Source organism: Oncorhynchus clarkii, chromosome 8, assembly GCF_045791955.1.
Source record: "Oncorhynchus clarkii lewisi isolate Uvic-CL-2024 chromosome 8, UVic_Ocla_1.0, whole genome shotgun sequence".
Taxonomy (NCBI): Eukaryota; Metazoa; Chordata; class Actinopteri; order Salmoniformes; family Salmonidae; genus Oncorhynchus; species Oncorhynchus clarkii.
In genome coordinates, this window is record NC_092154.1 from 26,124,659 (window position 1) to 26,196,747 (window position 72,089).

The 72,089-nt window shown below is 41.3% G+C and overlaps 1 protein-coding gene across 1 annotated transcript; it reads right to left on the reverse strand.

Moving 5' to 3' along the window:
• Nucleotides 1–10,103: 10,103 nt before the first annotated feature.
• LOC139415610 (opsin-5-like) lies at nt 10,104–44,757 on the reverse strand. Its single transcript, XM_071163724.1, has 7 exons — nt 44,678–44,757; nt 29,478–29,654; nt 22,192–22,311; nt 11,337–11,507; nt 10,826–11,160; nt 10,383–10,627; nt 10,104–10,186 (listed from the first exon to the last, which is right to left on the reverse strand). Exons 2-7 carry the CDS (start codon nt 29,608–29,610, stop codon nt 10,120–10,122), a joined length of 1,071 nt encoding a protein of 356 aa, XP_071019825.1. The 5' UTR covers nt 29,611–29,654; nt 44,678–44,757; the 3' UTR covers nt 10,104–10,119.
• Between the last annotated feature and the right edge of the window lie 27,332 nt (nt 44,758–72,089).

Below are 72,089 nucleotides of genomic sequence, written 5' to 3' on the forward strand. Positions count from 1 at the left end.
ATCTCAGCTTGTGCAGTGTGTGTGTGTGTGTGTTTGTGTTCCTTCACCTGATATTCAAGGTCACATTCTGCACTGTGGTGGTTGAATAACTACTTTAAGAGTATAGGTGATATTTGATGTTTTTGAAAACACATGTTGCATTACTCTTCAACGATATATCTGCTTCAGCAAAATACTACAAAATGGTCAGAGCACCAAATGAACAACAGTCTTCCATAAATCCAGTAATCAGCGTAATAAATGGCAGAGAAGACATTTAGGACAGCATATGTTCATCTCACCTGACGTACTGTGTAGATAAACGTTTAGATACAGTATGCAGGCGTCTGGCTGAATTGAAGGGATCCAACTCCAGGAACATCTTTACATTTAAATTGTAGCGAGGAACAGTATAATAACCTGACCAGCCAAAAATAGAACCATAGTGAATTGATTATGTAAAGGAATGTTTCAGTCTGAATTTATTAGAAGTATGCTTTTCAATGCTATGAATATTTTCAATGTAAGCTATTTTCTACTGCCTGCTATGTTGAAGCTATAAATAGTATGCATATGTGACATTTTTTATACAACAGAAAAATACAATTTTCATTAAAACCTTTGTCTATGAAAAACTGTCTATGAAAGACCTTGGTCTTTTTCTACTTACTGTGATTCTTTACTCTCAACCTAACTTTATTTCTCATAAACTACAAGTGAAAATTATTCATCTTTAGTATTTGTCAACAATCTCCTCCTATTACACAGCAGACAACAAGGTCCCTCACACAAATCATTTAGCGCTCATTTGATAGACCAGTTTCTGCTCTGAGTAATTAGCCCGTATTCTCTGCACACGTACTGCCTGACTCATCCTTTTGTCTTGATAACATTTTTATAACGTTACAAGGCAACCAAACCTGTTTCCAGAACATTTCCACATCAGTCTCTGTTCTAGACTGGAGCTGTGCCAGTAACCCAGACAGTAACTCTGCTCTTCTGAACAATGTGTGTGTATTGAAAACCTCTTAAGGATCCCGTAGGATCGGTGTCCCTATACCGGGACGGTTGTTGCTAACGTGCGCTAATGTGACTAGAATGACATTGTAAGTAACAGAAAACTTTCCAGGACATAGACATGTCTTATATGGGCAGAAAGCTTCAATTCCTGTTAATCTAACCGCACTGTCCAATTTACAGTAGCTATTACAGTGAAAAAATACCATTCTATTGTTTGAAGAGAGTGCACAACAGCATTAATGTAATTAATTTAATTAATAAATTATCACGGCAGCTAGTTTGATACATTCACCTCTGAAGGGAAATAATGTACTTACATTCAGTAATCTTGCTCTGATTTGTCATCCTGAGGGTCCCAGAGATAGCCTAGTTTTGTTTTGATAAAATCTATTTTTATATTCAAATGTAGGAACTGGGTTCTACAGTTTGAACCCCTGCTGTCTCATTTTAGGTGAAAATGTTTTTAAAAAACGGGTCCGATCCTTAAGTTAACAGCATCGCAGTATGGAGGGGACTGACTGAATTCACACACGCAGACACACACGTACGCATACTGTTACAGGCCTTAGACTGGGGATAAACGTGTGCTGCATGTACACACAAATGGACCCATTGCCTCCAGGACACACACACACATTCACTCAAACAAACCCCGGAGTCTCTGTGTCTTTGTTTGTTCCATGTGCGGTCCAAACCAACACGTCCATCTGTCACTGTCCGTCCTGAGGATGTGATGACAGGCTGCGGTTGGCCCACACCTCTGATGTATGTGAACTAGTATCGCCTAAGGCGGGGAATATTTATAACTTCAATCAATTCCCAATGCATAGCACTCCTACAGTTCAGTTTGCCTCCCATTCACTGTGTGTGTAGCTACAATGAGGGCTTGGATGAATTCATATTTAATGGCACTATAGTTTAAATAATATTTCAAATGGAATTGTGAAGGTGGGGTTCAATCAAACCTGCCAGATTCATTATCCAATATCTTTGTTTACAAAATCATTCCACACACTCTTACCATTAAGCCTGTGGAAGTGCAGAGGAAATGAATGGTTTATTATCAATCCATTTTTCAATAATTTTCCACGCTGGAGCATGTTATTCCCCTCTACATTTAATTAACATGGGGATCACGGCTAGAAGAATTATATTAATCAACTGACAGGACCCGATTTTTGAGCTACTCCACACAAACACTAGTGCCCAGGTTCTCCCTTATGCATTCCAATGAACCAGATCAGCCACCAGATCCCTGCTACACCAATAAGACTTACAGCAAATAATCTCCCTGGCACATCTAGCCATACAGATGTAACAGTATTGTGCTTGTGTCCCTCACCTTGCCCCAACCCAGGCTCGAACCAGGCACCCTCTGAACTCATCGACAACAGTCACCCTCGAAACATCATTACATATTGCTCCACAAAAGCGAGTGACGTCACCAATTAAAACCGTACTAGCACACATCGCTAACTACCCTAGCCATTTTACATCGGTTACAGTCATCCCCTTTGACCTTTTTCTTCTCCTTTTCCACAGGTCAGAGCCCAACTGAGTGATCTGGGTCTTGGCACCAATGTAACAATATTGCTTCTGTCCCTCTCCTTGCTCCAACCTGGGCTCAAACCAGGGACCCTCTGAACACATTGACCACAGTCACTCTTGAAGCATTGTTACCTATCACTCCACTAAAGCCACAGTTCTTGCAGAGCAAGGGAAACAGCTACTTCAAGGTCTTAGAGTAAATGACATCACCGATTGAAATGCTACTAGCGCGCACCGCTAACTAGCTAGTCATTTCACACCAGTTACACAGAGAATAATGACAATTTCAAAATGTATTAAAATGTGCTAATTATAAAACGGAAGCGGTGCTGAACTGAACGACCAGTTGAAAAACGGCGTTCAAAATGTACTGCTGCCCTTTAAATATGTCACTCATTGCTTCAAGCAGCACCCCGACTGAACGGAGCAAAGTCTGTTCAAGAACGTTTTGGGAAAACCTAGTTCAGTACAAACCCTTCCGCAACGTAGCAAACATTCAAGTGAACTGAATGAATCCCAGGATTTGATACAGCCGTGCCCCTCTGCGTTCACACAGGGCCCTGGCAATGGCAACCTTTATCCTTCCTCCATCCCTCGACCAGAATAAATGCAAAAGTGTCTCAGTGAGACAGCTAATGAATGAATGCATGTCCAGCAGTGGAGGCTCCTCAAATGAGTAATGTGAGGACCATCCTCCTCAGTGAATATCATAAAAATAAAAATAATGAAGCATTAAAAAAGTTATCCTTTTTAGATACAATTATACTAAATATATTCACATCAAGGTCTACAGTAGCCTCAACAGGACTCTGTAGGGTAGCACCATGGTGTAGCTGGAGGACAGCTAGCTTCCATCCTCATCTGGGTACATTGACTTCAATAAAAAACCTAAGAGGCTCATGGTTCTCACCCATTTCCATAGACTATAACACAGTAATTATGACAACTTCCGGAGGATGTCCTCAAACCTATCAGAGCTTCAGAACTCTTGTCGCATGAACTGACATGTTGTCCACCCAATCAACCCAAGGATAACGAAATGAACCTAGTACTGAAAGCATAAGCTCCAGCTAGGTAGCAATGCAGTGCATAAAATGTGATGAGTTGTTGACTCAAAGAGAGAGAAAGACAATAGTTGAACAGTTTTGAACAAATACATTCCTTATAAAATAAAGGAGAAGCTTTTACTTACTTAGCTAGCGAATGCAGCTGGCTAATTTAGCCTACTTAGCCTGGTTTAAACAGAGAGGGATGCTATATTAGCTAGCTGGCTATGGCTATTCAACACTGGATTTCATCCAAGTCAAGGTAAGCTTTTGGTTTTATTAATTTACTGCCACCGGGTCCCGCCGGTGGAACCGCTAAACTGCTTGCTGTACACTGTACTGCATGTTTATAGTGGGATTACTAATGTGTTAGTTCTAGTAGCTATGTTAACTATGACGTTAGCTAATATGGTGACAACGATGTAGGCTGTGTGCAGTTGTTAGCAGTTATGATATGAAGGTTCGGCTTGTTCACAGACAGCTGTTGTGTTGTGCAATGAAGTCCACCAGTGAAGGGAAAAGGTGAGAGGAGGACAGCACGTAGATGCAAGAAGGAATTCTTCAACGAGCGAAGTGATCATGCTGTTTGTATGTGGCTGCTATAAAAGTGCATGCGATTTGGCCGATTCTGTTGAAAAGCGTTTCTTAAACGAAAGCAAACTGAACAAAACTGGGATGAACATGAACATCACGCCTTAGATCACGTAGATACAGGCAAGAGTGTGCAAGTCGGTATTGAATGTGTCACTCACTGTCTGTCACCTTGTTTACTCCAATTTTTCTCTCGACCTGTGCACCTACAATGTATTCTTCCATTCGAAGGCTAGGTTGTAGCAACCTCATGATGGGATATAGGGAAAATTACAGTATCATGTAGTAGCCTAAACCTATCAATGTTAAATTGAGCTAGGTGAATGGAATATCAATGACAGTCATCCAATACGCTGTAATAGAAATAAGGCCATGCTCATAAAAATAAAAAAAATCCTCCCTCATCTTAAATGGCACCGACCGCCAGTGATGTCCTTATGCAGGCGTCTGCTGCTGAGGGGGAGCCAGCTATTCCTAGTAGCAGTGCACTGGAGATTTGGAGGTAAATGTCACTTGGCTGTTTCTACAAAACACTATATATTTCTTTATTTAACACCACATGTTTTTTCCACACCACCATGCAGAATTGAATGATGAAATCTAAAAGTTTGGAATAATTGGAATGGCAACGCATCTCATCAAGTCAGAGTGAAAAGCAGTGCTTGTGTTCAGTTACTTCAAAGCCTGGAAGGATGGCTCCCTCTATAGGGCCTGAAAGATTATTCCTTACTAAGGGAGTTTTTCGTTGTCAGTTTTTGCTATCTTGGGTTTTGTTTGGGCTTTTAAGTTGATTTATGACTAATTACTTTGTATTAAGTGCTATAAGAATAAAATGTATTTGATGATTGATGATGAGGAGTCAGAATGCTAAGACACAGTAGAATTGATAATATAAAGGTTTTGGTCCATGCTCGCTCAAAAGCATAGAAATGTTGTCACGCCCTGAATCACCTGTCCTTGTGCTTGTCTCCACCCCCCTCCAGGTGTAACTTATTATCCCTGGTGTATTTACCTCTGTGTTTCCTGTCTCTCTGTGCCAGTTTGTCTTGTTTTCCAAAGTCAACCAGTTTTACCTAGCTCCTTTTTCCCAGTCTCTGTTTTTTCCTAGCCCTCCTGGTTTTGACCCTTGCCTGTCCTGATGCCGAATTCGCCTGCCTGACCACTCTGCCTGTCCTGACCTCGAGCCTGCCTATCGCCTGGTACTGTTTGGACTCTGACCTGGTTTATGAACTCTCGCCTGTCCCTGACCTGCCTTTTGCCTACCCCTTTTGTTATAATAAATATCGGATCTCAACCATCTGCCTCCTGTGTCTGCATTTGGGTCTCGCCTTGTGCCCTCATAAATGTTCCGTTAAAATGCTGCTATATATATATATATATATATATATATATATATATATATATGCTTTACAGTGGAAGTGTCATGGGACTCAGTTACATAGGAGCCAGATTATTTATTATTTGTGCACCATTCTACTCTCTCCTTATGAGGGTGTAGGATGCCTCATGAGGCTGCCTTTTCAAAAATGAATAAAATATATATACCAACTAAATATATGTGCATAAATGCACCTTTATTTGCACATATCTTTTTTCAACACAACAGATATGCTATCGAATGCTGTACTTTTCTTTACAAAATAAAGGAACAAAAAGTCATTCCTCATAAAGAATGTGGAATGAAGTATAAGGTGCGACATATGGTACTTGAATGAAAACTACAGGTAGTATGAAAGTAGTTATATTACACATGCTCATAGGAAACACAAAGTGTATGACAATAAGCAATGTTACATATTCCTCCTGGACCACTATCCTTGCTGCTTCAGACCATGTTCTTCATGATAAAACATTCAAATAATTTCAAATATTTTGTTTGGAAAATACAATGAATTAGAGCCTTCTTTCCTGAGACACAATTATACCCTGTTGAAGTACAGTAGGGCATCCTCATTAAAACAGAGGCATATAAAGTGACGAGACTAATACTGTGAAGTGGAGACGGACAGAGAGTCCACTAAGGAAAGAAATGGACCTATTCCTGAGATCAAATAACGACATGTTAGCTATCTCCTTCCTCATTCATCATTTTTGTGCGTTAACAAGATGTGATAACAGGTAAGCATTACAGTTCACTCTATGAGAAATATGCAAATACACGTATGACCTCTTTGACATCAATACGAACCTCTTGGTTGACATGTATTTTTTTACAGATTAACATCTCAAACATTTAAGAAAATGACTTAACATTATAGAACGTGACATCACTCAACTTTCCTAATACTATCATTCAAAATGTAACATAATAAAATAATAAACAAATAAAATCAGATTATCAGCAAAACACTGAAAGAATACAAACTGAAAAGAATACAAACAACAAAAACACAACTCTACTAAGACACTAAGAGAGGAGATATTGCGTTTGAATAAATACTGTCAAATAAACATTGTTGATGCCTCTTGCCAATGTTAGGCCCTTGGGCTGAGTGCAGGTGTGTTGATCCTTCTGCCTTTCCATTGTTCTGAAGAGGTCAGTGAGACCTGGTCCTCTCAAGTCATCAACCGCTATCACCCACTGTCTGTGGATGTTTCAGGCCTTGACAGGACATCCCAACACAGCCATACTTGTGTTTTTACTGACCATCTCAGTTAGAGTGGAGATGAACAGTTCAAAATACAAAAATTGACAGTATGACATTTTATAATAACCAATAAGATAATTATTTCCACTGAATATTTAGATGTTTTTCAAAAAATGGTTTTCTTGCATATGCCTGGACCCCATACACACGCGCACACAGTATCATGTAAAATACTTTTAATAAACATTATTGTGAAGTAAGCATAAACTGATTAAAACACTCAGACTTCTGAGCAATCTTTCGATTTATTAGAACATGTAAACACTTTAATCAGAGTTCCAGCTCTTGAGTAGACTAAGAGAACACTCTCAGAAGTTGCCTTGTAGCCTGTCTCAATGTGAGTTAAAGATGTGAGTTAAAGACACAGTAGGGGAAACAGTGCCACTTATTAGGAGCTCACAGCAAAGCTGTGAAAGCTATCGTTATTCTTAGATATATATAAATATTTTTTTTTTTTAGATGGCCAAATAACTCAATCATGGATTGGTCATTTTCATTCTAATTTGGTGCACAGAAACTAAATGCCTTGAGTAACTTGGTCAAAAAGAATGGTTCTGATGGCCTATAGATGGCGCTGTTATAAGCAGTCCCACTTAAACCCTAATTTCCTCCACCTTGTTTGATCAGGAGAAACCTTGGAATGAGGTGTCTTTTCTCATGCTGAACAAATTTGCCTCCATCTTAGACATTTTGGAAAACCTTTGAAAACGTATTCTCATGAACCAAATAACACCAACTTCGGTATGTAGGCCCATGGTACATCGCTTAACGTAGTTTGAGGAAGGCTACGGGATTGGTTAAGAGATGGCTGAGTTATTGATAATCAGGAAATCAGATTTTAAATGTCCATTTAAACCGCTTGTAAATCCCCTTCACAATAGCCTATCAACTTGAAACTTTTATACTCATCAAAGACATTACCATGATGAACCATGTTCAATTTGGCATTGATATCTTAAACAATAACAAAACTATGAACAATTCACTTTTTTGACTATGTAAAGCTAATGCTTAAAATAATCATACAAAATCTTCTTCTCGTGGACTAAAAGTCAGATTTACTCCAAAAGTTGGTATTTGAACTCTTTCAAAGATGGCCACACTATACCAGTAGATGCAGATTAGCACATATGCTAAAAAATATATTTTTTAATCTTCTGCTGATGAACCATAGGACCAAATGACAGAAAATGTGGAATGTACAAAAATCTGATTTAATGTGTCCATTTAAACCATTGTAAATCCACTCCACAGTGGCCTATAAACTTGAAATGTGTCATCTCCCCTAAGATATACCTTGACAGAATTTGGAATTGCTATCTCCAAAAACAAGGAAACTATTAACAAATTATTTGCGTATGTAACACTAATGCTCAAAATGATCTGCAATGGTTTCTCCTTGTGAACTATATCTCACAATTACTCCAGATTTTGTATTTAGACTCATTACATCAGTCGTTAATGTTAATGGTTTTGAAATGTTGCTGCATTCCGATATGTACGCACAGTACATATAGATGCATGTTCGTACAGATGCTAATGCTTCAAATATTTGACAAATCTTATTCTCATGAATCAGATTGACTCCAGATTTGGTATATACACTCAATGAATTAACCTGTAATGAATTTGAGAATGATTACTTTCTGCATTCAAAGTCAGCCACGCTACACCACTAGAGGCTATAGGAACTGAACCGATGAACATGGGGCCATACAATTTTATATGTAAACATTATGTATGTGTTCTTAGAAGCTTTGTGAATAGAGTACCACCGTATAAGTCATAATACGCAGAAAACCTAGCGGTCAAACAGGGAAATGGTTCCAAACATTTTTCCACCATTTCCAATAGGGGGTTTTAGAAACACTTCAAATAAGGGCTGTGTTTTGTGTAGTGAATGGTGGGAAAACGATTGAAACCATTTCCCTGTAGGTTTTATGGGTATTATGGCACCTCCAGTGTGGGGCTCTATATAAAGTCACTGCAACTTTAAATGGCTGCACCAGGCCAGTTGGAGGGACTATAGATGTCATTGGCACCAGTGGCACCATAGGATACTAGAGCAATAACTATTGATCAAGTGGACTTGGTTCGTCTGCATTAGACAATGTGAAATAGTTCCAACATGCTAGACTGCTTGTTTTCCTACTGGTCACAGACGTCAATTCAATGTCTATTCCATGTTGGTTCAACGTCATTTCCTTGGGTTGCTATCCAACTGATCCTGTGAACCCTGTTCATTGCGGCTCTTAGGTATATTTGTTTTTGTTTTGTTGACAAAGTGGGGGTTAGGAGCGTCGGCCAACGTGGTAAAAACAATTGCAGTACATATTTTGCTGTTCTATTGCATTTGCAATGATGTCTGAGAGAATAAAGAAACAGTGTTTATGGTTTGCAGTAACTTCTTTGTTGTTTTAATATCGCAAACGGACGTGGCAATTTCCCCATTAAGGACTCCAGCTAAGGTGCTGTGTGTACATTTTTGGTAACTGTTGTTAGTGAAGGATTTCTGACTACTTGTGTGTGAATATACTTCACTTTGAATGGGTTAAACCTTTACTACCAACATTGATCTCAACTAAGACTGACATCAGTGCATACAGAATGGTTACCAATGACAGGAACATAGTGCTGTAAGACATAGCCACTACTTTAACAGACTTTGCTGTGATGTTTTCCTTCATTATTTGGTCCAACCACTTCATCCACTGGCTGCTACGGAGCAGTGGACCGTGCAGCTTGTGCATGATCTAAAATGGTATTTCGTTTCGTGACGTCAACGGCATCTGTGAACATGCATAGAGGGACAGTAAGAATCATATGATGACTTTGATCGTTGATGAAAAGTGCTGCTACAGTCAGACCTGCCTGAAGCCGGGGACAACGCTAAACGCCAACGCCACAGTCCCTCCAGCTCTCTTTAGAGTATATCATACCTCTTTCTGAACAGCGCTTTAGATCTTACAGGTGCACATAAAGGTTTAAATGTCTTCAAACTATGCAAGTCACAGGTGCACGAGTACACAATACAAAATCATCTGTACAAAGTGTAAAAAAAAAAACATTTTGGCGCCAGCCTTGAGCTGTAAACACAGAGAGGGACATGAAGTAGGAGAGTACAGAGAGCTGTTTGGAGCAGGAACATAGATACCGCAAGGCTGGGTTGCGTAGGTCTGGGTGGTGAGCGGTGGTCCATGTCTTAGCAGTTGATAGCAGGGTTGTGATTGGACTGGTGAGGGGAAAAACTAAGAGTCATTTCACAGAAGAGAATCACTGTCCTTTTCTCACATTTCACTGTGAGACTCTTTTACGGATGGTCTGTCTTTAAGTGAGACAGAAATGGTGTAAATCCTATGGGAGATACAACGAGAGAAAAGTTAAACTATGCAGTTTTAACTCTTGATCTAGTAACCTGTAAATGTTAAACTATGCAGTTTAACCTCAAACTAGTAACCAGTGAAACAAAATAAACGTAAACTACACCGTTTTAACTGTTGATCTACAATCTGTTCAGAGGAATAGAAAGTAGAAGAGAAAGTAATAATACCTTGACTTTTTAAAATGTCTACACTTCTTCAGGACTTGGAAACAGGAGGATTTTGCACAGGAGCGTTTCAGGTTAATAACTTGGTAGATGATGGGGTTGTACATGGCAGAGGACTTAGCCAGCAGAGTGGGGATCACAGAGACAGAGATAGGCACTGAGTCGGGCTCGCCAAACGCAGACACCACTGAGACCACTGCATACGGGATCCACGCTATCAAGAAACCAGCACAGATCAACATCGCCACCTGGAGGACATAAGTAGAACCACATCACAGGTCTGTTCCACAATAGTAAAAGCATCTCTGAGGTAAGGTTCCGTGTATATACACACACACACGGACACGGATACACACACACACACACACACACACACACACACACACACACACACACACACACACACACACACACACACACACACACACACACACACACACACACACCTTGGTCAGTTTCATCTCCAGGCTATGGCTGTTCTTGTTCCTGGTGTCAAAGTGGGAGATCTCTTTAGCTGAGGAGTTGACCTTGAAGATTATCATAACATAGGAGAAGACGATGATGCCGGTGGGGAAGATAAGGCAGAAGAAGAGGATGGCCATGACGAAGCTCTGGCCCGCCACGGAGGTCTGGGCCAGCCACCAGTCCAGGGTACAGGAAGTGCCAAATGGCTCTGGTGCGTAGCTGCCCCAGCCCACCAGGGGCATGGTGGCCCAGAAGCCTGCGTAGAGCCAGACAAACACCAGACACAGGAAGGCATGGTGCCTCATCAGCCAAGTACCTGTGGGCAGAATTTTGGGCAGAGGGATTGATCATTTATTGGTTCATTATCACAATAAAGTGTTTATTCAAACTGTTCAGATATCACAGATCACTCAAAAGTGCTAATTATTCATTCTAATAAAGGTCTTGTGTTACTGTAAATCTAACACAAACTGAGAGCATAGCCCACTGTACCGTATCTGAGATGACAGATCTTGAGGTATCGGTCTAGGCTAACTACGGTCATGGTGATGAGGCTGCCAACACCGAAGAAGAAGCCAGCCCAACCATAGAAACGACAGCCCTCCCAACCAAACAGCCAGCGGTGGGAGAAACTGGACGCCACAAAGAACGGTTTCCCTGTGACTTCAAGAGGAAACACAGAGACGTTACCACCTCAGATGATCACTGTGTGCTGTAAAGACATGGGAATGTACAGTACCAGTCAAAAGTTTGAACACACCTATTCATTTAAGGGTTTTTCTTTATTTTTACTATTTTATTCATTGTAGAATAATAGTGAGACATCAAAGCGATGAAATAACACTTATGGAAGGAATCATGTAGTAACCAAAAAAGTGTTAAACAAATCCAAATATATTTTATGTTTAAGATTCTTCAAAGTAGCCACCCTTTGCCTTGATGGCAGCTTTGCACACTCTTGGCATTCTCTCAACCAGCTTCACCTGGAATGCTTTTCCAACAGTCTTGAGGGGGTTTCCACATATGCTGAGCACTTGTTGGCTGCTTTTCATTCAATCTGCGGTCCAACTCATCCCAAACCATCTCAAATGGGTTGAGGTCAAGTGATTGTGGAGGCCAGGTCATCTGATGCAGCACTCCATCTCCTTCTTGGTCAAATAGCCCTTACACGGTGTGTCTTGGGTAATTGTTCTATTGAAAAACAAATTGTACTCCCACTAAGCGCAAACTAGATGGAATGGCGTATCGCTGCAGAATGCTGTGGTAGCCATGCTGGTGAAGTGTGCCTTGAACTCTAAATAAATCACAGACAGTGTCACCAGCAAGCACCCCCACACCATCACACCTCCTCCTGGATGCTTCACGGTGTGAACCACACATGCAGAGATCATCGTTCAACTACTCTGCGTCTCACAAAGACACGGCGGTTGGAACCCAAAATCTCAGACCAAAGGACAGATTTCCACCAGTCTAATGTCCATTGCTCTTGTTTCTTGGCCCAAACAAGTCTCTTCTTCTTATTGGTGTCCTTTACTAGTGGTTTCTTTGCAGAAATTTGACCATGAAGGCCTGATTCACCCAGTCTTTTCTGAACAGTTGATGTTGAGATGTGTCAGTTACTTGAACTCTGTGAAGCATTTATTTGGGCTGCAATTTCTGAGGCTGGTAACTCCAATTAACTTATCTTCTGCAACTCTGGGTCTTCCTTTCCTGTGGTGGTCCTCGTGAGAGCCAGTCTCATCATAGCACTTGATGGTTTTTGTGACTGCACTTGAAGAAACTTTCAAAGTTCTTGACATTTTCGGGATTGACTGACTTTCATGTCATAAAGTAATGATGGACCGTTATTTCTTTTTGCTTATTTGAGCTATTCTTGCCATAATAAGGACTTGGTCTTTTACCAAATAGAGCTATCTTCTGTATACCACCCCTACCATGTCACAACACAACTGATTGGCTCAAATTCATGAAGAAGGAAAGAAATTCCACAAATTAACATTTAACAAGGCAAACCTGCTAATTGAAATGCATTCCAAGTGACTACCTGATGAAGCTGGTTGAGAGAATGCCAAGAGTGTGCAAAGCTGTCATCAAGGTAACGAGTGGCTACTTTGAAGAATATCACATTTTAAATATATTTTAGTTTTGTTTAACACTTTTTTGGTTACTACATGACTCCATGTGTTATTTCAGCTTTAATGTCTTCAGTATTATTCTACAATGTAGAAAATAGAATAAAGAAATATCCTTGAATGAGCAGGTGCATCCAAACTTTGACTGGTACTGTATAGTATGCATGTACAGTAATGTAGTAGTCATGAGAATGTATGAGAATCACAATGAAAACCATCGTCTTCATCCACTTCACAGAAAACAAGTGCTGTTTTTTTCAGATCCCTCAATGATCAAATCAAATCAAAGGTTATTTGTCACGTGTGCCGAATACAACAGTGAAATGCTTACTTACAGGCCCTAAGCAACAGTGCAACTTTTAAGTAAAAAATAGGTATTAGGTGAACAATAGATAAGTAAAAAAATAAAAACAACAGTAAAAAGAGTGAAAAATAACAGTAGCGAGGCTATATACAGTAGCGAGGCTATAAAAGTAGCGGAGGCTATATACAGGCACCGGTTAGTCGGGTAAATTGTAGTAGTACGGTTGAAGTCGGAAGTTTACATACACCTTAGCCAACTACATTTAAACTCAGTTTTCCACAATTCCTGACATTTAATCATAGTAAAAACCCTGTCTTAGGTCAGTTAGGATCACCACTTTATTTTAAGAATGTGAATTGTCAGAATAATAGTAGAGAGAATTATTTATTTCAGCTTTTATTTCTTTCATCACATTCCCAGTGGGTCAGAAGTTTACATACACTCAATTAGTATTTGATAGCATTGCCTTTAAATTGCTTTACTTGGGTCAAACGTTGCGGGTAGCCTTTTGGCCCATTTCTCCTGACAGAGCTGGTGTAACTGAATCAGGTTTGTAGGCCTTCTTGCTCGCACAAGCTTTTTCAGTTCTGCCCACAAATTTTCTATGGGATTGAGGTCAGGACTTTGTGATGGCCACTCCAATACCTTGACTTTGTTGTCCTTAAGCCATTTTGCCACAACTTTGGATGTATGCTTGGGGTCACTGTCCATTTGGAAGACCCATTTGCGACCAAGCTTCAACTTCCTGACTGATGTCTTGAGATGTTGCTTCAATATATCCACATCATTTTCCATCTGCAAGATGCCATCTATTTTGTGAAGTGCACCAGTCCCTCCTGCAGCAAAGCACCCCCACAACATGATGCTGCCACCCCCGTGCTTCATGGTTGGGATGGTGTTTTTCGGCTTGCAAGCCTCCCCTTTCTATTCCAAACATAACGATGGTCATTATGGCCAAACAGTTCCATTTTTGTTTCATCAGACCAGAGGACATTTCTCCAAAAGTACGATCTTTGTCCCCATGTTCAGTTGCAAACCATAGTCTGGCTTTTTTTATGGCGGTTTTGGAGCAGTGGCTTCTTCCTTGCTGAGCGGCCTTTCAGGTTATGTTGATATAGGACTCGTTTTGCTGTGGATATAGACACTTTTGTACCTGTTTCCTCCAGCATCTTCACAAGGTCCTTTTGCTGCTGTTCTGGGATTGATTTGCACTTTTCGCAACAAAGTACATTCATCTCTAGGAGACAGAACGCATCTCCTTTCTGAGCGGTATGGCGGCTGTGTGGTCCCATGGAGTTAATACTTGCGTACTATTGTTTGTACAGATGAACGTGGTACCTTCGGGCATTTGGAAATTGTTTCCAAGGATGAACCAGACTTGTGGAGGTCTACCATTTTTTGATTTTACCATGATGTCAAGCAAAGAGGCACTGAGTTTGAAGGTAGGCCTTGAAATACATCCACAGGTACACCTCCAATTGTCTCAAATTATGTCAATTAGCCTATCAGAAGCTTCTAAAGCCATGACATCCTTTTTTGGAATTTTCCAAGCTGTTTAAAGGCACAGTCAACTTAGTGTATGCAAACTTCTGACCCAATGGAATTGTGATGTGAAATAATCTATCTGTAAACAATTGTTGGAAAAATGACTTGTGTCATGCACAAAGTAGATGTTCTAACCGACTGGCCAAAACAAAGGATTGTTAACAAGAAATTTGTGGAGTTGTTGAAAAACAAGTTTTAATGACTCCAACCTAAGTGTACGTAAACTTCCGACTTCAACTGTATGTAAGTGTAGGTATGGTTAAAGTAACTATGCATATATGATAAACAGAGAATGGCAGTAGTGTAAAAGAGGGGCTAGCTGGTGGTGGGTGGCAGGACACAATGTAGATAGTCCGGGTAGCCAATGTGCGGGGGCACCGATTAGTCGGGCTAATTGAGGTAGTATGTACATGAATGTATTGTTAAAAGTGACTATACATATATGATAAACAGAGAGTAGCAGCAACGTCAAAGAGGGGTTGGGAGGTGGGACAATGCCAATAGTCCAGGTAGCCATTTGATTACCTGTTCAGGAGTATTATGGCTTAGGGGTAAAAGCTGTTGAGAAGCCTTTTGGTCCTAGACTTGGCGCTCCAGTATTGCTTGTCATGCAGTAGTAAAGAGAACAGTCTATGACTGGGGTGGCTGGGGTCTTTGGAAATGTTTAGGGCCTTCCTCTGACACCGCCTGGTGTTGAGGTCCTGGATGGCAGACAGCTTAGCCCCAGTGATGTACTGGGCTGTACACACTACCCTCTGTAGTGCCTTTCAGTCGGAGGCCGAGCAGTTGCCGTAGCAGGCAATGATGCAACCAGTCATGTCAGTCAGTCAGGATGCTCTCGATGTTGCAGCTGTAGAACCTTTTGAGGATCTGAGGACCCATGACAAATCTTTAGTATCCTGAGGGGTAATAGGCTTTGTCGTGCCCTCTTCACGACTGTCTTGGTGTGTTTGGACCATTCTAGTTTGTTGGTGATGTGGACACCAAGGAACTTGAAGCTCTCCACCTACTCCACTACAGCCTCGTCGATGAGAATGGGGCGTGTTCGGTCCTCCTTTTCCTGTAGTCCACAACCATCTGCATTGTCTTGATTACGTTGAGGCATAGGTTGTTATTCTGGCACCACCCGGCCAGGTCTCTGACCTCTTCCCTATAGGCTGTCTCGTCGTTGTCGGTGATCAGTTGTGTCATCTGCAAACTTAATGATGGTGTTGGAGTTGTGTCTGGCCACGCAGTCGTGGGTGAACAGAGAGTACAGGAGGGGACTGAGCACGCACCCCTGAGGGGCTCCAGTGTTTAGGATCAGCATGGCGGATGTGTTGCTACCTACCCTCACCACTTGGGGGTGGCCCGTTAGGAAGTCCAGGAGAGAGGAGTTTAGTCCCAGGATCCTTAGCTTAGTGATGAGCTTTGAGGGTACTATGGTGTTGAACCCTGAGCTGTAGTCAATTAATAGCATTCTCATGTAGGTGTTCCTTTTGTCCAGGTGGGAAAGGGCAGTGTGGAGTGCAATATACAGTGCCTTGCGAAAGTATTTGGCCCCCTTGAACTTTGCGACCTTTTGCCACATTTCAGGCTTCAAACATAAAGATATAAAACTGTATTTTTTTGTGAAGAATCAACAACAAGTGGGACACTGTCATGAAGTGGAACTACATTTATTGGATATTTCAAACTTTTTTAACAAATCAAAAACTGAAAAATTGGGCGTGCAAAATTATTCAGCCCCTTTACTTTCAGTGCAGCAAACTCTCTCCAGAAGTTCAGTGAGGATCTCTGAATGATCCAATGTTGACCTAAATGACTAATGATGATAAATACAATCCACCTGTGTGTAATCAAGTCTCCGTATAAATGCACCTGCACTGTGATAGTCTCAGAGGTCCGTTAAAAGCGCAGAGAGCATCATGAAGAACAAGGAACACACCAGGCAGGTCCGAGATACTGTTGTGAAGAAGTTTAAAGCCGGATTTGGATACAAAAAGATTTCCCAAGCTTTAAACATCCCAAGGAGCACTGTGCAAGCGATAATATTGAAATGGAAGGAGTATCAGACCACTGCAAATCTACCAAGACCTGGCCGTCCCTCTAAACTTTCAGCTCATACAAGGAGAAGACTGATCAGAGATGCAGCCAAGAGGCCCATGATCACTCTGGATGAACTGCAGAGATCTACAGCTGAGGTGGGAGACTCTGTCCATAGGACAACAATCAGTCGTATATTGCACAAATCTGGCCTTTATGGAAGAGTGGCAAGAAGAAAGCTATTTCTTAAAGATATCCATAAAAAGTGTCGTTTAAAGTTTGCCACAAGCCACCTGGGAGACACACCAAACATGTGGAAGAAGGTGCTCTGGTCAGATGAAACCAAAATTGAACTTTTTGGCAACAATGCAAAACGTTATGTTTGGCGTAAAAGCAACACAGCTCATCACTCTCAACACACCATCCCCACTGTCAAACATGGTGGTGGCAGCATCATGGTTTAGGCCTGCTTTTCTTCAGCAGGGACAGGGAAGATGGTTAAAATTGATGGGAAGATGGATGGAGCCAAATACGGGACCATTCTGGAAGAAAACCTGATGGAGTCTGCAAAAGACCTGAGACTGGGACGGAGATTTGTCTTCCAACAAGACAATGATCCAAAACATAAAGCAAAATCTACAATGGAATGGTTCAAAAATAAACATATCCAGGTGTTAGAATGGCCAAGTCAAAGTCCAGACCTGAATCCAATCGAGAATCTGTGGAAAGAACTGAAAACTGCTGTTCACAAATGCTCTCCATCCAACCTCACTGAGCTTGAGCTGTTTTGCAAGGAGGAATGGGAAAAAATGTCAGTCTCTCGATGTGCAAAACTGATAGAAACATACCCCAAGCGACTTACAGCTGTAATCGCAGCAAAAGGTGGCGCTACAAAGTATTAACTCAAGGGGGCTGAATAATTTTGCACGCCCAATTTTTCAGTTTTTGATTTGTTAAAAAAGTTTGAAATATCCAATAAATGTCGTTCCACTTCATGATTGTGTCCCACTTGTTGTTGATTCTTCACAAAAAAATACAGTTTTATATCTTTATGTTTGAAGCCTGAAATGTGGCAAAAGGTCGCAAAGTTCAAGGGGGCCGAATACTTTCGCAAGGCACTGTAGATTGCATCATTTGTGGATCTGTTTGGGCTGTATGCAAATTGGAGTGGGTCCAGGGTTTCTGGGATAATGGTGTTAATGTGAGCCATTACCAGCCTTTCAAAGCACTTCATGGCTACGGACATAAGTGCTATGGGTCTGTAGTCATTTGGGCAGGTTGCCTTAGTGTTCTTGGGCACAGGGATTAGGGTGGTCTGCTTGAAACAGATATAGTATATTAACAATCCCAGTGATGTACTGGGCTGTACACACTACCCTCTGTAGTGCCTTTCAGTCGGAGGCCGAGCAGTTGCCGTAGCAGGCAATGATGCAACCAGTCATGTCAGTCAGTCAGGATGCTCTCGATGTTGCAGCTGTAGAACCTTTTGAGGATCTGAGGACCCATGACAAATCTTTAGTATCCTGAGGGGTAATAGGCTTTGTCGTGCCCTCTTCACGACTGTCTTGGTGTGTTTGGACCATTCTAGTTTGTTGGTGATGTGGACACCAAGGAACTTGAAGCTCTCCACCTACTCCACTACAGCCTCGTCGATGAGAATGGGGCGTGTTCGGTCCTCCTTTTCCTGTAGTCCACAACCATCTGCATTGTCTTGATTACGTTGAGGCATAGGTTGTTATTCTGGCACCACCCGGCCAGGTCTCTGACCTCTTCCCTATAGGCTGTCTCGTCGTTGTCGGTGATCAGTTGTGTCATCTGCAAACTTAATGATGGTGTTGGAGTTGTGTCTGGCCACGCAGTCGTGGGTGAACAGAGAGTACAGGAGGGGACTGAGCACGCACCCCTGAGGGGCTCCAGTGTTTAGGATCAGCATGGCGGATGTGTTGCTACCTACCCTCACCACTTGGGGGTGGCCCGTTAGGAAGTCCAGGAGAGAGGAGTTTAGTCCCAGGATCCTTAGCTTAGTGATGAGCTTTGAGGGTACTATGGTGTTGAACCCTGAGCTGTAGTCAATTAATAGCATTCTCATGTAGGTGTTCCTTTTGTCCAGGTGGGAAAGGGCAGTGTGGAGTGCAATATACAGTGCCTTGCGAAAGTATTTGGCCCCCTTGAACTTTGCGACCTTTTGCCACATTTCAGGCTTCAAACATAAAGATATAAAACTGTATTTTTTTGTGAAGAATCAACAACAAGTGGGACACTGTCATGAAGTGGAACTACATTTATTGGATATTTCAAACTTTTTTAACAAATCAAAAACTGAAAAATTGGGCGTGCAAAATTATTCAGCCCCTTTACTTTCAGTGCAGCAAACTCTCTCCAGAAGTTCAGTGAGGATCTCTGAATGATCCAATGTTGACCTAAATGACTAATGATGATAAATACAATCCACCTGTGTGTAATCAAGTCTCCGTATAAATGCACCTGCACTGTGATAGTCTCAGAGGTCCGTTAAAAGCGCAGAGAGCATCATGAAGAACAAGGAACACACCAGGCAGGTCCGAGATACTGTTGTGAAGAAGTTTAAAGCCGGATTTGGATACAAAAAGATTTCCCAAGCTTTAAACATCCCAAGGAGCACTGTGCAAGCGATAATATTGAAATGGAAGGAGTATCAGACCACTGCAAATCTACCAAGACCTGGCCGTCCCTCTAAACTTTCAGCTCATACAAGGAGAAGACTGATTAGAGATGCAGCCAAGAGGCCCATGATCACTCTGGATGAACTGCAGAGATCTACAGCTGAGGTGGGAGACTCTGTCCATAGGACAACAATCAGTCGTATATTGCACAAATCTGGCCTTTATGGAAGAGTGGCAAGAAGAAAGCTATTTCTTAAAGATATCCATAAAAAGTGTCGTTTAAAGTTTGCCACAAGCCACCTGGGAGACACACCAAACATGTGGAAGAAGGTGCTCTGGTCAGATGAAACCAAAATTGAACTTTTTGGCAACAATGCAAAACGTTATGTTTGGCGTAAAAGCAACACAGCTCATCACTCTCAACACACCATCCCCACTGTCAAACATGGTGGTGGCAGCATCATGGTTTAGGCCTGCTTTTCTTCAGCAGGGACAGGGAAGATGGTTAAAATTGATGGGAAGATGGATGGAGCCAAATACGGGACCATTCTGGAAGAAAACCTGATGGAGTCTGCAAAAGACCTGAGACTGGGACGGAGATTTGTCTTCCAACAAGACAATGATCCAAAACATAAAGCAAAATCTACAATGGAATGGTTCAAAAATAAACATATCCAGGTGTTAGAATGGCCAAGTCAAAGTCCAGACCTGAATCCAATCGAGAATCTGTGGAAAGAACTGAAAACTGCTGTTCACAAATGCTCTCCATCCAACCTCACTGAGCTTGAGCTGTTTTGCAAGGAGGAATGGGAAAAAATGTCAGTCTCTCGATGTGCAAAACTGATAGAAACATACCCCAAGCGACTTACAGCTGTAATCGCAGCAAAAGGTGGCGCTACAAAGTATTAACTCAAGGGGGCTGAATAATTTTGCACGCCCAATTTTTCAGTTTTTGATTTGTTAAAAAAGTTTGAAATATCCAATAAATGTCGTTCCACTTCATGATTGTGTCCCACTTGTTGTTGATTCTTCACAAAAAAATACAGTTTTATATCTTTATGTTTGAAGCCTGAAATGTGGCAAAAGGTCGCAAAGTTCAAGGGGGCCGAATACTTTCGCAAGGCACTGTAGATTGCATCATTTGTGGATCTGTTTGGGCTGTATGCAAATTGGAGTGGGTCCAGGGTTTCTGGGATAATGGTGTTAATGTGAGCCATTACCAGCCTTTCAAAGCACTTCATGGCTACGGACATAAGTGCTATGGGTCTGTAGTCATTTGGGCAGGTTGCCTTAGTGTTCTTGGGCACAGGGATTAGGGTGGTCTGCTTGAAACAGATATAGTATATTAACAATCCTGAGGCAAAGCATGTGACAGAAGAGCTGATCATAAATAGTGTTTCCCAGTGCCCTATATCGTTCCCATCATTGTGTGAAGAGACATCCTCACTGCACCCGTCTGACGCCACAGAGGTCCAGCAAGTAAAGCTGTACTCTCTACCAACTCTCATAGTTAGCAATAGACTCTTTGTCTCAGTTCATGATTTCTACAGTATCAGGTTAAAATGACGACCAAACAAAATGGACTTTCAACCATTCTGGACCTTCTGGGCCATTCTAGGTCATTCTGGAACATTCTGGACCTCTGATATTCCCAAAATGCAAATCTGGCAGACACAAATAGATTATGCCTGTTGTCTTCTGTGGACAATGGTTCTAATCCTAGAGAGCAATACGAACGTCTCATACAGAGGGACGTAGTTGGCCCAGACACAGATAAACAAGTGAGAATCCTGTGGTTGTATGAGGCACAGAGAGCTGGCCAGAACTTGTTCTGAGACAGAGCGACACACTGTTGTGAATTCTGCTTCTGGCTGGGTCACAGCTATGACTTATTGAGGTACTAAAATATTCACAATAAATGTTATTTTTTAAACTACATTTCTTAACTAAGACGACTGTTTGCAATGGAACTAAATCTCTTGTACATCAAAGGCCTAGTCTATCGATGTGTTGTGATCAACAGGCCATGTGGAGTAACTTTGGCGTTAATGTGATGCTGTTCCTCTAATATCCATATGGTGGTGATAAAGGACCAATTTCAGGTTTAGCCACAATTTAGCATTCTCTAGTATTGAGTTATCAAACATGCCTAAAAAGGTAAATGATTGAGAGAAATATTGGCCTGTTACGTTAATATTAATTTTCAAGGAATTGATGGAACATGCATCAATAGTTCTCAAAGAGAGACAGGAGTGTAATTAGGCACTCCACACCCAACAATGAAATATCAATGTAATATAGTTCAACAATGGTGATTAAGACAGAGAGAGACTGGGATATTAGGTGTGGAGGTTTTTGACATCCACCCACAGACCTGGGATCAGATGATGAGACTTCAAACAATGATGTCAGTTGTATGATGTCTATGATTTTAAAACAACTCTGTGGTTCTCTCTCCCTATTTCTCTTTCTTTGTTGTCATTATATTCCACCACTTCATCTTCTTCCATCCATGACAACCATTCCCATGTGTCAGGATGTACAGCCGAGAATGTTAATGCCTCGCTAACATTGCTCATATACATGCTGTTCTGAATTTAAATACACAGAATACACGGGACTAATCCACCGGACAATGTTCTGTGCAGAGACTCACTGTAAATGGACATACTTTATGAAAAGCCTGCGGAATGGTTTACCTGATATGCCAAAGTCAAAGATGGCTAAGTTAACTGTCATGAGCTCAGGTGGCCTTAGCTTTGTCTTGCGTTTGATGGTCATGTATATAACATAGCCATTTCCTGTGGCAGACAGGATCCCTGCAGAGAAAACAGAGGACAAGAGGAATACATGACAAGTTGTAAAAATGCAACCTGACAGGGTGTACCTATAAGTTGGTTCATTTACATACTTAGGCCTATGGCATAATTGGTTTAATTATAAGGTTTAATTGGTTTAATTATAATGTCGTAATACTATCCCTATTAATACGTGAGATTTTGCCCTGTGTGTGTTTATCTCTAGAGCCTTGATACATGATCATGATGCATGCCCTACTGTTAAGTTAAAAAAGACAGGTGGGTTGTGGGTAAAGGCAGTGTACATGCATGTTTGGGTTGATCACTTTTTGACTACTGTCTACTTTCACAAGAAAACAAAGGTTTTTGACATCCACCCTCAGTCTGAAATTATCAATATGCTTTTAAGTAATTGATATCCATGCACAAAAGAAAGGAATAAATAATTTGTCATCTCTATGACTTTTGCTTTGACTCATGTCTACACACCCACTATGTGTGTGACACAAGTTGTGCTAATTACATGTGACAACACATTGAATGGACTCCGATTACACATGACAACTTATTTGTATTCCTATTGATGCTCTTCGTTGTTGCTCATCTGTCCTTCACAAACATGTATTTATTTGTCAATAACAACGTCAGTCTGCTGATAACAGCTTAACCTTCCTCCATGGTCCCTGTCCCCTTACTGGACTGGAATCAGTGGTAGACAGGCTGTATCCTCTGCTCTATTCTAGGTGATATGAGTGGATACGGTATGAAGGGCAGAATCTCTAGTGCTCATTCTCCAGTGAATGTGTCTCATTCTCCCATTCACTCTGGACTGCATCAGCTGAATGACCCTGTTTCACACACAAAGCAATTTATTGAGATAAATTCAAAGAAAAGATAAATGAAATATCTCTTTCATTTGACTGCTATCATATGATAAACAGATTAGAAAAAAATATCAAATGAGGTTCCAGTTTGTTTGTTTTTTCAGTGATGAAGGTGGGCATAGGATCTGGACTGAACATCTTGGAGTAAAATCCAATTCTTATTCCATTTCAAATAGATCAGGATATGTAGATATGTATGTATATATTTTAGGGTGGTAGGTAGCCTAGTGGTTAGAGTGTTGGGCCCAGCGGTGACAACATAAAAATCTGTTGTTCTGCCCCTGAACAACACAGTTAACACACTGTTCCTTGGTAAGTCAACAGGGTAAATATGAATTTGTTCTTCACTGACTTGCCTAGTTATGTATATGGGGCATGAAGAAACATTATTGTGTTACTTTTTTTAGTATACATATTTTAAATTCAGTAAATATTTTCTTAACTCTATTTTCTTAAAACTGCATTGTTGGTTAAGGGCTTGTATGTAAGCATTTCACGGTAAGGTGAGATTGTATTTGGCTCATGTTGTATTTGGCTCATGATCATTTGAATGTCCTGAACTTGTTTCGTGGGACTGGGAGGTCAACAGGAATTTCCAAGCAGACCTGATCTTATATGTCATTTACTGTACACCCTGAACGTCCTTGTAAACCTCATCACTTTGATGTCAAAACATTTCCTTTCTCTCTGTAGAAGATACTTGGATGTCCCCGTTCACTGCTGCCTGCCTTTCCCATCAACACAAACCTGAAGCACAGTTAGGGTTCAAAAAGGGAGTCATATTTATGTAACTTTATGTAATATATGACAAAACATTTAGTGGCACTTTTGAGTACTTTGAGTATCTCTGGCCCTATGTGTGGCCTTGTCACATGTCAAATATGTACAATAACTGAATAAGATGAAGAAACAAATAGAATGACAAAGATGTAAAACATAAACCATCATCTTAGTGAATACCATTTGTCTCAGCATCAAATATCCTCTATATATATTGTTGTACCATGTTTTATTTATTTTACAATGTTAATATGTATTTGTTGTCAATGTTTTGGCATCAAACTGGTTGCAGTTGTGAAAAAAAAGTGAATAGTTGGAAGATTTGCAGAGTTAATTGAAAACAATGCCATTCTTGTATACGTAGATGCTTTTTTCATTAATTAGGCTATTTTCTCTTGAACCAAATGGTCTCTACTGGAAACCCATGGACAATATGAACACAGATATAATACATTAATACTATGTATTCATATATTTCTTTTTACAATTATTCAAGAATAAATTACCAAAATTGACAAAGATTGCCATAGATTTCTGTTAATTACCCAAATTACCAAGAATTCCAGTCACTTTGTTAAATTACCAGCATACCGTAGACAGACCGTTAGGATCTCAACAGAGGAATTCAAGCAGAGTTTGAAAGTCTCTTAAAAAACAGATTTAAGCTAAACCAAACAGGCGAAACATGTTTATACATTCTGAAAACACACCAAACACACAGTGAATGGATCGAGTTAATACTAAATTCATTTGGTAACCTATAGAGTGTGTCCTCTCAAAAAGGACATGAATCAATTAATAGACAGACACCACAGTATCCATATATCTCACTGAATAGCCGCATCAAAATGCATGAGACATCTTCACCACCATTGGTTTGTTGGGTCAGGACGTTAGTTAGACTAAACAGGGCATTACATGGCTTGCAAATGGCTCAGCACAGTGTAAAATATAAAATACTGAGTTGCTATGAAAAACAATCTGAACACACACAGTTGTGGCGAGATTAAATAACAAGAAAATATTAGTGACAGGTACACAGCCTCAAGTAGAGAAACGAAAAGATAATCTGACAGACCGGAAAATAAATCCTGAGTTACCCCAATGTTGTACTACTGTACAAAGGTGAGCATAGCACAGGGACAGAGATTGCATAACTGTATATTTCTATAAATCAATATATTCTTGTGTTTATCCACTCACTTGATTTGAGTCACTGTAAATGCACAGTTCAGTAATGGATACACAACGGCTTGCAAAAAGTATTCACCCCCTTGGCATTTTTTCATATTTTGTTGCCTTACAACCTGGAATTAAAATGGATTTTGGGGGGTTTGTATCATTTGATTTACACAACATGCCTACCATTTTGAAGATGCAAAATATGTTTTATTGTGAAACAAGAAAAAATACAAAAAAACTGAAAACTTGAGCGTGCGTAACTATTCACCCCCATTTTGGGAGACACATTTTGAAGTAATTACAGCTGCAAGTCTCTTTGGGTATGTCTTTTTAAGCTTGGCACATCTAGCCACTGGGATTGTTGCCCATTCTTCAAGGCAAAACTGCCCCAGCGCCTTCAAGTTGGATGGGTTCCGCTGGTGTACAGCGATCTTTAAGTCATACCACAGATTCTCAATTGAATTGATGTCTGGGTTTGACCAGGCCATTCCAAGACATTTAAATGTTTCCCCTTAAACCACTTGAGTGTTGCTTTAGCAGTATGCTTAGGGTCATTGTTCTGTTGGAAGGTGAACCTCCATCCCAGTCTCAAATCTCTGGAAGACTGAAACAGGTTTCCCTCAAGAATTTCCCTGTATTTAGCGCCATCCATCATTTCTTCAATTCTGACCAGTTTCCAAGTCCCTGCCAATGAGAAACATCCCCACAGCATGATGCTGCCACCACCATGCTTCACTGTGGGGATGGTGTTCGAGGTGATGAGAGGTGTTGGGTTTGCACCAGACATAGCGTTTTCCTTGAGAGCCAAAAAGCTACATTTTTGTCTCATCTGACCAGAGTACCTTCCTCAATATGTTTGGGGAGTCTCCCACATGCGTTTTGGGGAACACCAAAAGAACACCAAAAGTGTTTGCTTATTTTTTTCTGGACACTCTTCCGTAAAGCCCAGCTCTGTGGAGTGTACAGCTTAAAGTGATCCTATGGACAGATACTCCAATCTCCGCTGTGGAGCATTGCAGCTCATTCAGGGATATTTTAGGTCTCTTTGTTGCCTCTCTGATTAATGTACTCCTTGCCTGGTCCGTGAGTTTTGGTGGGCAGCCCTCTCTTGGCAGGTTTGTTGTGGTGCCATATTCTTTACATCTTTTAAATATTGAATTTAATGGAGCTCTGTGTGATGTTCAAAGTTTCTAATATTTTTTTATAACCCAACCCTGATCTTTACTTCTCCACAACTTTGTCCCTGACCTGTTTGGAGAGCTCCTTGGTCTTCATGGTGCCGCTTGCTTAGTGGTGTTGCAGACTGGGGCCTTTCAGAACAGTTGTATATATATATACACTGAGATCATGTGACAAATCATGTGACACTTAGATTGCACACAGGTGGACTTTATTTAACTAATTACAGTGCCTTGCGAAAGTATTCGGCCCCCTTGAACGTTGCGACCTTTTGCCACATTTCAGGCTTCAAACATAAAGATATAAAACTGTATTTTTTTGTGAAGAATCAACAACAAGTGGGACACAATCATGAAGTGGAATGACATTTATTGGATATTTCAAACTTTTTTAACAAATCAAAAACTGAAAAATTGGGCGTGCAAAATTATTCAGCCCCTTTACTTTCAGTGCAGCAAACTCTCTCCAGAAGTTCAGTGAGGATCTCTGAATGATCCAATGTTGACCTAAATGACTAATGATGATAAATACAATCCACCTGTGTGTAATCAAGTCTCCGTATAAATGCACCTGCACTGTGATAGTCTCAGGGGTCCGTCAAAAGCGCAGAGAGCATCATGAAGAACAAGGAACACACCAGGCAGGTCCGAGATACTGTTGTGAAGAAGTTTAAAGCCGGATTTGGATACAAAAAGATTTCCCAAGCTTTAAACATCCCAACGAGCACTGTGCAAGCGATAATATTGAAATGGAAGGAGTATCAGACCACTGCAAATCTACCAAGACCTGGCCGTCCCTCTAAACTTTCAGCTCATACAAGGAGAAGACTGATCAGAGATGCAGCCAAGAGGCCCATGATCACTCTGGATGAACTGCAGAGATCTACAGCTGAGGTGGGAGACTCTGTCCATAGGACAACAATCAGTCGTATATTGCACAAATCTGGCCTTTATGGAAGAGTGGCAAGAAGAAAGCCATTTCTTAAAGATATCCATAAAAAGTGTCGTTTAAAGTTTGCCACAAGCCACCTGGGAGACACACCAAACATGTGGAAGAAGGTGCTCTGGTCAGATGAAACCAAAATTGAACTTTTTGGCAACAATGCAAAACGTTATGTTTGGCGTAAAAGCAACACAGCTGAACACACCATCCCCACTGTCAAACATGGTGGTGGCAGCATCATGGTTAGGGCCTGCTTTTCTTCAGCAGGGACAGGGAAGATGGTTAAAATTGATGGGAAGATGGATGGAGCCAAATACAGGACCATTCTGGAAGAAAACCTGATGGAGTCTGCAAAAGACCTGAGACTGGGATGGAGATTTGTCTTCCAACAAGACAACGGTCCAAAACATAAAGCAAAATCTACAATGGAATGGTTCAAAAATAAACATATCCAGGTGTTAGAATGGCCAAGTCAAAGTCCAGACCTGAATCCAATCGAGAATCTGTGGAAAGAACTGAAAACTGCTGTTCACAAATGCTCTCCATCCAACCTCACTGAGCTCGAGCTGTTTTGCAAGGAGGAATGGGAAAAAATGTCAGTCTCTCGATGTGCAAAACTGATAGAGACATACCCCAAGCGACTTACAGCTGTAATCGCAGAAAAAGGTGGCGCTACAAAGTATTAACTTAAGGGGGCTGAATAATTTTGCACGCCCAATTTTTCAGTTTTTGATTTGTTAAAAAAGTTTGAAATATCCAATAAATGTCGTTCCACTTCATGATTGTGTCCCACTTGTTGTTGATTCTTCACAAAAAAATACAGTTTTATATATTTATGTTTGAAGCCTGAAATGTGGCAAAAGGTCGCAAAGTTCAAGGGGGCCGAATACTTTCGCAAGGCACTGTATGTCACTTCTGAAGGTCATTGGTTGCACCAGATCTTATTTAGGGGCTTTATAGCAAAGGGGGTAAATATGTATGCATGCACCACTTTTCCGTTTTTTATTTTGTATAATTTTTTTAATAAGTATTTTTTTTAAATTTCACTTCACCAATTTGGACTATTTTATGCATGTCCATTACATGTCCAAATAAAAATCCCTTTAAATTACAGGTTGAAATCCAACAAAATAGGAAAAACGCCAAGGGGGATGAATACTTTTGCAAAGCACTGTACAGCAGAAAACCCCAACATGAGGACAAAAGAGATGGAACTTCCTTGAATTCACATTTTTCAATCCCTAAAGCTATTCTAGGGGTTAAGATCATGTCGACATTAAAATGCCGATGCAGAGCTGCATTTTCAAAGTAGGATGTATAGTGCGATTCATCATTATTGACACCCTTGACAAAGATGAGCAAAAAATACTCTAAAATAAATCATACAATAGTGAGCTGTATTGTATGCTCAAAAGGATTGCAAATATATATTATTTTATTGCTCAGAGAAAGAGAATTTGTTTAACAAGTAATAAAAATAAAAAATAAGTGTAAAATTATTGGATCCCCCGTTTTAAATGCTCCAGCACCCTCCCCTTGAGAGGATAACTACACTGAGCCTTTTCCTAAAATGTTTTATGAGATTGGAGAACATTTGGGAGGGATCTTAGACCATTCCTCCAGAACCTTGATGTCCTTCATCTGCGTTTATAGACTGGCCTCCTCAATTCAAACCACAGGTTTTCAATGGGGTTTCAAGTCCGGAGACTGAGATGACCATTGCAAAGTGTTGATTTTGTGGTCAATTAATATTTTTTTTAATGGATTTTGATGTGTGCTTGGGGTTATTGTCCTGCTGGAAGATCTATTTGCAGCCAACTTTCAGCCTCCTGGCAGAGACAACCAGGTTTTGGCTGAAATGTCCTGGTCCTTGGTAAAGTTCATGATTGTGCAACTGATCTTAACAAAGTTCCCAGGACCAGTGGAAACAAAATAGCCTCATAACATCAAAGATCCACCACCATATTTTACAGTAGGGATGAGTTATTGACCTTCTATTCAAAACCCTTTTCAAATACATTTTGAATACTTCTTACATCAATGGGCAGCCTTGATGAATCAGAACTGAATGCAAACGTAATCGAATTAGAATTTCTCCTTACAGTGAAGAATGGTTAGGCTATGCCTCAAGAGAGATGGTGGAGCAGAGGATATGAGGGAGTGTATTGATGAGTCTACTTCCCTATGCAGTGTACCTCTCTGTACTTTATTGACACTTACCTATGATGCAGATGTAGAAGGCAGCCACGATGTCGGCCTCCTTGGACAGCTTGGAGGCAAATGGATCACCCTCGAGGAGATAATGGGGGACATAATCGGGGCGAGCTGAGGTCTCATTCCCCGTAAGAGCCATGCTTAGGTGTCAACCGCTTCCTGGGCAGCCAAAGCAAAATGAACCTGTTGAATACAATGTGTCCACACTGAAACAGTCAGAAATACATTTGTATTGGTGACACATACTTTCAGATCTCCAGGATTTTGCAAAGATTTGAGGTGATATTTTTCTACAGCAATTCTGACATTTTGCATGGCAATTTGTCGCAAAAATGCGCTGACAAGGGTAAAAGTTAGTTGCCGTGTGGCTTGACTGAACCACATTATGCGGTAAATGTGCGGGACAGGTTGAAATTGTGAGCCCTATTTTTATACTGCAGTGATGGGTTTGACTGTTTTGTGTGGAAATAGCGCAGTGATTGGTCAAATTTGCGAGCCCTCGCAGAATATGCAGTAGTGGAAGCTGGTTGGAGGAGATAAAGGAGGACCGGTTCATTGTCATAGCTGAAATGGAATAAATGGAAGGTATCAAACACATCAAACACATGTTTGACTCCATTACATTAATTCATTCCAGCCATTACATTGAGCCCGTCCTCCTATAGCTCATCCCACCAGTCTCCTCTGATATGCAGGAAATTGTTGATTTTGCAACAAAAAAAATGGTGAACTCAGAATTGCAGAATCCTGGAGAGACTGGACAGGTAGGTTTGTTTGTCACCTGTTTTCTAGAAAGTGCAATCAAGCGACACAACAGCAGCAAGGGTTAGACTGACCCTTTCTTGGAAATTCAATCTAAACTAAGAAGCACATAACTTTAGCCAGAGACTAAATTAACATCGAAATCTGATTATAAACATTTTCTTTAGTGTTTTAGTTACACTGTTTTTGAGTTAAAATGCAGAAACTGGACACACAAACACCCCCAAACCAGACACCAAATCACACCCTAATGCACGCACACAAACACAGTAATTTGTGAAAACAGATAACCTCCATTTTCTGGTGGTCATACAAGGACTGCTGCATGGGATTCATGAGTCCACAAGAGTTAAAGTTTAATCACACACACAAACAAGCACGCACACACACACACACACACACACAATCAAACACTATAATCCTTTTGCGAAATGTCTTTCCGCTGAATAGTAGGTCCTTCAGCATGCAGTGGCCTGTAAGGGCCAGCTCTGTTCCAGCTCTGACATCACCGTTGATTCTAAAGAGTTCACACTGACATTCTAAACTGAAAGACACAACAGGAGACAGATATCATTCTATTGCTGTTGATGTGCAAGTTAACCTCGCCAACAGACTACAGAATAAGTTAGTCTTATACCTGTGTAATAAACCTGTAGCTACTCTGGTATCAACAACATGTTGTTACATAGTAATTTAGTAATGGCTTTCCATTGTAGAGGTGTTCAGCAGTTGTTGTTGTTGCAAAGTGGAGTATGGAACTGTCAGGACCAGTCCATAAAAACATGTCAGCAAACCATTGGACACAACCTTAATTGTTGCAACAATACACAATTATGTTTTGCTATGGCCATTCTATATGAAACTTATTTGACACGGACATACAATTGGACAGCAATGACAGATTTTGGAGCATGAAACATATTCTTACTCCAGGCTAATGTTCAAAAGAGAAGAATAGTTGGCAAACAATTACCCCTGGCACAAGATTGATGGCTTGACCCTGACCTGTCAACAACATGGTTTTTCTTCACATTTGTTACATCAAATCAATCATTATCTTCATCATCATCATCATCATCATCATCAACAACAGCAACTCTTTCTCTATCTTCATCACCATAATCATCATTCATCTGTGCCACCTACATAAACATCCAAGCTCACCAGCATCTTAACAGACCCCATAAACTAGCTATAGATCCAGAGCCTTGCTGCAGAACCACTGTACCACATCCAACATAAACAGTTAGCCTAGCTAATTGAAAGTCTACACACGCCTTGCACAGCCTTCACATTTATCTGCCTTCAAATTAAATCTCAAAAGGGAATTGATTGGATTTTTCACCTACCGATCTGCACAACCGACTGCAAGTAAAAAAAATAAAAGTAAAAACAATGTCTATAACATTTTCCCACCCCCAAAAATGACATGTATTATTGCATGTGTTCATTCCCCAGAGACAATGCTAGGTGCAAGCACCTTCAGCAGCCAGTACAGCTGTGAATCATTTTGAATATGATTCCAACAACTTTGCCCAATTGTTAGGGAAACATTTATCCATTGTTTTTGTTAAAATTGCTCAAGCTCAGTAAATTTGCTTGGGAGTCATTAAGCTAAGTTCCCATCCAATTGGTTACATATTTTCATTTGAATATTCTAAAATCCGCACAAAAACAACATGCACATTTTCTCACCAGAGATGTGTTTTCATCAAATGGAGATATTGTGGATGAAAGGCTGTGCGTGATGAGGTAGTGCACATAAAACAAGCTTTTACAGTAAATTCCCATACACCGAATAAAAATGGCAAGTTAAATGGGTTTCCGTCTCATTTTCAACTCTACTGATGGTTTTGTCACAAAAAAAACTGTTACATTATATAGCGAATGTACCCACTCTAGTCTTGGCACGTTCACTTTAGCCAGATATATATGCAGGTATAGCCTACATGATGATATTATTATGGACAAAATAGCTAGATTCATTTTTATTTGTCAAATGGCAGCCAAGCATCGATCATCATGTCACCAGAATAAGACCCTTGACATTTTATTGGAAAGAAGCATCAAACTCATACCATGCACTTTCACCACCCTGTGAAGTTCATCATGCCTTTTTTCATCTGTAGCCCAAAGCGTATAGCCTAAGTCAAATAATGTGGTGGCTGCATCATTTTATGGGTATGCTTGTCATCAGCAGGGACTGGGGAGTTTGTCATGATGAAAATAAATACGAAAGGAGCAAAGCCCAGATAAAAACCCTGCCATAGTCTTCTTAATACCTAACCCTGCCATAGTCTTCTAAATATCAAACCCTGCCATAGTCTTCTAAATACCTAACCCTGCCAATGTCTTCTTAATACCTAACCCTGCCATAGTCTTCTAAATTTTAAACCCTGCCATAGTCTTCTAAATACCTAACCCTGCCATAGTCTTCTAAATACCTAACCCTGCCATAGTCTTCTAAATACCTAACCCTGCCATAGTCTTCTAAATACCTAACCCTGCCAATGTCTTCTAAATACCTAACCCTGCCAATGTCTTCTAAATACCTAACCCTGCCATAGTCCTCTAAATACCTAACCCTGCCATAGTCCTCTAAATACCTAACCCTGCCATAGTCTTCTAAATACCTAACCCTGCCATAGTCTTCTAAATACCTAACCCTGCCATAGTCTTCTAAATACCTAACCCTGCCATAGAGTTGTATTTTTCAGAGGGACAATTACACACATTTTAATGCCAAACACACACCCGAATGGCCTTCCAATAGGTGTTGAGTGTTCCTGAATGGTCCAGTCTCAGTCCTGACTTAAATCTGCTCGACAATCAGAGACAAGGTTTGAATATTGCTGTCCATCAGTGACTCCCAAACAAATTTACTGAGCTTGAGCAATTTTGACAATGTTTTTAGCAATGTTTCCTTAGCAGTTGTGCAAAGTTGTTAGAATCTTTTTTAAATGTTTCACAGCTGTAATGGCTGCCACCAAGTATTAACTCTGGGGTGTGAAGACATAAACAATCAATACTTTTTTTTCTCATGCATTTGGAAAATGTTCTATAGTTTTTCATTCAATTTAGAAATGTGGAGTATTTTATGTACATCAGTAGGCAAATGTGAAGATTGTGCAAGGGGTGTGTAGACTTTCACTAGGCACTGTACGTGTGGACTGGGGAGTTTGTTTGTTGTGGCCAGTATCAGTGCAGTGAATCCTATGGCAGACACCCCCAAGCTCTGAAGGTGTGTCTCAGCTATGAGAACCAGCAGCCAGCCAGCAATCGTCCATTTACAGCTGACCTTTCCCAACAAGTCAGACAAAAGGTTAGATTTTTCTATAACTCTAAAGGCCAGGTGCGAGCCAATCATTCCGCCATCGTGTCGAAGCTACAACATTACACATCCCAAAATAGTATTTGTCAGTTTCAAAACACTTCATCAAAGTCTACCAGATGAAACAAAATCACAATAAAAGTTTTGAGATGTTCTCTATGCGAAGAGAATGTTATTTTTTCCATGCTCCAGGTATCCAGCAGTGCAGTTTCCTACAATTCAGCCTAGGTACCACACTCTCTGAGGAATACTAAAACATTCTAACAGAAGTTTGCACAGTCACATCATCTCTCACTTTATTATTCTCTTAGTATTTGACAAGTCATGGTGTAGGCCTACATAAAGTGAGTCGGGGACACATGAGGAGATCTGTGAACAGTCACATTGGTAATATTTGGTTTCTTAAAAAAAAAAGAAGCTTTTAAAACAAATCATTTCAGAAAAAAAGGATTTCAGAAGCGATTTTAGGGGATACTTCCAGTATCAGATTATTATGACTCCCCCCAATGTATGCCCAACGTCTGTCAATCACCGGTAAAACACTGGCAGGTCCTAAAACTTCCGTATTTTTGACGACTCCGAGGGACACCACAAAACAACCACACAATATAATTAACCTTTATGGTCCTGTGTGGCTCAGTTGGTAGAGCATGGCGCTTGAAACACCAGGGCACCATGGTTGTTGCTTTGATTCCCATGGTGGACCAGTATGAAAATGTATATAATCACTAAGTCACTCTGGATAAGAGCGTCTGCTAAATGACTAAAATGTAAAAGTTGAATGAATAGTTAATTAAATGTAATGAAATATCTGGGTTTCACACAATCCTTTCATATGGCTACAAGACGTGTGTGCTACTATTGAAAAAATAGTTACTGGAACTGTTTGAGTGTAACTAAAATGTAACTTGAAATTCTGCAGTCCATGCCATAGGCAGAAGGGTCTGACTCTGTACAGCAGGACTTCTTCTATGGAAGATATTCCAATGAACATGTTGAAAGGAGAGAACATCCCGATAAAGAACTGTATGACCTCAAGAAAGGTGGTAGCAGAATCTAACACCATAAAAAAAGTGAGACATTCAGTATGACAGCAAATGCACATGCCTTCAAGGGAATGATTTGATTTGATTTGAATGATAGTGATATAAGGTTGAGATAATATATGAAATAACTTAAGACAGTCAACTTGGTGCTCTCCCCTGTAGGCTACCGTGGCTGACTTGAAATACATTTGTTGTGCTTTAATACATTCAATTCATGAATAATTCTATAATATTCGATGCAGAGCTTACAAGTTAAGAACATGTTAGTAAAATGTGCCTTGTGGATTTTTCTCCGCTCTTCCTGCCTGCTCTATACATTTCTTGATCTGAAGTTACAGATGATTGTTGGTATTCCAAAAAATAATAAGGCCATGTATTGTTAGTATTGACTGTGATGGGCTTTGAGAATTCGGTCAAACATCATTACAAATACAAATACTGAGGAGTAAAATAGAAAAATAAATCAAATCAAATGCTATTCGTCACATGCGCCAAATACAACAGGTGTAGACTTTACCGTGAAATGCTTACTTACAAGCTCTCTCCCAACAATAAAAAGTTTTAAAGTTTTTATCATTTTTTTATGTCCTAAATAAAATACAAAAATATGAACACAATAAAATAACAATAATGAGGCTTTATACCGTACAAGGAGTAGTGGTACCGAGTCAATGTGAAGGGATATGAGGTAGTTCAGGTAATTAAGGTAATATGTCCAGTACATGTACTGTAGGTAGGGGTAAAAGTGACTAGGCAATCCGGATAGACAACAGAGTAGCAGCAGCGTACAGTGCATTCGGAAAGTATTCAGACCCCTTGACTTTTTCCACATTTTGTCACGTTACAGCCTTATTCTAAAAATGGTTAAATAATTTCCCCCCTTATCAATCTACACACAATACTCCATAATGACAAAGTGAAAACAGGTTTTTACAATTTTTTGCTAATTTATGAAAATAATAAACAGAAATACCTTATATACATAAGCATTCAGACCCTTTGCTATGAGACTTGAAATTGAGCTCAGGTGCATCCTGATTCCATTGAGCTGTTTCTACAACTTGATTGGAGTCCACCTGTGGTAAATTCAATTGATTGGACAGGATTTGTAAAGGCACACACCTGTCTATCTAAGGTCCCACAGTTGACAGTGCATGTCAGAGCAAAAACAAAGAATGAGGTCGAAGGAATTGTCCGTAGAGCTCCGAGATAGGATTGTGTCTAGGCACAGATCTGGGGAAGGGTACCAAAAAATGTCTGCAGCATTGAAGGTCCCCAAGAACACAGTGGCCTCCGTCATTCTTAAATAGAAGAAGTTTGGAACCACCAAGACTCTTCCTAGAGCTGGTCGCATAGCCAAACTGAGCAATCGGGGGAGAAGGCTTTGGTCAGGGAGGTGACCAAGAACCCAGTGGTCACTCTGACAGAGCTCCAGAGTTCCTCAGTAGAGATGGGAGAACCTTCCAGAAGGACAACCATCTCTGGAGCACTCCACCAGTCAGGCGTTATGGTAGAATGGCCAGATGGAAGCCACTCCTCAGTAGAAGGCACATGACAGCCCGCTTGGAGTTTGCCAAAAGGCACCTAAACTACTCTCAGACCATGAGAAACGAGATTCTCTGGTCTGATGAAACCAAGATTGAACTCTTTGGCCTGAATGCCAAACGTCACATCTTGAGGAAACCTGGCACCATACCTACGGTGAAGCATTGTGGTGGCAGCCAGGACTTGAACTTGATCGAAAATCTCTGGAGAGACCTGCAGCTTTGCAGCAACGCTCCCCATCTAATCTGACAGAGCTTGAGAGGATCTGCAGAGAAGAATGGAGAAACTCCCCAAATACAGGTGTGCCAAGCGTGTAGCGTCATAGCCAAGAAGACTAGAGGCTGTTATCGCTGCCAAAGTTGCTTCAACAAAGTACTGAGTAAAGGGTCTGAATACTTATGTGAAAATTATAATTCAGTTTTTTCTTTTTAATAAATTTACTCAATGTTATGCAACGTAACAAAATGTGGAATAAATCATGGGGTCTGATTACTGTGTGAAAGAGTGTGAAGGTGTGCCTATGTGTGGGTATGTGTGTGTGGTGGCTTTGCGTGTGTGCGTGTGTGCGTGTGTGCGTGTGTGTGTGTGTGTGTGTGTGTGTGTGTGTGTGTGTGTGTGTCAGTGTAGAATGTTTGAGTGTGTGCATAGAGATAGTGAAAAAAAGAGGGTCAGTGTAAATAGTCCTGCTAGCCATCTGATTAACTGTTCAGCAGAGGTAGAAGCTGTTCAGGAGCCTTTTACTCCCAGACTTGGTGCTCCGGTACTGCTTGCCGTGCGGTAGCAGAGAAAACAGTCTATGACTTGGGTGGCTGGAGTCTTTGAACATTTTACGGGCCTGACACCATCTGATATAGAGGTTGTGTATGGCAGGGAGCTCAACCCCAGTGATACTGGGCCGTACGCACTACACTCTGCAGCGCCTTGTGGTCGGATGCCGAGCAGTTGCCATACCAAGCGGTGATGCAGCCAGTCCAGATGCTCTCAATGGTGTAGCTGTAGAACTTTTGAGGACCTGAGGGCCCATGCCAAATCTTTTCAGATCCCCAAGAGGGAAGAGGCGTGTTCGTGCCCGCTTCACAACTGTGTTGGTGTGTTTGGACCATGATAGGTCCTTTGTGATGTGGACACCGAGGAACTTGAAGCTCTCGACCTGCTTCACTAAAGCCCCGTTGATGTGGATGGGGGCATGCTCGGTCCTACGTTTCCTGTAGTCCACGATCAATGGAGTGTGTTGAAATGAACAATTTTAGTGCATTGTTTGTTTATACACTGCTCAAAAAAATAAAAGGGAACACTTAAACAACACAATGTAACTCCAAGTCAATCAAACTTCTGTGAAATCAAACTGTCCACTTAGGAAGCAACACTGATCACATGCTGTTGTGCAAATGGAATAGACAACAGGTGGAAATTATAGGCAATTAGCAAGACACCCCCAATAAAGGAGTGGTTCTGCAGGAGAGGACCACAGAACACTTCTCAGTTCCTATGCTTCCTGGCCGATGTTTTGGTCACTTTTGAATGCTGGCGGTGCTTTCACTCTAGTGGTAGCATGAGACGGAGTCTACAACCCACACAAGTGGCTCAGGTAGTGCAGCTCATCCAGGATGGCACATCAATGCGAGCTGTGGCAAGAAGGTTTGCTGTGTCTGTCAGCGTAGTGTCCAGAGCATGGAGGCGCTACCAGGAGACAGGCCAGTACATCAGGAGACGTGGAGGAGGCCGTAGGAGGGCAATAACCCAGCAGCAGGACCGCTACCTCCGCCTTTGTGCAAGGAGGAGCAGGAGGAGCACTGCCAGAGCCCTGCAAAATGACCTCCAGCAGGCCACAAATGTGCATGTGTCTGCTCAAACGGTCAGAAACAGACTCCATGAGGGTGGTATGAGGGCCCGACGTCCACAGGTGGGGGTTGTGCTTACAGCCCAACACCGTGCAGGACGTTTGGCATTTGCCAGAGAACACCAAGATTGGCAAATTCGCCACTGGCGCCCTGTGCTCTTCACAGATGAAAGCAGGTTCACACTGAGCACATGTGACAGATGTGACAGAGTCTGGAGACGCCGTGGAGAACGTTCTGCTTCCTGCAACATCCTCCAGCATGACCGGTTTGGCGGTGGGTCAGTCATGGTGTGGGGTGGCATTTCTTTGGGGGGGCCACACAGCCCTCCATGTGCTCGCCAGAGGTAGCCTGACTGCCATTAGGTACCGAGATGAGATCCTCAGACCCCTTGTGAGACCATATGCTGGTGCGGTTGGCCCTGGGTTCCTCCTAATGCAAGACAATGCTAGACCTCATGTGGCTGGAGTGTGTCAGCAGTTCCTGCAAGAGGAAGGCATTGATGCTATGGACTGGCCCGCCCGTTCCCCAGACCTGAATCCAATTGAGCACATCTGGGACATCATGTCTCGCTCCATCCACCATCGCCACGTTGCACCACAGACTGTCCAGGAGTTGGCGGATGCTTTAGTCCAGGTCTGGGAGGCGATCCCTCAGGAGACCATCCGCCACCTCATCAGGAGCATGCCCAGGCATTGTAGGGAGGTCGTACAGGTACGTGGAGGCCACACACACTACTGAGCCTCATTTTGACTTGTTTTAAGGACATTACATCAAAGTTGGATCAGCCTGTAGTGTGGTTTTCCACTTTAATTTTGAGTGCGACTCCAAATCCAGACCTCCATGGGTTGATAAATTTGATTTCCAATTATAATTTTTGTGTGATTTTGTTGTCAGCACATTCAACTATGTAAAGAAAAAAGTATTTAATAAGAATATTTCATTCATTCAGATCTAGGATGTGTTATTTTGGTGTTCCCTTTATTTTTTTGAGCAGTGTAGTTCCAAACATCTATAGCGCATCCACAGTTTGTCATGCAGACCTGAGAAATCATTCAACCTCTGTGAGAAAATAATGTATCTTTAAGGAGCTATTCAACAAAGAGAAGGGACACAAGTCCAATGACATATTTTCCAATGTGACCTAAGCGAAGACAACTGATTTTAAGAGCAAATACAAATGAATGCTATGTTGTATTCAAACCGTAGTTCTTCCCAGTGATTATATTTGAAAAAATCGTTAATGAACCTCCCTTTCACTGTTAAACTAGGCTACTGCATATGAGAGCTTTAATCTAGGGGTTAGACACTACAGACTGACGGCAGTCGGCACATAAATTATTTTAATGCAGGATGTTTCAGAGGGATTTAACAGTCTGATGGCCTTGAGATTGATAAATAGCTTCTGTCTCTTGGTCCCAGCTATGATGGACCTGTACTGACCTTGCCTTCTGGATGTTAGCGGGGTGAACAGGCAGTTGCTCGGGTGGTTGTTGTCCTTGATGATATTTTCAGCCTTCCTGTTACATCGTGTGATGTAGGTGTCCTGGAAGGCAGGTAGTTTGCCCCAGTGATGCGTTGTGCAGACTGCACCACCCTCTGGAGAGCCCTGCGGTTGTGGGTGGTACATTTGCCGTACCAGGCGGTGATACAGCCCAACAGGATGCTCTCAATTGTGCATCTGTAAAACTTTGTAAGTGTTTTCGGTGACAATACAAATTTCTTCACCCTCCTGAGGATGAAGAGGCACTGTTGCACCTTCTTCACCACACTGTCTGTGTGGGTGGACCATTTCAGTTTGTCAGTGATATGTATGCCAAGGAACTTAAAACTTTCCACCTTCTCCACTGCTGTCCCGTCAATGTGGATAAGGGGCCCTCTGCTGTTTCCTGAAGTCCACGATCATCTCCTTTGTTTTGTTGACGTTGAGTGAGATGTGTCGTTTGCAAACTTGTTGATAGAGTTGGAGTTGTGCATGGCTATGCAGTCATGGGTGAACAGGGATTACAGGAGGGGGCTGAGCACACACCCTTGTGGGGCCCCAGTGTTGAGGATCAGCGAAGTGGAGATGTTGTTTCCTACCTTCATCACCTGGGAGCGGCCTGTCAGGCAGTCCAGGACCCAATTGCACAGGGCCTCAAGCTTAATGATGGGCTTGGAGGGTTACTATGGTGTTGAATGCTGAGCTATAGTCAATGAACAGCATTCTTACATAAGTATTCCTCTTGTGATGGCGATTGCATCGTCAGTGGACCTATTGGGGCGGTAAGCAAATTTAAGTGGGTCTAGGATGTCAGGTAAGGTGGAGGTGATATGATCCTTGATTAGTCTCTCAAAGCACTTTATGATGACAGAAGTGAGTGCAACAGAGCGATAGTCATTTAGTTCCATTACCTTTGCATTCTTTGGTACAGGAACAATGGTGGACATCTTGAAGCATGTGGGGACAGCAGACTGAGATAGGGAGAGATTGAATATGTCCGTATAAACACCAGCCAGCTGGTCCGCGCATGCTCTGAGAATGTGGGTAGGGATGCCGTCTTAGCCAGCAGCCTTGCGAGGGTTAACACGTTTAAATGTCTTACTCACGTTGTCCACGGAGAAGGAGAGTCCACAGTCCTTGGTAGCGGGCCGCGTCGGTGGCACTGTATTATCCTCAAAGCAGGCAAATAAGGTGTTTAGTTTGTCTGGAAGTCAGTGATTGTCCGTGATGCAAACCCTGTCTGTAGACCCTGCCACATACACATGTCTGAGTAGTTGAATTGCGACTTTGTCTCTATACTGACATTTTGCTTATTTGATTGCATTGCAGAGGGAATGACTACTCTGTTTGAGAGTATTGTGGTCTATCGAATGTCAGGTCTAATGATCTTCTGTGAGGTGGATAATCATTGATTTTCATACAATTTGGTATTTTTACAAGAAGAATAAGAGGAAAAACATAACGGATAGGGCTGCATTTTGCTGAGGATGGGAGGGATGACATGAAGATTCTGAATGATGATTGTGGCTGATGCAGCAATCTGAAAGGCCAAGCTTTTCATGAGTACAATGACTACACTTCCACTTTCCCTTTAATGCTTCTGCACGTGTACATAAAGGGCAGAATTAAATACATGGGAGAAATGTGTGTGTGATATGCAAATAGGAAAGTCGTTTGAGTCAAGTTCCCTGAACCCTTCACTGAAGATATTGCATTAGAAATCAAATGTATCTTAGCCCAATACGTGTCTACTTGTGTACTATGACAGATTTCTCTGTTCTCAGCAGGAGAATGTGATTTGGAATGCAAACCCTTTACATTCCTTCATTGGGATAGGGGGCAGCATTGGGAAGTTTAGATGAAAAGCGTGCCCAGAGTAAATTGCCTGTTACTCAGGCCCAGAAGCTAGGATATGCATATTTGGATTTGGTTAGGAAACACTCTAAATTTTCCAAAACTTTTAAAATAATGTCTGTGAGTATAACAGAACTCATATGGCAGGCAAAAACTTGAGAAAAATCCAACAAGGAAGTGGAAATTCTGAGGTTTGAAGTTTTTTTAAGTGATTGCCTATCCAATATCCTGTGTCTATGGGGTCAGATTGCACTTCCTAAGGCTTCCAGTAGATGTCAACAGTCTTTAGAAGTTGTTTCAGGCTTGTATTGTGAAAGGGGAGCGAATAAGAGCTGTTTCAACAAGTGGTCAGGCTGAAAGCCTTTAGTTTTTGAACCTCGCGTGACCATGAGCGCGAGGTTCATTCCCTTTCCTTTCTAATGAAAACAGTATTGTCCGGTTGAAACATTATTGAATATTTATGATAAAAACACCCTAAGGATTGTTTAGAAACATTGTTTGACATGTTTCTACGAACTTTAATGGAACTTTTTTGACTGTTCGTCTGGACTTTGTGCCCGCGCTTTGTGCATTTGGATTACTGGACTAAAAGCTGAACAAAAAGGAGGTATTTGGACATAAAAGATGAACTTTATCGAACAAAACAAACATTTATTGTCTAACATGGAGACCTGGGAGTGCCATCAGATGAAAATCCTCACAGGTAAGTGATTAACTTTAATGATATTTCTGACTTTTGTGACACCTCTCCTTGGTTGGAAAATGGCTGTATGGTTTTCTGTGGCTAGGCGCTGACCTAACATAATCGCATGGTGTGTTTTGTGGCTGTGGCTGGATTAACAAGAAGTTTATCTTTAATCCTATGTATAACACTTGTATCTTTCATCAATGTTTATGATGAGTATTTCTGTAATTTGATGTGGCTCTCTGCAATTTCACTGGATGTTTGTTTGAGACAATGCATTTCTGAACATAACGCGCCAATTTCAAATTAGGTTTTTGGAAATAAAGATTAACTTTATCGAACAAAGCACACCTTTATTGTCTAACATGGAGTCCTGGTAGTGCCATCCAGTGAAGATCATCAAAGGTTAGTGATTAATTTTAACGCTATTTCTGACTTTTGTGACACCTCTCCTTTTTTGTAAAATGGCTGTATGGTTTTCTGTGGTTAGGAGCTGACCTAACATAATCGCATGGTGTGTATTCGCCGTAAAGCCTTTTTGAAATCGGACACTGTGACTGGATTAACAAGAAGTTTATCTTTAAAATGGTGTATGATACTTGTATGTTTGAGGAATTTAATTATGGGATTTCTGTTGTTTGAATTTGGCGCCCTGCAATTTCACTGGCTGTTGGCGAGGTGGAACGCTCACGTCCCGAACAATCCCAGAGAGGTTAAACTCTTTAATATACAACTTAAAATATTTAAAGATATATTCACATCTCACTAATGCTACATTGTTACAAACAATGCAATTTCCTCGGTTCAGATATTTTCTGAAGATAAACGAAAATGTAGATATGAGTGAGCATTATCTAATCAGTTTTGTGTCTGTGGCCACAGCTGATAGTTAAAACAGCACTTTTTATTTACTTATCTCCAAATATGAGCCTGCAGCTCTGCATCAACTTTTCCTCCAGAATCATATGTGCACTGCATACATCATGTACTTTAGGCCTGGGTCTTCCATCTGCAATGTATTATGCATGAATGCATTATGTATAAGTCTCAAGCACACCGACTGCGTCAAACTGTATGTGTTCCGGTGGAAGTCCATTCATTTCAATGGGAGGGATTCTGCACCACTGCGACTCATCTGCTGGATTAGGTTGCCGTGCATGCAGTGTGTCTCATGCATTGGATTTCTCCAACTTCTGCATTGCTTTTCCAAGCAGTATCAGAACGAAGGTGCTAACGTGTAGCGTGATTCTTTTGTTGTGATATAGTGGATGGATTGCCCCTTTTCAGGTGTTCCAATTTTTATTTCTATAAAAAAGGTGATTTGTCAGCGAGACGCATTAATTAATTCAGGCCAGAGGAGTGTAGACCTAATCACAATTGCTATTTTGTAACAGATGTGACTTTCCATTCATCAAAAGGCTGGTGCACAGTGCACTGTTTGAATACTGGAATTATTTTGGAGTGGATGAACATGCACAGGTAGCTTACTTTTTGAAGTGATTTGTTTGACAATCAGTCATCAATGTAAGGTCATTTCATATATGTTTTTGCTAACTTTTAACTTAAATCCAATGATGTGGTGACATTTGTTGTTGATTTCATGCTAAATTCTCATTAGTTGACAACTTAACCAAAACTAAACATTGAACTGATGTCTGTGCCCAGTGGGATAGTCCTATGCACGATGACATAAATCCCAATGGATATACTATAGTAGCTTATAGCTTATAAAATGCCTTGTTTGCTCTCATATGGTGTTATTAGACTAGCCTAGAGATAGTTGCAGAAGTGATAATGATGTGGCCTAAATCGATGCAACACATTCCCTGATTCTTGACAGCGCATTGAGCAATGATATTCCTCGATCAGACTGACAAAACAACTGCATCAACGCTGTTTAGTAAATTATGCAGTCAAACTTTTCCATTATGTAATTCAAAATTGTTATGTGTGCAACAAAAGTTGAACATTCACCTTTTGCTACTATTTCTATCACGTCCACGCATACAAGTTGATGCATTTGCATCACACAGAACACAGAACGCACTGCAACTTCCTCTGCTACGCAATTCTGCAAGGCAAACGCAATGGTCCATTGGAAATGAATGTTCTTCTGGTGTACCCAAAACGCCTCACTGTCGGTCTGATCTAGGCGTAGCCTAGGCCTACTGTTCATGTCACGGATCCCTCCGGAACTGTCAATACGCACACATTGTCCCTATTCCCAGTTGATTATTAATTGTATAAGTGTGCCCTTTGTTCACCATTGTCCTGTCGATTATTGTTCCCATGTCCGTTGGACATGTGAGTGAGTACCTATGTGTTGGTGCCGCTGTTATGCTACGTGCTTTACGGGTGTCGTTCAACGAGGTTACCCTCGCTCTTTCGTTTGGGTACAGCCCAGGATACGTGTTTGTTTTGGGTGTATTAAAAACCCCTATTGTGTATTCTGTCCCGTCTCCAAATCCTTTATACCAGCGTTACAGTACAACATTGTTAGCGGAAATGTAATATCTACCCTTGACTACATTTCACATTCATGTCAATATTTTGTCAAAATTCTGATTTTGAAAATAAATCAAAGTTCTCCACAAAGACACGCAACCATAATCGTATAATATAGAATAAAAATAACAACGTGAGTCTTTTTGAAATTACTTACCTTACAAGTGTTCAGTCATCCCTTTAGTTTTGTTCACTTTCCATCAAAATAATACTGTCCGACTGCCTCCTTCCACAAAATTACCAATAAAAAAAAGAAAAAACTTTGTAAATGTTCTTGTGATAATATAGCCGATGGACAGAAATTGCACTAGTCAGTGGCGGGGATCCTCAGTGGAGCGCTTTGGTGATGCGCCTGCAAACTACCGCGGCGAGTAAATCGACCACAGCAGAATCATTGCGTTCCGCAATTTACAATAGTGACATGTGCTGACTTCATTACGGAATTCAACACATCGCATCTCGATTGGGCTAACAGGAAATCGCGCAGGCTCCTATTTGGATGCCATTGAAATCCATATATATAACTAGATAAAATATGGCGTCATTAGGTTTATTCTCTATATAATCCCAAAAAGTGAATCAAGTTGCAATCGAAGATTTTTTCATTCATTAATCTGAGTTGAGTAGCCTATCCAAGCAGCTCCAAGTTATGCCACATACTTGAATGCACACTGAAGTCTGTTCATTTAAGCGTGGGTTGAGCACCACCCATCTCACTCAGCCAATGTAATGTAAAAAAAAAAGAGCAGGGTATATGAAGTACCATACAGCAGGTGCTCACAAATGATATAGGATATTGCAAGGAGGCCATAGAAACAAACAAGAGGCACATGACATTTCTCTCAATGCTGCATGGAGCTCACTTGACCCATTTCTTACACTTTCTTAACCATCGTATCAACCAAGTTCTACTTTAGATGTTGCACTAAGCTCAAGGAAGCAGAGTCAGAAAGCATAACCATCATTGCATCAAGTAAACAAAAACACATGTATTCAAACTTCCCAGAGGAGGTATCATGGTCTGAGAAGTCAACTATGAATTATTAAGTCATTAAAACTCGAAATTCAGTTACCAAACTGGTCTATGTTTCACAAATTTGGACAGCACTGTACAGTACAGCCCAGTACAGCACAGTCATGAAAAGTAGAGTAACCTATAGTTCAAAACATTACAGTACAGAAGAGCACAGTAGAGTACAATACAGTACAGCAAAGAGAAGTAGAGTAAAGTACAGTACAGTCCTGTTTTGTACAGTTGAGTAGAATAGAGTGGAGTAGAGTTCAGTACAGTACACAATGGAGCACACAAGAGTTTAGTATACGATAAAGTTCTGAACTATACCTAACTTTATTGTACTCTACTGTATTGACCTACTGTACTGAACTATACTTAACTTTATTGTACTCTACTGTATTGACCTACTGTACTGAACTATACTTAACTTTATTGTACTCTACTGTATTGACCTACTGTACTGAACTATACCTAACTTTATTGTACTCTACTGTACTGTATTGATCTCTAATGTACGGTACTGAACTATACTGTACTATGCTGTACTGTACTGTTGATTGTCCAAACATGTGAAACACAGACTTTTTTTTTTTTTTTTCCAGATTTTGTCCAGTCCAAAGTTGGTCTTGTTTGGTGTCGGAGCTCATTAAAACAGAAGAATACCCAAATATGCAAAGGAGGATATTGCATATTTCTACCTTTGTGTAACTATTTAAGATACATCACCATTATTAAGAGAATGACATTCATATCCATAATTATGAATTTCTGTGCAGTACAGATCAGGGACCCAGGATTAAATTCCGTTACCGCGATTCTGTCACCACTTCACTTACTGAAGTTCAATAACTAAAATCAATGTTTTCAAAATCGAGGTGTCATGTCAGAGCTGACACCCATTGTTTCTGCAGACATCTTAATTCAGAGCAGATATTAAACAGAGTTTTGGGAAAACATGGTCACATCAAAAACGGAGGGAGATTTTTCCAAAATTCTGTTACCAAAGTTTGCATCTGCACAGATTTTCCAGTAAATGTGTTTTTGCAAAATGTTCATTGTAAAATTGTTAAAAGTAGTCCTTGTGCATAGAGTTGTATGTTTTATTAAACTTTAAAATCAATGGTTTTTGTTTGGCATACATTTTAAGTTGAAAAATCTGAGTCTCAGTGCAATTCCGTTATTGTGGATTTGCCCTCTAAAAACATCATGCATGCAGAAAAAACAATCTATTTGAATGCTTAGCAGATAAAGCTTAGATGAAAGAGAGCTTTCCTTAATCACCTTTTGTGACGTGACTGAGTCATTTTCACAATGCTGTATCACTCAGACTCCACCCTCCTTATAGCGTAGGCCTTATAAGGTGGAAATGAAGAGTGATGTCGCCATGTTCCCCCTTATTTGTCTGCTTGTGAACCAAGCCTGTGATATCAGTGTGGAATCTTCACATACATCTCAAATGATCACTAGGATTATGTTTGTAGCACCAGTGCACCAGAGATGCTGCCTGTCCTCCTCAGTGGATGGATGTGACTATCGCAAAAACCACTTTGGCACATTAAACAGCACTCGATTTCGCGTGTCAAATTTCTGCCCTGCTAGAGCATCCCCAGTGAACTGTAAGTGCTGTTATTGTGAAGTGGAAACGTAAAAATCAGCTGTCCTCAGTTGCAACACTCACTACCAAGTTCCAAACTGCCTTGGGAGTGTCATGAAATGGGTTTCCATGGCCGAGCAGCCGCACACAATCCTAAGATCATGTGCAATGCCAAGCGTCGGCTGGAGTGGTTTAAGGCTCACCGCCATTGGACTCTGGAGCAGTGGAAACATGTTATCTAGATCGATGAATCACGCTTTACCATCTGGCAGTCTGACGGACAAATCTGGGTTTGTCAGATGCCAGGAGAACACTACCTGCCCCAATACATAGCGCTAACTGTATAGTTTGGTGGAGGAGAAATAATGGTCTGGGGCTGTTTTTATTGGTTCAGGCTAGGCCCCTTAGTTACAGTGAAGGGAAATCTTAACGCTACAGCATTCTAGACATTTGTGATTCCAACTTTGTGGCAACAGTTTGGGGAAGGTACTTTCCTGTTTCAGCATGACAATGCTCCCGTGCACAAAGCAAGGTCCATACAGAAATGGTTTGTTTAGATCGGTGAGGAAGAACTTGACTGGCCTGCACAGAGCCCTGACCTCAAACCCAATCGAATGCCGACTGAGCTAGGCCTAATCGCCCAACATTGCGGACCCCTCTAATGCTCTTGTGGCCAACTGGAAGCAAGTCCCAGCAACAATGTTCTAACATCTAGTGGAAAGCCTTCCCAGAAGAGTGGAGGCTGTTGTTGTGCCTTGCTCCAGTTGTAGCCAGTCACTATAGGTTACAACAGATGCCAATCTATGTCAGTAGGCCAAATGGAGCTTTCAATAGAGGAATTGCAATGTCTTGTTGCAGCCAAGGACCCATCACTAACATTAATATTAGAGCCAAGGAAAGAGGGATATATTAGCAAAAGTAGCTGGAGTTGTCTTTGACAATAAAGAAACCGAGTAGATGGCTTGTTAAAACGACCAGATTGTCAGCTAATTCTAGCCATCCCTTCTGGTTAGTTCTAGTCGGGCAGCTTAGTCTCCCATTTCAGAGGACCCACACTTTTGTTGGTGTCTTAATAGTCAAGGTCACACCAAATACTTATCACCACATCAGTGGCCTTGATTCCCGGGACTTCAGTTTAATTTTGTCTATGACCCCAACACGCTGTGTGGTCAGAAAGATGCTTTCCCTATCCTGATGATTACTTCCACAGTATTCCCTCCTGTTGACTGAACCCCTGTTTGTCTGATGTTTAATTGTGCGTGCATCTAAACAAACGTAATTAATGTTAGTTCTCACCGGTGTCACGAACCGGGTCAAAGCCCGTAACAAAAGGGAGACAACGTGGACAGGGGTTCAGTCAACAGGAGGGAATACTGTGGAAGTAATCATTAAATAAAGTCAACTAAGTACAATATACAATGGTGTGTGTAATCAGTAGTGTAAGTGAGTGTTTTGCATGCATTAATGTGATAATGCAGGGTGTTGAACAGTGCCAAAGCAAACAACCAAAAACCACCAAGATACACAACAAAATCTATAAAGGTGTCTGCATGGAGAGAGTCTCTTCCATGAATGGGGAAGTGGTGTATTTATCCTGGGACACACCAGGCCCAGGTGTTTCCCATGTAGCTGACGACCCTCCCAACTCCGCCCACCAGCATCCTAATAAGGAAACAAGAACAAAGAGAGAATACGGCAGACAGAGTGGGAGGGTTGTCACACCGGACATGATTCTCAGTTATCTGAACAATGAGTGGCCAGATGTGTGTATGAATGTGGACATATTCTTCTATTAAACTCCCCTTAACCTGGACATCCGCCTCATCCTTGTTCTGACCGGACATTCTGTAGTGGTTGCTACCGGCCATAAATCAGCACCTAAGGTTTTTTATTACATTCATGGTCCGATTCTCTACAAACCTACCCCTATTTTTCATGGTCTTTACGAGCCAGATCCAGTAACTGCTACAGCCCAAGCATGCCAGTTAACATAAAAGATTCTCCACAAGATGTGGACCGTCCGCACCGACCATCTCAACTGCCAAAATATCTCGACAATTACAGCGATGGCTACGAGTCAAGGCACAGACTACCACACACATCCACATACCACTCCTATGAGGGAGAGTAGTTAGAGGGTTTTCTTGAGCACTTGAGATGGGATATACTGCAGTTAAAGTGGCCTTCTTCCTCTTCAACAACTCATCACCGGTCCAAGTCACCACCCTGGCTGATCAGCAGAATAGAGTACAGAGCCTTAGCCTTTTCATTGGTTGCTAATTCACAGGGTTCCCACCTCAGGCTAATCTCAGCCAGAGATCGGCAAGATCACTGTCGAACCTCGACCAGAAATACTCAGGATCAGTGTTAAACCTCGACCAGAGATCACCGAGATCAGCATGGACATGAGCGTGGACTGCCAGTGATAACCGGAGAGGTCTCACTGCGTTTACACAGCCAGTGTGACGAGATTGATGAGCTCATTGAAGCAGTCCGGAAGATGGAAGGTTCCTACAGTCCACCTGACCACCGTCCCCAGTACTTACCTGATGGACACTGCCAGTTGTAGTCTGACCGTCTCACCCAGTCCTTCAACAGTTCTCTACTCTTGCAACTGAAAGACGTCTTAGAGGGGGAGAACAGAGACATGTGCAACCAAGCTGCCCAATAAGTTGATGGCATCATCTCAGAGATCGTCATGCAACAGATACTACAACAGATAAGCCAGAATTATGTTCTGCTGCACCATCGTGACCAGCTCATTGACGCCAGACATCAGAAGATGCTCGAGACGTAGAGCCATTCCACATTAGCTTCACCATTATCCCCTGTCTCTCGGATCGGACCCATGCTGTTGAGTCCATCACGGCGGTGCTACAACTTTCTCCAGGGCCAGAGGAGCTACTGGAGCTCACCCTGGCGGAGCACCCTACTACTGTGCTCCAGCCAACCCCAGGCATGCAGATCCAGTCTGTTTCGACAATGGAGCTTAAGTTAGTAGTGGGGCCTACTACACCGGCTCCTGCCATGGAGCTTTAGCTCGCCACTCCCACAGCTGTGCTTCAACCAGCTCCTGTTGCAGAGTCTCAAATTAAACTCCCCTTAACCTGGACATCCACCTCATCCTTGTTCTGACTGGTCATCTGTAGTGGTTGCTACCGGCCTTAAGCCAGCACCTAACATTTCTCATTACATTCATGGTCCTTCGATTCTCTACAATCCTACCCCTATTTTTTCCATGCTGCGGTTTTACCGGAGAGCTGGATAAGCGGCCTGAAGCGGCATAGCTGCTCTGCTCCAAACAACTTTACTGTCAAACCCAATTGTTTGTGTATTTAACTAAACCCCTACCATCTGAGCTGAAGAGAAAAAAAGAAAAAAATAGACGGACTTATGCAGTACTGAAGCACAGTTTAAAAAAAAAATAATAATTATGTTAACGTTGTAAATGTTAATGTGTTGTTAAATATTAATGTCTGCGCACAGCTCAGCTGTAGGCTACAGTTTTATGCCAGTGCTGTTCTGAGCAGACCAATCTGCTGGAGTCTAGGTCCTCACCCTTCAGCTTAATCAATCTACATGGAACGAAATTATAAACAAATATTTCAAACCTTTACGGAGTTACAGTTCATAGAAGGAAATCAGTCAACTTAAATAAATTCCTTAGGCCCTAATCTATGGATTTCACATGAGTGGGCAGGGACGCAACCATGGGTGGGCCTGGGAGGGCATGGGCCCACCCCCTGGGAGCCAGGCCCAGCCAATCAGAATACGTTTTTCCCCACAAAGAGGCTTTATTACAGACAGAAATACTCCTCATTATTTTGTTTAGTACACATTTAGTTCATTTAGAATATGCTCTTATCCAGAGTGACTTGGCCTAAAGTCAGTACATATAACTAAGATCATAGATAAGGCAACCACATATCACAGTCACATGTTGCATTACTGAATTAAATTTCAATACTTCCTAAACAAACACAATAACCTACAGTATATATTTCTGTGCGCAAAAATGAGCACGGGACGGGGGTGATTTTTATTGGGAAAGGCCAAGAAAATCAGGACAGTACAGGAAAATAATTGACAGGACAAGACTGGACAGGAATGAATTAATTTTCACTTCCTTGTCAACCTCTACTAGAGGCCTCTATCATTTTCTATGTTATCAACACATGCTTAAACCACATGTTTTCGGCCCTTGTAGGAAAGATGCATCCTTAAAACACTGGTTCGCCTGAGTACCAACGCTATCGGGAAATCGGGCCCTGCTCTACTCTTGCTGATCAAAACGTTAAGTTTTGATTTTTCATTTGGTTGAGTTGTCAAATAACGTGAATTCAGCAAGAAATCAATAAAACATGTCACCATGTCATTGGATTTAGGTTAAAAGTTGGGTGAAAAAATACAAAATTCCCTTACATTCTAGTTAGCAAAATTACTTGGGCTCTGATGTGGGCCACATACTTTGTGTTTTTCTGGCCCTATGTCCCTGGCCCGAAGCTGGTGGACATACTGCATAACCATCAGATTCAAATGGAGTGGCCCAGATCTGGCCCCACACACTGCAGACCGATCAAATTAGAAAAAAGCCCAGCTCTGTGTGGCCAGCTCTGATATAGTGGGCTATAGTGCAAAGTGATTGTAAAGGTTTGGCCCACATACTGCAGAAAGTTACGGCTGAGTTCCCGTGTAGGTCCCCTATCCAAAGGTGGGCCAGATACAGGCTGCCACTCAGATCTGATATGGGGCTACATTAAACCAGCCACTCCCCAAATTACATTAAAATACTTTGCTATTAATTGCTGCATTTAAACAAAAGAGAAGAGCAGTAGCAGATAAAGACTGGTTTATTAAAAGTTGCAACAAAAAACATGAAGCATAGAAAAACAGACCGTTTCTGACATGAAGTGCAAAACAATTCTAATATAGGTACTATTGACTTGCATTGGATTGGTGCCACAAATGCTAAAATGTTTACATTTGAAACAGTGGCCAGGTAAACAAAACCAAAGTAAGGTATGCTGGCATACCTTGTCCATAGACTGCTTACAGGGTATGGGCATTTGGGTGAACTTTCCCTTTAACTTGGGCTCCCAAGTGGCGCAGCTGTCTAAGGCACTGGTTCAAATCCAGGCTGTATCACATCCAGTCATGATTGGGCTAGGGCGGCACACAATTGACCCAGTGTCATCCGGGTTGGCGGGTGTAGGCTGTCATTGTAAATAAGAATTTGTTCTTAACTGACTTGCCTAGTGAAATAAAAAATATATTACTGTATTAGGACTTTTGCACTGTTGTGTCGTATTACCTACTTGTGATCCCAGTAGGAAGGGGAGAAGGGATAGACATACTCAAATGACACTTAAGCAACAGGAGGCCAAAATCTGAACATTATACCTGGTGTTGGGTTAGTGTGTATTTTCCGAGCTGCTGAAAGTAGAGATAAGGAAGATGTCTGTCCTCAGTATCAGATGAACACATTCTCCACATCTCTCCCTTAACCAGCTGGTAATAAAGCATGAATGAGTGAGTTATTGTTGCCCCGCAGGAGAAGGAGAGACAGGGAAGATGTTTCTATCCTCATTGTTGGGTGAACACATCCTCTCCATCTCCCTAGATGAGTGAAGTACTGTAAGTGTATATTGATTCCCCGCAAGAGAAGGGGAGACAGGAAATTTGTGTTGCTCCTCGGCAATGGATGGACACATCCTCCCCATCTCTCCATCCACCAGCTAGGACATACTCACTCCATACCATTATCCACCCTCAAAATAAACCCCTCTCCCCATGTCTATCATGGCACAAGTGCCTCCACACCCCTGGCTCATCTCCTTCTCTCTCCTTTCCGGTCTGCTGCCTGCTGCAACCACCTCTTCATGATCTACTCCACTTCGCTGTCGGGCGCTTTAGATGTTATTCGGATTATTCCGGACAGCAGCTAATGAACAAGAGCACAAGTGATAGCAAACATGTGAAAGTGCAGTAGCAACAGGGTGAATGTAATGCTGTGAAATTGAATCTCTCCAAAGGAGCTTTGGATACAAAGTGGAATGAAATTCGCTAGTTTCAGTTTGAAGTCAGACCCCTGAAGTTTGGTTTCCAGGCTCTGGAGACCTTGTTGATCTTTCAACAGCAGTAGGCCTTGTTCGATCACATACTCTGCAGCATTCTGCTATGAGGGTTAGGATGAGGGTTTGCTGTTCCAGGATTTTTTTTGTTGCCTGGTGAGCATTTCCCAAATTAGCGCTGAAAGACATTTTAAGGGGCATTTCACTATTACACAAAAAGGTGGATTAGAGTGAGGTATGTGTATAATGTTGCCCACCAGGAGAAGGTGAGAAAGGGAAAATATGTCTTTCCTATGCAACAGATGGACACATCCTCCCCATCTCTCTCACCACCAGCTGATACTGAAACATGAGTGAGTGAGATATTGTTGCCCACCCGGAGAAGGAGGAAAGACAAGGAAGATGTGTCTATCCTTGATGTCAGATGGACACATCCTCCCCATCACACAATTGTGCGTCTGATGAATTCTTCTTTTTTTTGTGGGGCCAAGGTCTTGCATGGTCTTGAGGAATCTGGTGGACTAGAGGTTGACAAGAGCAAAGAGGCGGACTAAGAATACAGTTGACTGTCTAAAAAAGTAATGTGAGCTAGGAAAGGAAATAAGGAAAGGAAGCGAGGAAAGGGGCTAGGGAATGAGGAAAGGAAGCTAGGGAAGGAAGGAAGAAAGAGACTTAGGAAAGGAAGTAAGTAAGAATGGAAGATGTTTTTGAACACATCTACATTAAAGTGGAATGCACCATGAGAAAGTATACAGAGAGACAAAGATCATAGTGTGTAGAGTCACAAGCTTGATGTAGTCATAGCATACTAGGAATACATGGGACCAAATACACTGACGTCACGATTTGACCTTGTTTTTTCCTGAGTTCCCAGTTGTCTTGAAACACCATAAATCCAGAGAATGCCATGCCAGACTTTGATGAAAAAGTTTGATGACAATATTTCCCCAGGAAGGACAGCCGCGACACCTTCCTGTTCAAGTGAGCACAGCACAACAAGGTGAGTCCAAAAAGGTATTGTATGCAGCTGCATAAATTACGTAATATGCCAGGGAGATACAGTTGAAGTTGGACGTTTACATACACTTTAGCCAAATATATATAAACTCAGTTTTTCACAATTCCTGACATTTAATCCTAGTAAAAATGCCCTGTCTTAGGTCCGTCAGGATCACCACTTTATTTTAAGAATGTGAAATGTCAGAAAAATAGTACAGAGAATGATTTATTTCAGCTTTTATTTCTATCATCACATTCCCAGTGGATAAGAAGTTTACATACACTATATTCGTATTTGGTAGCATTGCCTTTAAATTGTTTAACTTGGGTCAAACGTTTCAGGTAGCCTTCCACAAGCTTACCACAATATGTTGGGTGAATTTTGGCCCATTCCTCCTGACATAGCTGGTGTAACTGAGTCAGGTTTGTAGGCCTCCTTGCTCACACATGCTTTTTCAGTTCTGCCCACACATTTTCTATAGGATTGAGGTCAGGGCTTTGATGTCCACTACAATACCTTGACTTTGTTGTCCTTAAGCCATTTTGTTCACAACTTTGGAAGTATGCTTGGGGTCATTGTCCATTTGGAAGACCCATTTGCGACCAAGCTTTAACTTGTCGATATAGGACTCATTTTGCTGTGGATACAGACACTTTTGTACCTGTTTCCTCCAGCATCTTCACAAGGTCCTTTGCTGTTGTTCTGGGATTGATTTGCACTTTTCGCACCAAAGTACGTTAATCCCTAGAAGACAGAACGCGTCTCCTTCCTGAGCGTTATGACGGCTGCGTGGTCCCATGGTGTTTATACTTGCATACTATTGTTTGTACAGATGAACATGGTACCTTCAGGCATTTGGAAATTGCTCCCAAGAATGAACCAGACTTGTGGAGGTCTACCATTTTTTTTGGGGTCTTTTTTTCTGGGCTTTCTTTTGATTTTCTAATGATGTCAAGCAAAGAGGCACTGAGTTTGAAGGTAGGCCTTGAAATACATCCACAGGTGCACCTCCAATTGACTCAAAGTATGCCAATCAGCCTATCAGAAGCTTCTTAAGCCATGACATAATTTTCTGGAATATTCCAAGCTGTTTAAAGGCACAGTCAACTTAGTGTATGTAAACTTCTGACCCACTGGAATTGTGATACAGTGAATTATAAGTGAAATAATCTGTCTGTAAACAATTGTTGGAGAAATTATTTGTGTCATGCACAAAGTAGATGTCCTAACCAACTTGCCAAAACTATAGTTTGTTAACAATACATTTGTAGAGTGGTTGAAAAATAAGTTTTAATGACTCCAACATAAGGTGTGTAAACTTCCGACTTCAACTGTATGTATACAGTAGCTAAGAAAGTAATACTAAGTGTATGTTGTGTAGTAAGCTGTTAGTAGCCAATGTGCCTCACCCTAATAATTTGGTCCATTTTCTCCTCATAATTTAGCCTACTGTTCTGACTTGGTGTTGCACATGTAGCTTATAGCCTGTTTTAGAGAAATGTCATCATCGACTATTGTAAGAGGTTTTGTTGTCTGCTTATATGCCCCTTTTATTTATCGTACGGTTCTGATTTGGTGTAAAGGGAGAATACTGTGAGAAAAGCCCATGTTCTGCTGATCGTCAGGTGTAACAGTGATACGGTGTTGGGACTTCTGTTGGTACTCTGCTGTTGGAACAGCTTTATGTAGGCCCTAAAAGTTTGTGGGCACCATTTGTCACCGTTAAATTCCGATTAATGTATTGTTTAGTGTTGTGTTGTGTAGTGGCTTTGCTGGCATGCATCTAAAAAAATATATTTCCCGCCAAGATTTACATGCTGAAATCGGTACTGCTATTCTAGTTATTATAATCAAGTGGGTCATTGCATCACACAAATGTGGTTCGAGAAACTTACATTGTGGGGCTGAAACTTGAAGCGGCAGCAATCAATCATAAATGGACACCTCATGGTGCTGAAAATAGGCACATTTGAGTAGGCCTAATTCATTTCAACCGTCTTCATTTTAATTCAACTTTACTAGCAACAAGAGGGCTTTGTGTTAGAGCCTATTTCTTCCCAAATTAGAAATAAGAGGAAGGACTACCTCTTTGGCGGATGAAATTAGGCTAGGATGCTATCCATAGTTTTGTTGGTCAATTTCTGTACCCACCATCCACTCTTTAAATAATCTACCTTTGTGTCAGTGAAGTTAAAACCAGGACTCAAATTGAAGGGTTATGAGAGGGTATGCATATGCCATAGGCCTACCTTCTGTTAAATTAAATAGCAAAAAGCACAGGCCTACTACCTTTTGTTTGCTTAAGATATATTTTATGTTTTAGATTCTTCAAAGTAGCCACCCTTTGCCTTGATGACAGGTGCACCTTGTGCTGAGGACAATAAAAGGCCACTTTAAAATGTGCAGTTTTGTCGCACAACACAATGTCACACAATTGGCACGCTGACAGCAGGAATGTCCACCAGCGCTGTTGCAAGAAAATTGAATGTTAATTTGGCTGTACGTCCAACCAGCCTCACAACGGCAGACCACGTGTAACCAGCCCAGGACCTCCACATCTGGCTTCTTCCCCTGCGGGATCATCTGAGACCAGCCACCCGGACAGCTGATGAAACTGAGGAGTATTTATTTCTGTAATAAAGCCCTTTTATGGGGAAAAAACAAATGGGTGGGTGGGCCTTTGCCCTCCCAGGCCCACCCATGGCTGCGCCTCTGCCCAGTCATGTAAAATCCATAGACTAGGGCCTAATGAATGTATTTCAATTGACAGATTTCCATATATGAACTGTAACAGTAAAATCATTGAAATTGTTGCATATATTTTTGTTCTCTAAGTATTGTACTTAGTGTCAGTCACGGTTAGACAGTATACTTATCCCTTGGCTGTTATCTGTGAAAAGTATACAGTGAGGCGCTATAGCAACAGTATGTGCACTTACAGTGCATGTTTTTGTAAGTGGCTCAACCCTCCGACATTACCAATAATGGAAATAGTCTCTACAAGCATCTTTATAAAAAGCCTTCCACTAAGGTGAATGCATCGTAGGACTTTTCATCCACATAATCCCTCAAGGCTGTCATCAAATCAGGTCCCCTTCCCAGCACACTATAATATCCTACCGTATGCCCCTCATATAGTACAGCAGAGGCGATTTTAGGATTTCCACACATGGAGATTTTTTTTTTAGCAGGGTCTGGATAAAAAAACATAATTTAAAAAATGAATTTCATGCAAATTTATGCAATTTACATTGCAGAAGACATTAGCTGAATATTTTTTAATACCTCACAATTGATCGAAATGAGTGGCTACTCTGACACTGACAAACTGAGAGAAATCTGGTCTTGAATTCAAACAATAGCTCAGGCCAAAGAAGCGACACACAAACTGTACAAAAGCAGGTTTCCATTGACCAAGGTATATTCAACAAAAGCAACGTTGCCACACAAAGTGGCGACATATGTAATGGAAAAGGACAGCTGTAGGGGTGGATTTTTATTTTGTAAAACGTTCTTTTTTGAGACAAACAATGATGGAAATTGTGTTGTTCGAATAAATGATTGCCAAATAATTTTGAAGGTACACCAATCTACACAACCTTCTCCACACTTTCAAAAGTGAAACAAAAATTATAGAACATTTTCCAAATTTATAAAAAGTAAAACATGAAGATGTCTTGATTGGTGGAAGCACATTTGGCAGCCATTACAGCTGTGAATCAGTTTGAAAAAGATTCTACCAACCTTGCACAACTCTTATGCTCAACCTCAGTAAATTTGGTTGGGAATCATTGATGAAAAGCAATATTTTCAAACAGATTTATGTCAGGACTGAGAATGGACAATTCAGGGACACTAACAACCTCTTGGAAAGCCATTCTGGTGTGTCTTTGGCATTCAAATTGTGTAACTATACAGTTGAAAAATACAACTCTATCCTGGGTTAGGATTTTAGAAGACTACGGCAGGTTTTCCTCTAACTTTTTACCTGGGCTTTGCTCCTTTCATATATCTTTTGATCATGACAAACTCCCCAGTCCCTGCTGATGACAAGCATAACCGTAACATTATGCTGCCACCACAATACTTGAAAATGTGCCTCCTCCTCCTCCTGTCCTCCTCCTTTTCTCTTCTTCCTCCTCTCTTCATACCCCTCTCCCCCTCCACCTCCGGTCCTCCTCTCCTCTACCTCCTCTTCTCTCCTTACCTCCTCCTCCCCGTCTTCTTCGGTCTTCCACCTCCTCTCCTCCCCCTGCTCCTCCTCCCCCTGCTCCTCCTCCTCCTGCTCCTCCTCCTCCTACTCCTCCTCCTCCTCATGGCAGGCTTTTCTTATTTTTTCAATAAGTGTCACATTGCATCCGTCAATGACATCAGACAGTGATATGCAAGTGCTTAGAAATGTGCATGCCCCATGTACAGTGCCTTGCGAAAGTATTCGGCTCCTTTGAACTTTGCAACCTTTTGCCACATTTCAGGCTTCAAACATAAAGATATAAAACTGTATTTTTTTGTGAAGAATCAACAACAAGTGGGACACAATCATGAAGTGGAACGACATTTATTGGATATTTCAAACTTTTTTAACAAATCAAAAACTGAAAAATTGGGCGTGCAAAATTATTCAGCCCCTTTACTTTCAGTGCAGCAAACTCTCTCCATAAGTTCAGTGAGGATCTCTGAATGATCCAATGTTGACCTAAATGACTAATGATGATAAATACAATCCACCTGTGTGTAATCAAGTCTCCGTATAAATGCACCTGCACTGTGATAGTCTCAGAGGTCCGTTAAAAGCGCAGAGAGCATCATGAAGAACAAGGAACACACCAGGCAGGTCCGAGATACTGTTGTGAAGAAGTTTAAAGCCGGATTTGGATACAAAAATATTTCCCAAGCTTTAAACATCCCAAAGAGCACTGTGCAAGCGATAATATTGAAATGGAAGGAGTATCAGACCACTGCAAATCTACCAAGACCTGGCCGTCCCTCTAAACTTTCAGCTCATACAAGGAGAAGACTGATCAGAGATGCAGCCAAGAGGCCCATGATCACTCTGGATGAACTGCAGAGATCTACAGCTGAGGTGGGAGACTCTGTCCATAGGACAACAATCAGTCGTATATTGCACAAATCTGGCCTTTATGGAAGAGTGGCAAGAAGAAAGCCGTTTCTTAAAGATATCCATAAAAAGTGTTGTTTAAAGTTTGCCACAAGCCACCTGGGAGACACACCAAACATGTGGAAGAAGGTGCTCTGGTCAGATGAAACCAAAATTTAACTTTTTGGCAACAATGCAAAACGTTATGTTTGGCGTAAAAGCAACAGAGCTCATCACCCTGAACACACCATCCCCACTGTCAAACATGGTGGTGGCAGCATCATGGTTTGGGCCTGCTTTTCTTCAGCAGGAACAGGGAAGATGGTTAAAATTGATGGGAAGATGGATGGAGCCAAATACAGGACCATTCTGGAAGAAAACCTGATGGAGTCTGCAAAAGACCTGAGACTGGGACGGAGATTTGTCTTCCAACAAGACAATGATCCAAAACATAAAGCAAAATCTACAATGGAATGGTTCAAAAATAAACATATCCAGGTGTTAGAATGGCCAAGTCAAAGTCCAGACCTGAATCCAATCGAGAATCTGTGGAAAGAACTGAAAACTGCTGTTCACAAATGCTCTCCATCCAACCTCACTGAGCTCGAGCTGTTTTGCAAGGAGGAATGGGAAAAAATGTCAGTCTCTCGATGTGCAAAACTGATAGAGACATACCCCAAGCGACTTACAGCTGTAATCGCAGCAAAAGGTGGCGCTACAAAGTATTAACTTAAGGGGGCTGAATAATTTTGCACGACCAATTTTTCAGTTTTGATTTGTTAAAAAAAATTGAAATATCCAATAAATGTCGTTCCACTTCATGATTGTGTCCCACTTGTTGTTGATTCTTCACAAAAAAATACAGTTTTATATCTTTATGTTTGAAGCCTGAAATGTGGCAAAAGGTCGCAAAGTTCAAGGGGGCCGAATACTTTCAATATTTGTTTTTATATGCATGAATACGATGGTTCACTCTTCGTTGTTGGCATTTCTTGCCCAAGTTTGCCCAATTTGCCAAAGAAGTAATCATTCAAATAATTGCCGATATCAAATGGTTTTGTGATGAATAAGCCATCTGATTCGATAAAAGATAGAGTTGAATGTCTTTCTGCCCATAATTTAATTTAAATTACCTCAAACTTTATATCATTGATCTTGGCTTCATAATACAGTTTCTTATTTTTTTGTTGTTGAGTTTAGTCACATAATTTCTCAATTTGCAGTAAGTCAGCCAGTCAGATGTACAGCCAGACTTTTTACTCACTCCTTTACCCCCTTCTCTTTCAACCATACCGTTTTTCAATTCCTCATCAATCTATTGAGCATTAACAGTTCTAACAGTCCGTTTCTTAACAGGTTCATGTTTATCATTAATTGGAAGAAGCAATTTCATAAATTCATCAAGTACAGCATCTGGATGCTCCTTATTAATCACATCAGACCAACAAATATTGTTAACATCATCCACATAACAGTCACTTTAAGGTGAAAAGAAACAAACACATCATATCTGAAGGTGTGTGTGGGTGTGTGTGTGCAGTGGAAGAGCGAGAGAGAAAGTTAAAGTGTCGGAGATAAGGGTATAGTGTGTGGTTGGCATGCATTCATCACATGCATATGGCTTTGCAGGTTTCTCTTCCAGCAGGAGGAACATTAGCAGGTTCCTCAGTATGGATATGAAAGGTCGATATGGCAATGCTAGTCTTCGTCTTCTGGTGCACGCAATAAATGATTGTAGTTATCAGGTAAAGTATTATTTCATCAGTTTGAATTTCCGGTTGCTCTCACCAGCGATGTCGGGATTGATTAAAAAATAACATTTAAGGGCAAAGAGAAAGAGAGGAATGAACACCGAGGTCTCAACATATCATCATCCATTAACAATATGAATACCAATGATTCACGATGAAAACAGACATGAAACATTAAAATGTCGATTTCTCTCATCATGCTAGAATGCTAGAGTAGATTTCTGTCACACTGGTGCATAGTTTCCATAAAAATGTCTTTCAAACTTTCCATATCTACCCTGTAATTGGCGAAGGCTATTTACATATGACCTACATTTCCTCAACATCAAAGCTAAAGGTGAGCTGGCTGGAGGCCCTTGTAAAATACATTATATGCCAAAACACTGGACAGGATTATAAAGCATTCAAGGGGATCTGACTGAAGTGCATACCCATGGAGGAATTCAGTTACATGCCATTTACTCAGGCGTATGAATACTGGCTGACTGATATGTTTCATGGTAGCTAAACACAATCCCCTTAAGTCCAGCCTTGGCAGCGCTACAGTTGAAAGCATTTGGCCAGATAACATGAACTGTTCTGAAATGATAATTACACTAAGGAAAGAGACAAAGCAAGCATATGTGGTGCCAGCCGCATTTGCATTTTTAATGACTGTTTGTTAACAGCATATCCAAAGTGTTCGCTATCAAAATCAGCACAAACGCGTACACGTACACACACACACACACACACACACACACACACACACACACACACACACACACACACACACACACACTAGAGGCAGATGGCGAGTTCAATTAAATCACAATTGAAGATTCATCTGTATTTTACTAAATGCACCCAGCGTGATAATAATAATAACAACAACAATAATGTATTATCTAATAGCAGTGTATAAGATAATAACAAGTCAAACTGCTCAAGCAACATACTGTCAGAGGTCAGAGGTGGACCATGAAATAAGGGTACAACCAAAATAATGAATAGACTTGTGAGGACCAATTTCCTTCAGTAAACAACTCCTGGTGGTGCAGAATAGTATTCATGCCACAGGGATATACTCTCCTCTCTCAGTACCATCGGACGTGTCCTGCTTCAAAAAACAAGAGAGGAACAAATGCAACAAAGGAAAAACAAGGTGCTATCTTTCTTACGTAAGATGAACACAACAACATAGTCAATTGGCAACTATTCATGGCTTTCTTACACAAAAAGGTATTTCCTAAACATATTGCTCTGACGTCTTGCTCCTTAACTCAAATTGTGGGTGCTTATATTTGTCCTGTTTTACTGCATGTACAAGTGTGTAACCTGTAGATTTATGAGGTATGAAATGGAAGTATGTTTTTGACGCAGTTAAGGTTAAGTGCCTTGCTCAAGGGCAGATTGACAGATTTTTCACCTTGTTGCATTAGGGATTGAAACTAGCTACCTTGCTGGCCTAACACTCTAACCCCTGGGGAACCTGCCGCCAACTACCAACAGACCACAGGAGTCTTGAGATTAAAGCGGTGCAATGCTTTTTCTGAGAGTGGGAGACTTATTTTCAAGTGTTTCCATAGCGAAGGTTAGGGGATGGCAGTAAACCATGAAAATAATAAACATCACCTTTGCCAAGGGATCTTGACCTTTGTGGTGCATGGTGGGCTTGACCTGTAAACCCACATAGTGTCACTGGTTCCAGACCCCATTCCTGGATATTCCTCCTCATTCGCTACATATATAAGTATAGAGGTCAAAGATCAGCCACAGGCAAACAGCTCAAGCAATAGACTGCCAGAGGTCAGAAGTGGACCTATTACAGGGATTCAGCCACGGGCCGATGTTTTTCTTGAGCGGATGGTCATTAAGGCCTGAGGGGGTGTGGTATATGGCCAGTATACCACGGCTAAGTGCAGTTCTTATGCACGACGCAATGCGAAGTGCCTGGATACAGATCTTAGCCATGGTATATTGGCCATATACCACAAATCCCCAAGGTGACTTATTGCTATTATAAACCGGTTACCAACATAATTAGAGCAGTAAAAATACATGTTTTGTCATACCCGTGGTATACGGTCTGATATACCACGGCTGTCAGCCAATCAGCGTTCAGAGCTTGATCCACCCAGTTAATAATTACAAATCATTTGTAGACTGCATATTGACTGCAAGAAACCCAAACATATACAGTGCCTTGCGAAAGTATTCGGCCCCCTTGAACTTTGCGACCTTTTGCCACATTTCAGGCTTCAAACATAAAGATATAAAACTGTATTTTTTTGTGAAGAATCAACAACAAGTGGGACACAATCATGAAGTGGAACGACATTTATTGGATATTTCAAACTTTTTTAACAAATCAAAAACTGAAAAATTGGGCGTGCAAAATTATTCAGTCCCCTTAAGTTAATACTTTGTAGCGCCACCTTTTGCTGCGATTACAGCTGTAAGTCGCTTGGGGTATGTCTCTATCAGTTTTGCACATCGAGAGACTGAAATTTTTTCCCATTCCTCCTTGCAAAACAGCTCGAGCTCAGTGAGGTTGGATGGAGAGCATTTGTGAACAGCAGTTTTCAGTTCTTTCCACAGATTCTCGATTGGATTCAGGTCTGGACTTTGACTTGGCCATTCTAACACCTGGATATGTTTATTTTTGAACCATTCCATTGTAGATTTTGCTTTATGTTTTGGATCATTGTCTTGTTGGAAGACAAATCTCCGTCCCAGTCTCAGGTCTTTTGCAGACTCCATCAGGTTTTCTTCCAGAATGGTCCTGTATTTGGCTCCATCCATCTTCCCATCAATTTTAACCATCTTCCCTGTCCCTGCTGAAGAAAAGCAGGCCCAAACCATGATGCTGCCACCACCATGTTTGACAGTGGGGATGGTGTGTTCAGCTCTGTTGCTTTTACGCCAAACATAACGTTTTGCATTGTTGCCAAAAAGTTCAATTTTGGTTTCATCTGACCAGAGCACCTTCTTCCACATGTTTGGTGTGTCTCCCAGGTGGCTTGTGGCAAACTTTAAACAACACTTTTTATGGATATCTTTAAGAAATGGCTTTCTTCTTGCCACTCTTCCATAAAGGCCAGATTTGTGCAATATACGACTGATTGTTGTCCTATGGACAGAGTCTCCCACCTCAGCTGTAGATCTCTGCAGTTCATCCAGAGTGATCATGTGCCTCTTGGCTGCATCTCTGATCAGTCTTCTCCTTGTATGAGCTGAAAGTTTAGAGGGACGGCCAGGTCTTGGTAGATTTGCAGTGGTCTGATACTCCTTCCATTTCAATATTATCGCTTGCACAGTGCTCTTTGGGATGTTTAAAGCTTGGGAAATATTTTTGTATCCAAATCCGGCTTTAAACTTCTTCACAACAGTATCTCGGACCTGCCTGGTGTGTTCCTTGTTCTTCATGATGCTCTCTGCGCATTTAACGGACCTCTGAGACTATCACAGTGCAGGTGCATTTATACGGAGACTTGATTACACACAGGTGGATTGTATTTATCATCATTAGTCATTTAGGTCAACATTGGATCATTCAGAGATCCTCACTGAACTTCTGGAGAAAGTTTGCTGTACTGAAAGTAAAGGGGCTGAATAATTTTGCACGCCCAATTTTTCAGTTTTTGATTTGTTAAAAAAGTTTGAAATATTCAATAAATGTCGTTCCACTTCATGATTGTGTCCCACTTGTTGTTGATTCTTCACAAAAAAATACAGTTTTATATCTTTATGTTTGAAGCCTGAAATGTGGCAAAAGGTCGCAAAGTTCAAGGGGGGCGAATACTTTCGCAAGGCACTGTATGTTTGACTAAAACATAATCATTTCAAACCTTGCTTACATTGGTATACGATCACGTGTCTATTATGTGTGGGAATATTTGGGACCAGATTTCCTATTTTAAAATCACTTGGAGCTCATTTCCTGGAGTTTTTACAGTATTTTATGTACTGAAAATGCTCAGAAAACATGAGGGCCAAATATAATCACCAATCATCAATATCCCTTACCAATATCTTGTCCTGTATAGTCTATGTATTATATATTGTTGTCTACAAATAGTTACTCAACTAGGAAGTGGAGCATAATATTGTACGCAATATGTTGCGTGTTGTTCTACATATCATCCTCTTACTACAATCCTTCATGTTGATAAGCAGCCTGGGGCCGTCCCTAAACAGACAAAGACACCTTGCATATTTTTGCATGCCTTGCCTTGGCTTCTGCTCATATCACTGGAGGGGGCCATCCGTTCACCTACTCTGCGTCTCACAAAGACATGGCAGTTGGAACCAAAAATCTCATCAGACCAAAGGACAGAATTCCACCGGTCTAATGTCAATTGCTCATGTTTCTTGGCCCAAGCAAGTCTCTTCTTCTTATTGGTGTTCTTTAGTAGTGGTTTCTTTGCAGCAATTCGATCATGAAGGCCTGATTCATGTGGTCTCCTCAACAGTTGATGTTGAGATGTGTCTGTTACTTGAACTCTGTGAAGCATTTATTTGGGCTGCAGTTCCTGAGGCTGGTAACTCTAATGAACTTATCCTCTGCGGCAGAGGTAACTCTGGGTCTTCCTTCCTGTGGTGATCCTCATGCGAGCCAGTTTCATCATAGCGCTTGATGGTTTTTGAGACTGCACTTGAAAAAACTTTCAAAGTTTTTGAAATGTTCCAGATTTAATGACCTTCATGTTTCTCTTTGCTTATTTATGTTTCTCTTTGCTTATTTATGTTTCTCTGTTTACTTGCTCTTTGCTTGTTTCTCTTTGCTTATTTGATCTGTTCTTGCCATAATATGGACTTTTTCCAAATAGGGCTAACTTCGGTATACTCCCCCTATCTTGTCACAATACAACTGATTGGCTCAAACGCATTAAGAAGGAAAGAAATTCCACAAATTAACTTTAAATAAGGCACACTTGTTAATTGAAATGCATTCCAGGTGACTACCTTGTGAAGCTGGTTGAGAGAATGCCAAGAGTATGCAAAGCTGTCATTAAGGCAAAGAGTGGCTACTTTGAAGAAGCTCAAATATAAAATATATTTTGAGTTGTTTAACACTTTTCTGTTCCAATTGTTGGTTACTACATGATTCCATATGTGTTAGTTCATCGTTTTTATGTCTTCATATTAATATACAATGTAGAAAATAGTAAAAAAAAATAAAAATAAAATAAAAAAACCTTGAATGAGTAGGTGTGTCTAAACTTTTGACTGTTATTGTACATCCACACAACATGGAGGTCGGATGCCCTAAACTCCCCATCATCATCATCATCATCATCAACATCATCATCATCACCAGAGTAAGAGTGTAAACATATCTCTGTGTCCTTCAGGGGTTAAGGACTTGAGTCTATTCAAACTTCTCTGCTATCTCACCAGCTCTGAATCCAGTTTACAGTGGACTGTATCCCAGTACTCCTCTGTTTTTATAAAAGCAATCATCCAATAAATAACTTCCAACACGTGCTCTGTCTTCTTTTCTTCGGTGCAACACCTTATCGTAGCAAACACAAGACACAGGTTACCACAGGGCCTATTCGTCTGTAACAGTTGGATAGGCCCTGAGTTTAGTTTGGAATGTCTGTCACAAAATCAATTAATCTCTCAATTATGTCACATAATGGAACACATTCCAAAAGTGATGAATTCAAACGCGATCCTTTCGGGGGTTGCATTTATGCTTGATTATTTATTTAAAGCTGAAATAAAGTAACGAACATACACAGACAAGTATTTGCTGTGACTTCAAGGACTGGATACAAAACATGAATGACATTGTGGAGTCGGGCCTTGGGGCCAGGTGGGTGGAGCGGATGGTGAGAGGGTGGAATCATCTCGAAGAAAAACATTTTACTCCAAGAGATTGCCTTCTACAAATCCAAAGAAACTATCAAGAAATAGACACATGCATAAGTCAAACATCACATACGTCAAACATTGTTCTATTCCCTTGAACATATGGAGTGGACAACATCCATCATATGCACTTTGTAAACTGCCTGCTACAAGTAACACACCTTTCGTCAACTCTCTGCTCAATCTAACTAACCTTCAAGCTCTCCATACAGCTATGAATACACGACTTAGCAAAGGATGCCGGAAATAAATATACTGTATAAATATCCTCAATCTTCTTGTCATCCTTTTCGAAATGCTGGAACTGGGTTGAAAAGACTGAAGAAAAGGGGTTGACTGAAATGGCCCCAAGGGGATGACATATTTAGTCTGTCCAGATAGGAAACAATGATGTCCAGACTCACACTAGGCCAGAGGGGTAATTAGAGCAAAAGGGAGAACTATAATGTGAGACTGTATGTTAGAAAACAAATGACATACATGAGATAAACACACTACATACACACATCACTTCAACATTACAGTTTGAGAGAAACATGACATCCTTTGCGAATGTTAAAAGTTAAATTTGCTCTTGTATGATTGCCCAGATAAGAAAACATGTTGGTCACACACCAGGCCAGAGGGACACATTTTAATAAAATGTTTCAAAGGAGAACTAGAACAAGACAATATGGTAGTGAACAGATTACACACATACACAATGTGGCCTACATACATCCCTATAACATCGAGCTACTCTATCATTACAGTTAGACAGAAACATTGCATTCTTTGTGAGAGCTAAAAGTAGAATTTCATATTTTATATCTGTCTGCATGAACTTGAACTAATGAGAAGTGACAGGCAATCCAAACATTTTATAACAGAATGGGTTGGCCTTGAAAGGCAACGGTGTCCCTTGGCTAGAGACCAATCAGCCCTCTGTTTGTGAACCCTGTACACCCAAACACTTCATCAGAAACTGTCAAACTGAGGCAAACCTAGTGAACAACAGTTGGCATGAACATAATACGAACTCCTCCACAGCTGTTCCAGATGACCGGGCTGAGATTCAGTGAACTTCAGTCCTGGCGGAATAAAGAGTTATTCTGTTTATGGACAAAAGCTCCAAAATCCAATAACTCAATCCTGAGAGGTAGCAGCATGCACTCTCCAAGCAGCGGGGTGGTGCTCTGAGTCAGTGTGTGCAGTGACCATGCTGCTAAGAACAGTGGAGTGACACGCTTTGAACCAGAGGGTCTATCAAATGTAATGTCAGCTGATTCTCACAGGAACAACATGGAACATGTGGAAAGCAGTCGGCTCAGCCTCTACTGTAACATCAAAAAGACAATTAAATGATACTCAACTGTTTATGAGCTAGAAAGGAGAAACAACTCAAAACAAAACCTGATAAGAAGATTCTTATTATTTACAATGACTTATTCAACATTTTTCTTAGTAATTCAACCTAACAAGTTATGTCATGTTAGATCTTGCACACTGTCACACATGACCCTCTTTCTCTAAATGAATGCCCACAACCGTGTTCAGAATGAAAGAAATTGCACCCAGCGTAATCCTGGCTGACAATTATCATAATAGCCTCCTCATCCATAGAGCATTAGCTACCGGTTATGAAACAGGCTGCTTGTTATGAAATATCAATAACACAGATGGTTAAGGCTGGCAACACTTCTATGGGCACCTTAGAAAATTAAACAAGTCTGTTCAATTAACTACCATGTCAATCTATTGAGTGGTGAGAGCGACCAAACATGGTATTATTGTATTCGGTGAAAAACCTGTACAAATGACAAATATCACAGTCAAATGGCACAGTCAATTGCAAGTATCTTATGATGTTAGTGTTCTGGCAGACATTGCGTTCCAATTTTTTGGGCAGTATTTTTCAGCGAAATATCGGAGTAATACAGTTGAAGTGGGAAGTTTACATACACCTTAGCCAAATACAGTTAAACAGTTTTTCCACAATTCCTGACATTTAATCCTAGTAAAATTTCCCTGTCTTAAGTCAGTTAGGATCACCACTTTATTTTAAGAATGTGAAATATCAGAATAATAGTAGAGAGAATGATTTATTTCAGCTTTTATTTCTATCATCACATTCCCAGTGGGTCAGAAGTTTACATACACTATATTAGTATTTGGAAGCATTGCCTTTAAATTATTTAACTTGGGTCAAATGTTTCGGGTAGCCTTCCACAAGCTTCCCACAATAAGTTGGGTGAATTTTGGATTGAGGTCAGGGATTTGTGATGGCCACTCCAATAACTTGACTTTGTTGTCTTTAAGCCATTTTGCCACAACTTTTCAAGTATGCTTGGGGTCATTGTCCATTTGGAAGACTCATTTGCGACCAAGCTCTAACTTCCTGACTGATGTCATTATGGCCAAACGGTTCTATTTTTGTTTCACTAGTCCAGAGGACATTTCTCCAAAAAGTACGATCTTTGTCCCCATGTGCAGTTGCAAACCGTAGTCTGGCTTTTATTTATGGCGGTTTTGGAGCAGTTGCTCCTTCCTTGCTGAGCAGCCTTTCAGGTTATGTCGATATAGGACTCGTTTTACTGTGAATATAGATACTCTTGTACCTGTTTCCTCCAGCATCTTCACAAGGTCCTTTGCTGTTGTTCTGGGATTGATTTGCACTTTTTGCACCAAAGTACGTTCATCTCTAGGAGACCTTCCTGAGCGATATGACAGCTGCGTGGTCCCATGGTGTTCATACTTGCGTACTATTGTTTGTACAGATGAACGTGGTACCTTCAGGCATTTGAAAATTGCTCCCAAGGAAACCAGACTTGTGGAGGTCTACCATTTTTTTCTGAGGTCTTGGATGATTACTTTTGATTTTCCCATGATGTCAAGCAAAGAGGCACTGAGTTTGAAGCTAGGCCTTCAAATACATCCACAGGTACACCTCCAGCTGACTCAAAAGACGTCAATTAGCCTATCAGACGCTTCTAAAGCCATGACATTTTCTGGAATTTCCCAAGCTGTTTAAAGGCACAGTCAACTTAATGTATGTAAACTTCTGACCCACTGGAATTGTGATACAATGAATTATAAATTAAATAATCTGTCTGTAAACAATTGTTGGAAAATTACTTTGCACAAAGTAGATGTCTTAACCGACTTGCCAACACTATAGTTTTGTAACAATACATTTGTGGAGGGGTTAAAAAACTTGTTTTAATGACTCCAACCTAAGTGTATGTAAACTTCTGACTTCAACTGTAGATCGCAATATACTAATCAACAGAACTTAGAAGGCCGTTGACCATCGCACTGTAAAACCACATCTTGATGCTCATGAATCACTATGGCAAAAGTGACTATGTCTCTTCCATGGTCAACAAGCCAATTGGAAGTGAAGCTACAATTACTACCCACTCTACTGCATCAATTAGGCGTCACCCTCACTGACCTTCCTTGCACTGACCACCATATTTAGGCAATCTTTTACATCATCCTTGAATGATGAGAGAGCAGAAAATGCTTTCATAAGAGACAGAGGAGTCAAAGTTCAGATTGCGAAAAGGTGTAGGAAATTACCATTCTGGCAGTGCTAAGACATATGATGTTATTGTGTGACGGTTCAGTGAAATTTACTCTAGCCTCTGACAGAGTAAGTCTCTCACACTTTTTCTCTCTGCAGAACAGCAGTGTTCCAAGGGCCAACACTGACATCTGACTAGGTTCGACCTGTCCAATGTCGTCATATATGCAGGTAGCGTATGGTTCTGTCAGGCTCATGCTTAACGATCCGTAGAGAATGCACACGCGTAAAATACGTTTCCTGTCATTGCAGAACTCAGTTTCCTATCCATCTTCCCTATAAGGTGTTCAAATCAAATCAAAATGTTATCAGTCAGCCCTGATTCATCCGATAGACTCCCTCGTTATAATAAGATGTGGACCGATCAATTCAGCTGTGTCAGTATTCTTACTCGGTCTCCATTTACTGATGAGTAAATACACTGCTCAAAAAAATAAAGGGAACCCTTAAACAACACAATGTAACTCCAAGTCAATCACACTTCTGTGAAATCAAACTGTCCACTTAGGAAGCAACACTGATTGACAATAAATTTCACATGCTGTTGTGCAAATGGAATAGACAACAGGTGGAATTCTAGGCAATTAGCAAGACACCCCCAATAAAGGAGTGGTTCTGCAGGTGGGGACCACAGACCACTTCTCAGTTCCTATGCTTCCTGGCTGATGTTTTGGTCACTTTTGAATGCTGGCGGTGCTTTCACTCTAGTGGTAGCATGAGACGGAGTCTACAACCCACACAAGTGGCTCAGGTAGTGCAGCTCATCCAGGATGACACATCAATGCGAGATGTGGCAAGAAGGTTTGCTGTGTCTGTCAGCGTAGTGTCCAGAGCATGGAGGCGCTACCAGGAGACAGGCCAGTACATCAGGAGACGTGGAGGAGGCCGTAGGAGGGCAACAACCCAGTAGCAGGACCGCTACCTCCGCCTTTGTGCAAGGAGGAGCAATGCCAGAGCCCTGCAAAATGACCTCCAGCAGGCCACAAATGTGCATGTGTCTGCTCAAACGGTCAGAAACAGACTCCATGAGGGTGGTATGAGGGCCCGACGTCCACAGGTGGGGGTTGTGCTTATAGCCCAACACCGTGCAGGACGTTTGGCATTTGCCAGAGAACACCAAGATTGGCAAATTCGCCACTGGCGCCCTGTGCTCTTCACAGATGAAAGCAGGTTCACACTGAGCACATGTGACAGACGTGACAGTCTGGAGACGCCGTGGAGAACGTTCTGCTTCCTGCAACATCCTCCAGCATGACCGGTTTGGTGGTGGGTCAGTCATGGTGTGGGGTGGCATTTCTTTGGGGGGCCGCACAGCCCTCCATGTGCTCACCAGAGGTAGCCTGACTGCCATTAGGTACCGAGATGAGATCCTCAGACCCCTTGTGAGACCATATGCTGGTGCGGTTGGCCCTGGGTTCCTCCTAATGCAAGACAATGCTAGACCTCATGTGACTGGAGTGTGTCAGCAGTTCCTGCAAGAGGAAGGCATTGATGCTATGGACTGGCCCACCGACCGTTCCACCGACCTGGATCCAATTGAGCACATCTGGGACATCATGTCTCGCTCCATCCACCAACGCCACGTTGCACCACAGACTGTCCAAGAGTTGGCGGAT

Bases quoted from the DNA above. Each gene is read 5' to 3' on its own strand.
- LOC139415610 (XM_071163724.1), bottom strand. From the start codon at position 29,610: ATGGCTCTTACGGGGAATGAGACCTCAGCTCGCCCCGATTATGTCCCC. The intron at 22,312-29,477 runs GTAAGTGTCAAT...TTTTCTCTGCAG, and splicing joins CTTCTACATCTGCATCATAG to GGATCCTGTCTGCCACAGGA. The intron at 11,508-22,191 runs GTAAACCATTCC...TTCCTCTTGAAG, and splicing joins CTTTGACTTTGGCATATCAG to TCACAGGGAAACCGTTCTTT.